The sequence below is a fragment of the Ornithodoros turicata genome, chromosome 7, assembly GCF_037126465.1.
Source record: "Ornithodoros turicata isolate Travis chromosome 7, ASM3712646v1, whole genome shotgun sequence".
Taxonomy (NCBI): Eukaryota; Metazoa; Arthropoda; class Arachnida; order Ixodida; family Argasidae; genus Ornithodoros; species Ornithodoros turicata.
The window spans coordinates 14,250,195-14,303,932 of record NC_088207.1 but is presented as its reverse complement, the minus strand read 5'-3'; the positions used below and the strand labels follow the sequence as shown (position 1 = coordinate 14,303,932).

The following is a 53,738-nucleotide window of genomic DNA, read 5'->3' as shown; positions in this document are numbered from 1 at the left end:
TAGCATGTAATCTATCACAAAAAGACTGCGACGACTGGGCACATACAACACTGTTTGGAAGAGCATTCCATTCAATAGCGGTGCGGTGAACGAAAGAATACTGGTAACAATTCACCCTCGGTCGAAAAGTGTCTACATGCCGGCAATGGCGAATTCTGCTCTGTTGAGTGGAACTCAGCGAAAACAAATTTCGATAATCAATTTTCAATTCGCCAGCTAAAATCTGAAAAAACATCTTCAGTCTATGCAATTTCTGACGGTGTGCCAACGGCTCAATACTAACCTGTTTGTATAGAGCAGTAACAGGTGAACGCATATCGTATGAGCCGCAGATAAAGCGAAGGGCGAGCCTTTGCACGCGTTCCAACTTCGTAATATTGGAAACTGTGTAAGGGTCCCAGACCACGTCAGCATATTCAAGGATAGGGCGGACGAGTGATTGGTATGCTGCTAATTTTGTCGTACGGGTACTGTGTCGCATGAAGCGTCTAAGGTACCAGAGACGCTTACTTGCTCTTCTCGTGATGTAATCCACATGGTTATTCCAACGCAGGTCTGATGATATTATAACTCCGAGATACTTGTAAGTATCGACAACACGGAGTGGCACGTTATTTAGTGAATAGGAGTAAGAAAGGGGGCAGCGTTTGTGTGTAATTGTCATTTGAACACACTTAATCGGATTCAGATCCATCTGCCATTCCGTGGCCCATTCAGATATGCGATCCAGTGAGTCATTAAGTACTACCTGATCTTGCTCAGAGTTTATACTATTGAACACAATGCAGTCATCTGCATACAATTTGCAATGTACTGATACACGTCTGACTAAATCATTAATGAAAATAAGAAAAAGTACGGGACCGAGGACGGAACCCTGGGGTACCCCGGAGCGCACTTCTGCCCTGGACGAACAACAACCATTGACGACAACAAATTGCGACCTATCCTTCAAGTAAAATTGTAAACAATTAACTAAGCGTTCGTTATTGATAATATAAGACAACTTCTTCATAAGTTTAACATGGCAAACACGATCAAATGCTTTCGATAGATCCAAAAACAGAACATCAACCTGACCATTATTATTCAATACGTCGGCTAGTGTGTGAACAGTTTCAATTAGCTGGGTAATAGGTAGTTGAAAACCCACGCCTGAATCCATGCTGAGCATTGGTGAAAAAACCGTCTTGCTCTAGATAACAGATTATGCGATTACAGACATAATGTTCTATTAACTTGCTGCAAACCGGTAGTAACGAAACCGGTCTGTAATTGAGAGGACACAAAGAGTTCCCGGACTTAAAGACACGTACAACGTCTGCACACTTCCACTGTAATTATCAAATAATATGTTCCATTAGCAACATGCACATTAGTTACATACAAGCAATGTTACATGCTAAGACTCTGTAAAATAGACCAGACATTCAGCATTGTAGACAACATGCAAAACGAAGACATTTTCGGCTGGGAGTGTTCGATAAGTGCTATGCACAATGACCTTAAACATGTCGCTCTTGAACATGATGGGAATTCTTTCATCTTTCATCATGTCGCTCTTGTTCACGCCATTTTGTTCCATGAACCGTCGCAATGAGTGTTCAAGTTCACTTTTCCAAGCCAACAGCTCAAACAAGTTCAATATGACCCCTGAGCCAAAATACTGAAGCTAAATACTGAAGCCAAAATACGAGAACACATGTTCACCTCTATTATGCGCTAAATACCTATCTAGGCTCACTATCAGATAGAAGAATTGTCGTATTAATCCGAAGTAAGTAGCATTAACCAAGAAAAGGAGTTTTTGTTTCATGTTACTGGGCAGGATTTAGAAAAGATTCTTTGCAATGGAGGGACTTGAGAGCAATACTTTGACAGAAAGGTAATAGCCAGAGCACTAGCGAAGCAAGCTCCAGAAAAACACACACAGCTGTACTTGTCCCTTTACCGTGACTATTGGCCAAATTTGAGCATGTTACATAGTACGAGATGAGGAGGAATTCAAGGGGAAGGTCGCATACAAAAACCCATCTATGAAACCGAGACCGCTATGTTCGGCATCGGACAACGATCTCTTGTTTGTCCGAAAAGTCTTTGATGTTAAATAAACAAATTTTAAAGATCAGTGCTGCCTCCTCGGTCACAGAAGCTATGGCGCTCAGAGGAGGAAACGCACCGTCCAGATAATCCGCTACTATACGAGACGCCCGCAGCATCCCTTTTCTCAAGGTCGCACCCTCACTGGTTCTTAGGGAGTGACGTTTTCTCGTTGTTCCAGAGAGGGAGTTCCAGAATAATCTCAACATCTGTCGTCTGCTCTTGTCACGTATTTCGTCGAATAACAATCAAACTATGCCACTATTTCGTCTGGAATTTTAGATACCATGGTGAGTGGTTCAGGAAGAATAAAATTACATTATAGTTTCGAAATCTAATGAATCGGGTGCGACCATCTCTTTAAATCTAGAAGGGCAAACACAAGCCTCACAATGCCCAATTGCATACCCCCGAATCTCACTGCTAGTGCCTTTTTCTCCCTTAAAGGCACTTTAAAGGCACTGCTAGTGCCTTTTTCAACTGTCATTATTTATTTGAGCGTGTTTTCTTTTTTTCTATTACAGTACCACGTGTACGGTGGTGACCTTCCCGAGATCGTGGCTGCGGCGGCAGCATTCACCTGCCCGCACAAAACTCTTATCGCATGTGTGCTTAGTGTCAGGAGTAAGGAGGAGAATCCAGTTTACAACCGCTATCGATGGAAAGTGGGATAAAATCCAAAGTATGTCAGCCTTATAGCGTCAGCTGCATAGTGCACAATGGTCCGAGATCGTGCGGCGTAAGGAGGAAAACCACACCGGTTTACAATAGCTATCGGTAGCATCACAGGATGCACACCACAAGAGCCAGAAAACGCGAAAACACACATTCACGCTCTTTAAAACCCTGTGTGCGGGGCTCCTGCAACCACTAGGATGGGTGGCCCCAAAACTGTGAGAACATCCAAACAAGTGAGAGGCCGCCACGCAGGCCAAGCGCAGAGAGAGAAATAGGGAGCACAAACGCCTTGCACAGCAGAAGTCAGAGGTTTGATTGATGAGAAAGTTGATCTTTTGCTGCTTCACGGGCGGAGCCTGTTTTGACGTCAGAGTCGGTGTTGCACCGCCCAAAAAGCACGAATCCAAGCGAAATCCGCTTATCAGCCAGCAGGTAGGCGCCATCTTGATGCAGTTCACCAGCTGGTCGACATGCACCTTTGTCGCACTCACTATAATCTACCAGGGTTGCCGGATTATCACCCACAGGCGCCTGTGAATGGTGGCTTAGTTATCAAACTGAAAGGATTCAAGGACGAAGGGGTCTTGAAGGACGCGGTACGCACGTGTCTTCCCACATGCATCGTGACCAACGCTCTGCATCAACATGGCGTCGGCAACAGGTCGACGACTGGACAACAATAGAGTGCGGAGAGGGAGGTCGTTCAGCCGTGACGTCGCATGACGCGGTCCAAGTTAGGCTCCTCCTAATGGCAAAACTCTCTCTATATACGGCTCTGGTACAGCCGGGGTGATTCCGAAACTTAGCCAAAACCGTATGACATCGGTCTGCGGGTACGTTGTCGTCGTCATGGTAATTGTACTTGCAGAAGCACCTTGGGTTGAGTCATCCCCCTTGCTCTCGAAATGGGGACACTCAGGCATACACCTCCGCGAGCGCAGAATGTAGTCCGAGCATTGACTGTGGGGTCTCCGATAATGTGGCCCATAATCGGATACCTGGAAGCTAAGTCACGTGTTTTTTTTCCGTGAGTATTTAATGTGGTTTTTAAACAAACGGGCTCTCCTTATCCATGTACGTCATCAGCGACACTTCATTTCGAATCACGATCAGCGTACAACGGGGAGTGTAATGGCAGCGCGCGTAATATATTTTTGGTCGGAGCTGTAATGCGACCGCCCGCGCCGATGGCCAGCGACTTCAGATTTGTGATTGTGGATGGGGTTGTCCTGCGACTTTTAACTTGTCTCTGAGGATTGACATAGTTGTTCTAAACCACCATGCTTGCCACTTCTTAGAATGTGCGTTTTTCACCTGAGAACTGAAAGAAAATGTACGAGAGTTGCCGCGGTGCCCAGTATAACCTCTGGAAGTCATCTGCTCACGCCGATGCACTACACGCGCAAAAGCACACGATTTCTGTATCCTATCACTGACTTACCCGCAGGGCGACGTGGCCGTTCGTATTGTTGCCAACACAGATCGCGGCATGCTCTGCAATCTTTATCAATTTAATTTGGTTATTTAATAACTGTGGCGTGTTTTGTCGGGTAAATTAGCAGTATTCCATTTTCAACAAAGGATAATCGAATGGTACACTTTATGAAAGGGGCAGGGGGGTACGAGACCGTCCCTTTAAATAAATTTGCCTACGCACTTTCATCCGGCCTCATTTCACCACATGTGGAGCTGACGCTGAATTTCGCGTTATGCGAGTCGTAACCGTCCTGTCTTTTTTTTTTTTTTTGCTTGTTCACTTTTCGCCGCTGCACCCTCACCGCTGTTTATGTTCCAAGCCTTATAAAATTTTTCAGCACAACAATGCATATTTTGGAGTTGTAATTGAGAGTGTAGTTTTGAGAACCCAAAATCACTTGTGGACTCATACCGACGAAGGCTATGAGAAAAAGAGGCCACAAGGACCATCGGCAGCCACCACGAATGTGCACCATGTGTTTCAAAAACATTCGCTGTGCACTCCCTAACGAAACAGTGCACAATGTGCACGGGAGTAAAAAATCAGATAAATAAAAGTGTGCACTAAATTCATGCTAATTTGTGTGAAAAGACTTCTAGTATGTTAATTCGGGAAAAAATTGGGTTCAGTTACTCAAACTAACAGTAGTGGTTTGGTACAAACGGCGATGTAACTGCATTTGCTGCCAAACAAGTAAGTTAGTGCATTCTTACAGACATCCCAGTGAGGGCAATTTGCTGGGTAAAAATCGAGTTTCACCCTAAAGAAGGAACCTTCAATTCGGGGAAGAATCGGGTTAAACCCTGAAACTTCAGGCTCTACTCATGATGGGATGGCCACGCAAAGAGCACATGCCATCTGAAGAGTGAAGGAGGAAAGCGAAGCATGCCACTGCTGCTCGTGAGTGGCGTCCTACACAAAGTGAAGCACGAGAAGCTGCACATGTCACGAAACACGTGTCAGACTCAGAGAAGACTCAGAAGTGAGACAACGTGAAGCAGAGGCCATGAAGCGAAAGCAAGAAGGGTTGTCTGTGTGTGTGTGGTGAAGACACTGTACCCGACTGCACGAAGACGATACAGCTATCGTCATTGCTTCTTCACACATTGGGGGCTACAAGTTATGTTTTTCAATTTCGTTACCATGTATAACTACAGCCTTCATGCTACCTGGATGGAAATGTACGCCATTAAAGGATCCGTGACCAGCATGAGAGGAATTTTCGACACTGAAGGCAATAAAAATGATACTCGCCTGCTCTGGAGACCTTGCTGCTGCTGTACGCGGGCCACCTGATGCCAAATGAGGGAGGGTGACGAGAGTAAGACATCTCCGAGTGTATAGTAGTCAGTAGAAGCAATGTTAGAATACTAGAGACAAATGATTAGCATCTAAGGTGCCTTTAGTGTCGACAGTCGACTTTGCAGAAGAATAGATGTCCAGAAAATCCTTTTATCAATGAACTACACTCCTCTCTTTCCATGCTGCTGAACAACTGATACAAAAACATACGCAGGAAAACAGCATAGCTAAAGTCCTACTTCACCAAAACAAGTAATAGCACTCAAACTAAGGTCTAGTTTCATTTCATCAGACACGTACGTATGACACCAGACACTTAGCCAGTCACACAATCATAGGTTCATTCCAATAAGAACATGTAGTACTGAATTTCGACAAAAAAGAAAAAAAAAAAAAAGGGGGGGGGGGGGGGGGGCTGCACAGTAGTATTTCCCAAACTGTGGGTGTGGGAGGTCATGAAACGGCTCGGGAACTTGAAAAGGGGACGGCAAATGAAACAAGCCCAACTAGGAACAGCCAAGCGTCCTTTTGTTTTTCTTTTTGCGATGGTTTCTAACCTGGCTGATTCAATCTGACTATATTACCATAAAAACTGGACTATAGGTAAAGTTTTTTTGTTTTTTTTTATCAGATGCGAAAAACTGCCCTCATCTATATAAAGTGGTTAGTGGGCGAAAATGAAGGATGTGGTCTGGCAACACACACGGTACCACGTGGTTAGTGCGAGCGGAAAAGTGGGAGAGAGTGCACTACGCAGCGATGCAGCCCACGTGGAGGAGTCGCAAGTCCTTCACGGCAGGGAGGGGGCGAGCCCTGACTGAACCCAACCCAACCTAACCTAACCTAACCTACAGGAGAGCACTACGGTGCATGGGTTTCTAGATTGAGAAGTGCGGCAAATACAAAACTGGGGGCCGCTGATGCGCCCATTAGAAATGACTCGTCCAAGCAATCCGATGATGGTAGAGGTTGTAATGCAGGTAGGAAAGACCACCTCGCGTTTTTGATTACCTTGAGGAAAAAACTGGCATTAGAGCAGCAGAAACTGAAATACTTGTTGATGGTTCCAGGTGGTGCAACAGGGCGAAAGCCGCGAGATCGGCCTTGATCTTAGCAAAGGCGGAGTGGGCGGCGGCGCCCCACGACAGCGGAGTGGCACTTGCTCAGGACAGCGAGAGGAGGGCCTGGAGCAGGCGTAAGACGTCGGCGCAGTGCGGGATTAATCTTCTATAGAGATTCACCAGGCCAAGAAAGCGCCTGAGCTGGTGTAAGGATTCCAGGCACGGGAAGCTAGTGATAGCTTCGACCTTGCTGGCAAGCGGGGTTGTTCCAGCAGGAGTGACTTGATGGCCAAGGAATTCTGTATGGGTGACACCAAATTCACACTTTTGGATGTTAACAACGATGCCATGCGCAGCGAGGCGAGTGAAGACTTCAAGACGCAAATGGCGCTCATGCTCTTCAGGGGTGGCGCTCGCAATGAAGAGGTCATCAAGGTAGGCGAAGACGAATGGGAGGCCGCAAGTTACAGAGTCAATGAACCGTCGAAAAGTCTATGCCGCGCTGTGAAGTCCGGAAGACATACGTGGAAATTCGAACAGTCCAAAAGGTTTCGTAATGGTGGTCTTCTCGATATCAGAGGCGGCAACCGGGATCTGGTGGTACGCCTTCATTAGGTCGATCTTGCTGCAGAGGGTGGTACCGTGCAAGTTCACAGTGAAGTCCTGTAACCGCGGTAGAGGATAGTGGTAAGGAACGATGACGAGGTTTAGGGCCCGGTAGTCCCCACAAGGACGCCAATTGCCGGTCTTCTTAGGGACCATATTCGAGGCAGAGGACCAATCGCTGGAGGAGGGTCTCACAACGTCGATGGAAAGCACGTGTTCAAATTCAGCTTGGGCGATCTTCAGCCTTTCATGATGCAGACACCAGGGCTGGGCGAAAACCGGAGGACAAGTGGTTTCTACGTGGTGCACGACTTCGTGAGCCACCGGGAGTGACCTGTCTGGGGACTGGGTGAGACTGGGGAACTCTCTCAATATGGCCACACGGGGCGTTGATGGGGGTCCCGTGCGCCGGTTGGGGAACGTGAGTGGGGATGGCTCTGGGAGATAGTCGGGACGTAGCATCCGTCAACCGTTAGCTGGCCGTGTCAACACCAAGTGCGAAGTGCTTGAGAAAGTCAGCCCCTAGTATGGCACGGCCAACGCCAGCTACCATTAAAACAGCCACTGTAAGCATTGTCGAAGGCCGATATTGAGAGTGAGGCTTTGTTGCCAGCAGACGTAGAAACGCCACGCCAGAACGTAGAAAAGAGAGGGAACACATCTATCAGCATGGGTGGCAGCTGGAGACTTCCGCAGCTGCTAGCGTTCCACGCCGAAGTTTTCTGACCACGTACATGGGCGGGTGCAACGCTGGGCAGTAGAGGCAAACCGCACATGGCACCAGCAAGGACCGGGGGGAAGCTTCAGGATCTGTGTGAAGGAAGCGCCTCCGCCCAAGGATACGAGACCGGGAGCGTTGAAGAACAAGGCGGCAGGGGCGGGGCTACGTGGTGCTGTAGCTGATGCAACCATTGCAAAGAGGCACTCAATATCAGCCCGCATATGCGCAACTGAGTCTTGCAGAGAGGCTTCTGACAGGCGAGCGACAGGGGCAGGATGAGCGGGTGATGGGAACGGGAGGAACGGGGGGGGGGGGGGGGGGGGCAGACGATTGCAGGAGAGAACTGATGTTCTGAGGCTGGAACAACATAGAAGGGACAATCACATACAAGGCCTCAAGTTGCCTAGGAAATTAACGATGAAAGATGGAAGTCACTGAAAAGGTTAGCCAGCTGTAGGACTCGAACCGGCCAACCTTTTCAGTGACTTCCATCTTTCATCGTTGATTACGGGAGATACTTCCATGATGCTCTACGCAAGGGCTGCCAAATCTGGCAAGGGTAGGGTGGTGGCAGAAGCAAGAATCTTCTGGATGCTGTGGGGCAGACGTTGCAGGAACGACTCCTTGAGGAGGGCCGCGTCGAAGGTGGGAGCACACTCGCCCAGAAGGTTCTGCATATGGCGCAGGAGTTGACAGGGGCGGCTGTCGCCGAGTTCTTCAGCCGTGAGGGGATGTTGTAGATGCTTGCGCTCGGAGGCAGTGGTGCGCTGCCTTTAGCGCGTCGTAGGGGTCAAATTGAGGCAGCGCTGAGAGGAGGTAAATGAGCTGGACAGCCACGTGACGTAACTTCACCAGTTGCGAAGTGATCCCCGTGAGAGCAAACTGGCACTCAACTTACAGGAACCAAATGGCAGCGTTGCGGGTCCAAAACGAGGGCAGGCAGACGGCGTAGTGATGAAGTGTGGGTGACGCCACGTACCCGCCTGTAGTTTGAGTGGGCTGCTGCATTGTGCGCCTCAACGTCCGGGTCATCAAATATGTAGCTCAATGAGGCAGACAAAACGTCTTTGTTCGACGAGTGCCGATGAACTAACTGACTCTGAGAAACAGTCGTCGGCACACACGGAAGGTCACGCTCGCGATGCGCGCCATGATGATGCAGATGACTATGTCCTCGTCAAGCCACCGCTACGAACCCTCTCCGCGAACGTGACCGTGTCAAAGACGGCCTGAGGGAGTCGAAAAGTGACCCCGTTGTGATACAGAGAGGCATGACATTAGTGCTTCAGCTGCTCGATGTCGTACTGAATAAACCCTTCAAAGATCGTGTGCGCGAACGCTGCAACGAGTGGCTATTGCAGGACAACCCGAACATGCCGATTGGTCGACTACAGCAGCCGTCTCCCTCGAATGTGTGAGAGTGGATCGCAGCAGCATGGAGGGCGCTTCGCGACGATACAGTTGCAAAGAGCTTCAACAAGTGCAGCATTAGTAACACCTTAGACCGAACTGAGGACGACATGCTTTGGGCAAGTGGTGGTGAACAGCCGTCATCCAACTCGGACGTTGAGTGAAAGTGGAATCAAGACGATCGTTTAGGTTTCGTTTTTTGAACAAATTTACAAAGGAGAGTGCCGATTTCCATTATATTGATTGAAGTAGTTTTGAATATTCTTGAGTTTCAAATCACAGCCTTTTTGCCTCGTTTTATTTCTTTGGCTCTTCAAAGGGGGGGTGGATGGACTTATACGCGGAATCGACCTATAGTCCGGTTTTTACGGTAACTGTCAAATGAAATTTCAGCTGCGATTTTGTGTACTACTGCTCAAGCACTGAAATGCAAATGGCGTGCGGCATCCAAAAAGCCAGGGGCAGGGTTGGGACAGGATATTGCCACGAATCATCTTCGAGAAACTTCCCGGGCAGGCAAGAAGCTTCCAGACACATCGCCTGCTCTCTGGCAAACACACGTGCTGTTTCTAGACTTTTCGGCGCAACGCTTTAATGCTTGTGCGCTCCAGGCTGGAGCATTCATTCTTTGGACTCAGTTCTGTTCAGAGAGCTATCATTCTTGTGCTTTTGCTACCAAGTAGCTTAATAAACCGTTTGCTGTTTATTGGATGTCTCGCCGGCCCATTTCGCTTCGTGACAATATCTTATGGTTTTTTATGGGTCACAGGGTAGCAGAGTTTGGGAAGCACTGCTGTACAGGTTTAGCCGAAAGGTGCTCACATAATGAAAAATGCACTTACGTCCCATAGCCGGAGGTTCCTCGTCGTAAAAAGTTTTTTCACTTAAAACACGGAGATTCCTCCAACGCTGCTCGAGTACATCCGCCAATCGTCCTGCACACAGGTGTACACAGAGTGCTGCCATTACGTATGGTACATTTACGAAAACACAAAGGAACATGTTTGTGTGACACAGCAAGAGCAACCTCTGCAGCATCCCCCAAGATACGGGGTCTCGAACACGTGGCCTGACGGCTTTTGACAATCGACCGAAGGAATCTGGCACCTAAAAAATTTAGGGGACAATAACGAACAAACATTTCGTTGGAACGAGCCAGAACCATTGTGTTTTCGAGCTTTTTGTTTTTTTAAAGTCTGGAGCGATAAAGCTTTATTTCAGAAACCGAAAATAGGAATTTTTTTATATTTTTTTGGCATCTACCTGAGCTGCACATAAATCTGTCGTAAGGTGTTGTCAATTGACGAATCTGTGTGCGTTGGCAGGCATGTACATGCCGTGCACACTGGCTTTGATGTGTCCAAAGCCCATTTTATCGATGCATCACGAGCAAAGAAAAACCTCTCCCTACCGCCAAAACCGAAAAAAGGAAAACATGAAAAAGTTCTGTTAGGGTCAGCACTTTTGCTAGACAGGGGTATTCTCAAAATTGTTTGAGGGATTGGCTAAAACCAGTCTACCAATGCCAGGACACTCCCAAAACGTAAGAATGCTCAGTTTACCACTTGTTGTATTCATCAGGCAGTGGACACATAGCCTCACAGCACTGAAATTGACAGGAAATATCGGAAACCTGGACGCGGGAAGAGGATGCGCAGTTTGCCCGGCAGAACAGAAAGATAAATCTCATTGTAGACGGTTGAGACGTCATGAAATTTTTCTAAGCCTCAGGCATGCAGGCATATTTTGTAAACAACTCGAAAAATGCGAAGAGAACAGCGATTCCTTTTTTTTCTTGCTACCTACAGTAGTGGAAGTTTGGTATCTTGAAATAAAGTTCAATTTCATTAAATCTGTGTACTTTGTTTAAATGAAACTTCTGGTAAATAGAACAATATTTCCATTCCCTTGGAGTTCCGTTTAAGAGGAGTCCACCGTACATTTCCATGGAACTAAAGGAGATGCAATGTGCCTGATAGGGTGGGAGCATCCCAGGCAAAGTTGATAAGACATCGAAAACGCAAAAGCACTTACGTCCTGGCCTCCTGAAGAGACTTTCTGCCGGGACTGCTGAAGCAGGAGCTAAAGTTGGAACCTGTGAACATAAACAAATTGCAGTTAATAAATGTCACGAAAAGTTTCAATTTTCACTGTCAATAGGAGGAAATATGCCATTTCAGTTAGCACTTAAAGAATCAGAAACAGACATGCAACTGTCAAGATTAAGGCGTAGTACCATTTTTGATAAATATAGCTCATCGCACCTTGTAGTTATAGTACAAGCAGACACAAAAAACTGAATTGAACTGAAACGCGCACCAAGGTATTGAAGAACCATAATTTCTGGCTAATAACTCACACTGCAGATAACTTAAACAACACAGAAAATTACACTTTTAAAATTAATATGTCGCAGATAATACGCACTGGCATACAACAGGCAAGACCTCTGTCAGTCCTCAGGAAACAACGAAAATCACGTCGAGATGAATCATTGCACAGTAATCATTTGTGGCTTTACATCGCAACGACACCAGTTTAATGTGCGCCAAAATTTCAACACACTGTATGAAACGTCCATTGTGGAAGGCTGCGCGTGTCTAGCGTCAATGGGAAGCAGAATGACAAGTCTTGTTGATAGAGTCTGTATGTATATAGTACACGCTTCATGGAGTGTGAAGCACTGAAGACAAGTCTCAATATCTCAGTGTAGTCTCCCGTATATGGTTTAGGATATACCATACTCACTCGCACATGGGACGCGTTTGTGTAGTGGACGCACCCCCAACTTGAGCACCATGTACAGTCCAAGCTTTTCGGGTTAAATGTATTTCCCGGATTTGGGTGTTACTTTAAAATCTGTAATTTGGGGTTAAATTGGGTGCTAGTGATACATTCCGGTGCCTATCGGGTTATTCTTTTCCCTCTCTGTTCAGTTAATGCGTGTATATTATCCGACATTTATAGCAACATCGTTAACATGTTGTTACATCAAATGTGCTTCGTATAGCATATTGTTGCACTGAAATCCCATGCAAAACGCTGCAAAATTTTGAGCAAAATAAGAGATTTCCCAGAAAACCGAGGCCCTTAACAATATGTCACTAGCTTTCATTTGTATAGCAGCCTAGAGCGATGAACTGACATGATGAGTGAGGCTTATGCTACGCATACGAGACATATTTTGGAGCAGTTCGGAAGATTATTGCAGGTTCCTATCAGGATGGCACAGGAGATCTCGTTTGGCACAAAATGGCACATTCGGTGCAGCAGCGCAATCACTGGATTATACAGAAAGTAAATGTTACAAGGGACAAACCTCATCTTCATCCTGAATGCGAGCTTCCGTAACAGCTCTACGCCTGTCTTCGTGTGGAATAGTGATGACACGATCTAAAATGACGACACGCCTAGGTCGGCGACGTCGCACGGGCGGAGACACGGGGACACCCTCCTCTCTTTCCGAAGGTCTTGCAAGTGGAGAAGGACGCCTCTCATCAACTGGCGGCCGCTCTTCTACAACAGGTGACACAACATCCCGTGGAAGCAGCGAAGGAGAAGCTGCTACTGGAGGTTCTTCTGCCGCGGGCTGTAAAACCTCTCCATCTTGTGCCTGGGGAACTGGAGCTGCTGGAGTGGGGATTTGGGCTGGAGTGACGTCTTCACGCTCTCGTTCAAGGACGGGTGCCTTCGGCGAAGGTGGTCTAATCGCAGGAGTCGAAGCAATTGAATAGACATAGCAGCAATTAAAGTAGCACAGAAGTCATTTTTAACACCCAGTTCTCTCCTATAAAACTGTTAAGTAGGCCAGTAAGATGCACCATGCGAAGTAATTTACACCACAGAGTCATAGTTATCGCAGAAATTGAATTTAAAATACGCCGCAAAAAGCGACCGTGCGCAACGGTGGTGAAGAGCAGTATCAGCCTGTGATCTGCCTGGAACCTCACGCTGATGCTATAAGGAGAACGCTCGCTGATTGGCCTAGAGAAATGTTGTCTGCTACTCCGCAGTCGTCTGCTACTCCGCTGTTCGGGGTTCTGATAAAGCCTTTCTCCTTGCTCGATAATGCTTCGGCCGCTCCTTCTATCCCCAATTCTCCGGGAGAACTGGCAAAACAGGTTTATGGCGGCAAAGGGACAAGGCGCTGACCCCCACTGACCAGCAAACCAGAACGAGTTCTCCTTATACCGTCATCGGTGACGTGGCGTCATACCTCCTCATCCTCGTTATAGCTGGAGTGGCGAGTTAAGGGTGAACGCACGGAGCTACGTTTATGTTAGTTTTTTTCTGGGAAACAAATTGCTCACATCAAAACCTTTCGCACTACTCAGTATAATGACACACACACTTTCATCGGATGTCTGAATCTGAAATTTTTTTGGATGGCCCTCCGTACTCCTTTAAATGAACACACACAAGTTACTCGTCATGAGACTCGGGGTAAGCCACTCAGTCGAGCTACACGCGCAGCGGCATGAGTTAACCAAGCTGAAGGCCCCACACAAATGTTCAGAGTATGCTGAAGAGATCACCTGAGGCTGCATCTGTGCTAGCAACTAGATGGTGCATGACAGAACTGTACCATGGTTTTGCTTATTGCTTGCAATCGAAGGGGGACTTTAACTGAGGCCACAGCTGTGTACCTTATTCACCTGATTCTAACGCACCACATTTTTTAAAGAAAAATTTGGCCCAAAACTGTATGTGTGTTAGAATCGAATGCAGGCGATCTACGCGACCCACCCCTCACTCTTCCAAAATGTGTAGTACCCATACCTCTTGCTGACGTCTCCCCTTATGTATTGGGTGCATAAGAGACAAAGGGCTGGAGCTCTAGTGCTCCGGGGGGATACGGGTGAAAATACTACAAAACGAGCGTGACAAGGCATAGGTGGACACACCGAGACATCCTCACTGGTGATAGCAGGGACCCTTGTCTTCGAGAGTCGAGCACCGACACATCCCTGATCATCTCTAAAGGTGGGCTCTTCTGAAGAGTGACCCTTTCCAGCTCCACTTCCAAGTCCATTGGCGTAGTTACATCCTCAAACTGCATAAAAAGTGACACCTAAACGACATGGTAGCACTTTTTCTTTTTTTTTTTTTGTATGAGCCATGCCACATCTGTGCTAGAAAGGGCTTGGAATCCTGTTGTAACAAGAACATATGAACTTACAAGTAGGGTTCAGAGTTTTTGGCATTTGTCGAAGAACACCAGCCAAATTTGCCTGTTCCGAAAAACTCTGAATTATACTCTCGCATATGGTGTTACAATGCCGGCACCTGACTGCACTATTCTTCCTCTGGGGAATCACATTTTCATTTTTGCCTCTCCCGTTTTCCAGGTGGAATACGGGGAATACTGCCCTGTGGAACTGCTAGCCTCTAGTTCAGGGAAGAACGTTCCCCTGTAACACACTTATCAATGGGTCAAGGGTTGGAGTACACGTGGAACACTCCAACAGAGGAAAGGAAATTATATGCATTCTCAATGTCCTCGTACTAAGCTGCTCTCCTTACATAGCCCCTCCCTAATGATTTAGAACTGGCGATTTTTCTGCATCTATTTTGGGCGCAAATGTTTTAAAATTCCAAGCATATCCCAATTTCACGAAACATATATATGCAGAAAAGCACACGCCAAATCTCCCAGGAATTACTGCTGAAAACACAGAACCCTACTTAGAAGAAACATATTCCTTCCGTATGAGAAGCAACAGAAAAAAAACACAGAAGGAGAGACACAGAGAGAGAGAGAGAGAGAGAGAGATTTAAAATTCCAAGAATATCCCAATTTGACAAAACATATAAATGTAGAAAAACACACGCCAAATCTCCCAGGAATTACTGCTGAAAACCCAGGAACTGTTGTGGTGTACGCAACACACGGGTACACCAAAGACATGGTTGAGAGGATGGTTGCGAGAGAGAGAGAGAGAGAGAGAGGGGGGGGGGGGGAGGGAGGGAGAGGGAGCGAGAGAGAGAGTGTGTGTGTGTTTCCTACTGCTCTTCATACTCAATGAATATGCTGCCTACAAGTTTGTTACACCAGCTTGCTTGCTTGCTTGCTACTCCAGTGTTCAAAATTATGTAACTTTTGTACACGTATACCAACAGCTGCTCCCCGATAATAACTTCTGACTGACGGGGGTCACTCATTGTGGTGGCAGAGAAGGAGCTAACTCCTCTTCACACACGCAAACTACAGCTCACCTCCACTGCTGCTTCTTGTACAGGGAGTGAAGGCTCTAGCATTGTCACTTGCGCTCGGTCCACAGTGATGTGATCTAGAGGACAAAAATGATCCTGTATGTACGCAAAAGATGAGCAATTCTAAACGTGACTGAGTAGTGAAGGGAGAGGAGCGACCCCCACAGAAATATCCATCCTTAAGAACAACAGTGGAGATGTATTGATTTTCCACAGCTACAGATCCACATTAGACTTCCAAATGGTACCAATGGGCTGTTGTCTCAGATATTACTTAGCCTGTTTAGACTTCATCCTGCTATGGCGTATGTCCCTGCGTCAGGACGATGTTGAGTCTCCAAGGGAAATGCTCGCTAGCAAGCGCATCACCCATTGTTAGGGCCTGACTTTTTAGGGTTAAACCCGTATCCGCCCGATATTTACCCCCCGAACGAAATCTGTAAAATTCGGGTTTAACCCGAATCTACCCGAAAACATCCGGGTCGCGTGGCACACTCATAAGCGTGCATTAAAATAAAGTTTGATAACATTGCTAAACATTAGCTCCATGTTAAGACAAATTTTTATTAAACAAATAAAAATCACCCGAATGCACCCGAATTCCTGACGACAGAATATGCCGTAACGGGATTTAACCCGAATACACCCGAATTTTTGAATGAAAAATATCACCCGATTTTTACCCCCCGAATTTGGCCAAAAATAAAACCCGAAAAAGTCAGGCCCTACCCATTGTCTGAAAATGGTTAACACAGGAATGGAGTGCGGACGCAGTCGTCGACAATAATAGCGCGGCGTTGGGGTTGAACAGGTACACGTTGGCGAGCCAAAGGTTGAGTGCGACATTATGCTATATTTGCTAATTGGTAAATTGGAATTTGGACATCAATTTCGTAAACTAGAACCGGGTGAGCTGCTATTCTTTTAAACGTGAAATCGTTTACTAAGCAATAATTTTGAAGATGCAATACCAGCTTTCTTAATTAGGGCATAATTTTACGATAGCGTTGGTACCGTGCCTGCATCGTTCGGATTTTTGCGCAAGTGCAACAAGGCAACGGAATATATTGGAAATGAGATCTTATACAGGATGTTTCAGTTAAATCCCTGGGCTAAATAATTCGCATACCAGTGCACCAATCGAAGAACTTCATTGTTTACAAGTATCTGTCCTATACCACCTACAAGCTTCACACTGTGTGAATCAGCAGGAGGCTCTCATTATTCAAATAAAAATTTAAATTAGTTTCATGAAAAACATAACTTCCAAAGCAGGGTGCAGTCAGCATTAAAATGGGTACTATGGCTCTTGAGACCTCCAGTGGACACCAGAGCGGATCATTTGTTGCAGTAATTAATTGGTTTCAGTTCACGTATTTTTGTTGCAGTTAGTCGCAGTGAAGCACAAAAGGACGCTCTTCCAGTCCCTCATGCACCAGTGAATTATGTGCTCTTGAGCTTACTTTGCAACGGGCAGTGCTGAAGCAAAAGTAAGAGTGTCGGATTGGCTTTGCCAGTCCCTCACCCTGCTGATCTGACTGATATGCGCCCTTTCTCTGTCATGATCGCACTGTCACGGTCGAAACATAGTTAATCACATAGTACCTTGATATCACATGGTTTCCTCATTTTCTTCAGCACTCCCTGTTGCGAAGTGAGCTCAAGGACACGTAATTCATTGACGGTTAGGGGGTAGAAGACTGTCCTTTTGCGCTTCAACGTAAGCAGCCGTGACAAAAATATGTAAACTGAAACCAATTAATTACTGCAACAACTGACCCGTTCGGTGGCAAAATTTTCTCTAAAATGTGTCTACTGAAGGTACCAAAAGAGGTAGTATTCATTTTAATGCCGAGGGTGCCCTGCTTCAGAAGCTATGTTTTTCACGAAAGCCATTTGAATTTTTATTGAAATAATGAGCACCTCCCATTCATATGGTGCACAGCTTGTAGGTGGTATCAGACAGATAGTTGTAAAAAAAAAAAAAAAGAAAGTTATTCGATGTACTCGTCCGCGAATTATTTAGCCTGGGGATTTAACTGAAACACCCTGTATGTCAAAATTGCTGGTACAGTATGGCAAGTTTTACTAGATCGGGAGGTGATCAGATGATACTGAATCTGGTGACATCATGTTGCTGATCTTTGATTTGACAGCTTCCTGTATTGTTCTAAAAAAATGCGTACAATCTGTGCTCCTGCTGTCAGTGGACACAGTCGGAAGCACCATGCTGTCTCTCACAAACTGCACCCTGCTTCCGTGTCCTCCCCTCCTCAAACGGGCACTTCCGAGCGAGCGTTTCCCTTGGAGACGCAACGTCATGCTTAGCTAAGCTGTATGTCATGGCACAGCGTTGTCCCTGCACGCCAGGCAACAATCTAGACAATAGCCACATCAAATCATACACAGAAAGTGCACCCTGAGAAATATATGCGACATATACATATGAGCATTCACAAAATGCTCAGTGGTCCTTTCACACCTGTTAGGATGTTCAGATAGCACTTATGCAAGCTCGAATAGCGCATCTGATGAATGACAGATTGGTAATCCAACAGTTCAGGGTATTCAGTAATTTCTAATAAAATTAGCTGCAGTCTATAATATGTGCAAAAACGTGTGCATTATGTTTTTCCTCAAACACTTTTACTTAAAGGGACGGTCTCGTACCCACTGCCCCTCTCATAAAGTGTATCATTCGATTGCCCTTTGTTGAAAATGGAATACCGCAAATTTAACCGACAAAGCACGTCACGGTTATTAAATAACCTAATTAAATTGATAAAGATTGCAGAGCATGTCGCGGTCTGTGTTGGCAACAACCCGAACTGCTACGTCGTCCTGCGGGAAAGTCTGTGATAGGATACAGAAGTAGTCTGCTTTTGCGCGCGCAGTGCACCTGCGTGAGCAGACGACTTTCAGAAGTGACTGGGGACTGCGGCAACTCTCGTGCATTTTCTTTGAGTTCTCGGGCGAAAAACGCACATTCTAAGAAGTGGCCCACATGGTGGTTTAGACCAACTATGCTAACCTTTAGAGACAAGCTAAAAGTCTCATAACAACCCCACTCACAATCACATATCTGAAGTCGCAGCCATCTGTGTGCGCGGTCGCATTACAGCTCCGACCAAAAATATATTACGGGCGCTGCAGTTACACATCCCGTTGCACACTGATCATGTTTCGAAATGAAGTGTCGCTGACGACATACATGGAGAAGGAGTGCATGTTTATTTAAAAAATGCATTAAATACTCGGGGAAAGAAAACACGTGACTTAGCTTCTGCGTATCCGATTATGCGCCACATTATCGGAGACCCCGCAGTCAATGCACGGGCTACATTCTCCGCTCGCGGAGATATATGTCTGAGTGTCCCCATTTCGAGAGCGAGGGGATTATTCAACCAGGGTCCTTCTGCAGGTTCCAATTGCCATGGCAACGGCCAGCGCATGTTCCGTCGTCTGCTATTACGGCACGTTTAGACAAATTCCTCGAAAACAACTTGGTTATTCTGAATGAAACTTTGACGGTTGTATGTGTACAGTACTTGTGAAGATAGTTGTGGCAAAGTTTCGGAATCGCCCCGGCTATACGAAACCGTCCCTTTAAAAGATTTTGTTAAAAAATTTCTACACCAATCTCACATAAATATGGCTGGTCGTTAATGAGGTAAACAAAACCTCTATCATTTGCAGGAAAGATGGCGCGCTAAGCTCAACGAGAAAATACGGAAGTTAGTTGCGCAGAAACTGTAGCAAGGTGAGGGTATAACTTACCTTCTCGGACATCTCCCACTCGCACCGGAGAGGTTGCGACCATCCAGCTCCAATTATTCGTGATTGCCTGTCGTCCCATGTCTTCCTCCTCATCGGGTTCAATGTCATGCTTAGTTGGTAGGCTTCTCTTAGAAACCCTGGTGCTCGTGAACCTAGATTTTCGGGAATTTCGCTGTCAACATCGCCAATAAAGCTTGCGCCAGGTCTAGCGGATGACAATAGTTGTATTTCTGGCTTGTGGGTTGTCACAAATATTGGCATGAATCAGCACGCTCCTCCACGAAAGAGCGCGCCTGAACTTGTCATACTGTGGAACCTTGTCTCAAAGCATCTAAGCCTCGTCATCACACTACAGCTATGCATTAATATACAGGGTTCGCCAAGATAAACTTCGGGGTTTGTAACGAAGATAAAACAAATAAGAACAGTGTCGGGAAGCTAAAGTAGATGTTAGAGGACGTATTATGTCCCAAAATTTTATGTCGATACTGCTACTTGGTCCGTTCCTCTGCGGATAAATCGTGAAAATTAGAAAACCACCGCTGCCTAGTCGGCTATACCTGTGTTTCAGCTCCTTTCAGTCAGATGGCGAAACGGTCGAACGTGGCCTTCGACGACATCGAAATCTGAACAAGTGGAACTGAACGCAGAATCATACTCTGCAACACCGCATTCGACCGTTCCGCCATCTGGCAGAAAGAAGCTGAAACACAGGTATAGATGTTTAGGCAGCGGCGATTTTTTCAAATTTCACGATTTATCCGCAGAGAAACAGACCAAGCGGCACTATCGACATAAAATTTTGGGGCATAATACATCTTCTAACATCTACTTTGGCTTCCGACGCTGTTCTAATTTGTTTTATCTTCGTTACAAACCCCGAAGTTTATCTTGGCGAACCCTGTCGAACTACACAGTGCGTCACTTACCGTGTATTCACACGAATGACATTCCTCGCAGAAGCGGAAGACGCAAAAAACATCATAGCCTTCTGAGTGCAAGCGCACAACGTCCAGTGTTCACCTACACTGCTAACCGTGGGGAATATCCTGCGACACAGTCACAAGATATTCTGTAGCAGACGACAGGAAAAACGCTGACAGTGTCGTCTGCCAAGTGCACAGTATGCCACTTCGGATATTCCGCACCGTGTGAATGCTCGCGTAACACAGGACGGAACTTCCTCTCTCAGTGCTTTTGCCTTTTATCCCACTAGAATCTTCCATGAGGATGTCTCTCGTGGGAATACACAGTTAGAGGAGCAGACATTTAACGTGACTCGAAACCCTGTCTCGTCTGTCAAGCTGTCAACCAGGACAGCAAAATATTTTCACTGTGCAATGAAGTTCACAAATACAGCCTGAAAAAGCAGCTGTAGACGGTCTGCAGGATTTCTCTCTTACACTTAGAATTATGCTCCTCCGTTTTGTACTCTTTTGTAAATTGTGCAGTTGCCAATTCTGATGGGTCTACATGTTTTTCTACATTGTCACAATTGCTCAGTTAACTGCAGCTCATCACGCAATAAGAAAGAGCAAAATATTGCGATCGTCCAAAAATAGATTTCTGCCGAATTTTCTCCGTCGTCCCTTTCGTTTTCTTGACGCAAGGTTTCACTTGCCCCGTGGTATGTCGCTCCTCGTTATGTCAAGTAACGCGAGAGCATAGGAATGGCTGACTTACAGAACATCAACAGGACCTGATTTTGGTCGCACTGCACTTTTGAATGCATCTGTGGAAAGGACGTGCAATGGATTATGCCCCTAATAACGAAAATGTACTATGCTTCCTTGAGGAAACGTCAAAAATTGAGCGAAATCTTGACAATAATCTCAGGGTTAAAACCCAGGCGAGTTGGAGGTACATTCTAAAATTGATAAAAACACTGTGCGACAACTCCTCGGTGTAATGTTGTAAAAGTCAAAGTGTAGGGTGTGGCGCCACTGTATCGCTTTGGAAATCTTCACATGCATGTCTACATAAAGGACTCTCTGCAATTTCTTGCTGAAACTGTAAAAGTTGGAAATAAAATATTCTCATGAACGGCTTTCTCATGAACGTTTCTACTGCCGCATTACGATTTCGCTTGCGTTTTGATCCCACATTTATTACATCTTGTACGTAGCGCCACCTCGTTACATTATCTTACAACAGAGCGTGCCACTGCAAAGAGTGTACTTGGAAATGACTTTGCTAGGGACAAAGTTCCCTAGAAATGGGCGGAGCGTGTCGCGTGGACTCCACCCAAGAGCTCGTGACGTGCAAGTAATGCACGCATTAGTGTCATCGAGAATAGCTCCCCTGTTCCTCTGCCTCCTTTTTACAATCGGTTAAGATGGAGCAAGGGCGAGCACACTACGAGGCCGCGTTTATGCGGAAAGTCATTGACCTTACCGAAGAAAATGGAAATCATGGCGACAAGAGCTCTTTCACTAAATGTTGCGTTACGAAAGCGCTTAACGACACGGAGGACGACATGCCGTGATACAAAGTAAGCGGTCACTCTGTGATGATGACTGTCTGTAATAAATAGGCACTTTCCTTGCTGTTATTAACTTATCCCTTGTGTTTACAGTGTATTTTTGCACCCTCAAGGATGATGCACGTTAGATTCGGACTATTTTGCATTTCGGTAGGCACACGTTACTATCGGGGGCGCATTAGATTCGGGTAAATACGGTAGTCGGAGAAGCGAATACATTTTTTCTACTACAACAGCTCGTCCAGCGTCTAACGCGCAAAAGAATCATCTAAAAGCTCACCCAAACAGCGTTCAGCCTTTGCTTTGTACAGCCAACACAGCCCACAGAGCAGATTCGACGAGAGACGTAGGGATAGGCGATACCACTGCAGTTCGCCAGATCCCTGGACCAGATGAGTGACAGTGATGCTACGGGACAGAAGCATAATAAATAGTAGTATACGAGATACAAATGAATACAGCTTACATCACAATCAAAGAAATCTTTAAACGACGTAAACAACGAGATTTGGCCGAGGCAGACCACACTTAGGGACGACACAAACATGTAAGCCTCATACGCCCAGAAATCAACGAATGCAACAACTCAGGGAAAAGAGGCGCTGAAGCCAGGAATCGAACCTGGGTCTTTTGATTTCCGGTCAGATATGCTAACCGCTACACCACACCAGCACGCAGTTTCCCTTGAGCCATTGAGTGCCTCAAGTAGTGCATTTGAGTAACATTAAAGGGACGGTCTCGTACAGATCAAGCGATTCCGAAACTTAGCTGAAATTATATTCAAGAGTGCTACAGAAACACAGTCGCGAAGTTTCAACCAGAACAACGAAGTGGTTTTCGAGAAAATTGAAGGAATATGCCGTGACAGCAGACGACGGAAGTCGCAGCTGGATTCAACTCCCTCTCATGCAACGTCACATGTGACGTGGTTATGGTATTTATGGTGGCAGGTCGCCCATTGGGCGACCGAAGCGCAATGCACAATACAGTCGGAGGCGTATGCGCTTTCCGCTTGGAAGTTGTCACGCGCGACGTCGTAATGTTTGATAGCAAATTTAGCAATAGTGACAGGTTCCTGTCACTAAGCGGTGAAGATGAGCTCATCGGCGCCGATCGATTGAAGAACGGGGACGTCGATGAACCTATACCTACTGACCCTTTGCCACAACATGGTTAGCCAGTGAAAGTAGTGGATGATCCGGAATCGATTGACGGGTAAGATTCATCCATAAAAGTGCACTTTTTTGCGTATATATGTTCCGCCTGATCGTGACACCATTGTAAATTGTACAAACATTGCAGGTGTGTGTGTGTAGCCACTGCTCACCAATACCAAAATGTGTTGTGCGCACAATCCGGAACCTGTTTCGATACGTCACGTACACATGGTGTTGGATTCTCCAGAAAGATGTTGTAAGGTTTGTTTTTGTTGCACATCTTTTTATTTGCATATAAAAATGTGTGTTTCATGGTACGTTATGCAAAATTTCAGACTTGGGCCAGGGTGTCGAACCGAAACGTTTTTCGTTCAGGTTTTCGTTCCGGTTACATCATAAACGATCCGGTACCGGTTCTGCTCCGGAGCAAAAAAATAACGGTTCATAACGGTTTTTAACCGGTTCCGCTTCTGCTGGGAATATTCATCCCCACAAAAAAAAAAATCAATGTTACAAAATGTAAACCCGTTTATTCCGCATACATTGTACTTAATATTAACAGACAGCTGTGAAATTGGTAGCTCCTGGTTCCTGTAGGTTACTGTCTGTTCAAATGGGCTTTCTCCTTTCTTGAAGCACATGCTACAAACGGACTTGTTTGTCGTGATGTCATACGTAAAGTACTTTCTTGCTGGATTGGAGCGATCGCGTCCCACCCGAATGTCTGTTGCTACTGTCTAGCCAGCAAGCACCACCGCACGAGTACGACGCAAATCGAGGAACACCTTCACTCACAAACGCGCTCGACGGCTCCGTTTCATTTTCTCCGTGTCCTGTCCACAAAAAAGTTGCCACTTGCACGGGCTTGCCCTCGCGTATACGTAAATGTATTCAACTTAGCTGCTCTCCAACAAGGGACGCGTTGCGCGACACTACCGATAAAGAAGCCGTTATGCAGTCCCCTTGGGTCGCTGTTTAGTTGAGGAGAGTTTGGGGGGATCAAATTAAAACGAATACTACGGCACATCGCTAGAGAATCACATGTACCTCTAAGTCTGTGTGCGTGCGTGAACGATAAACCATTACAAAGGGAGCCTAAGGGTCATAGTATACAGACATACATTCCACCGTAACCGTAACCCTCGTATAGTATCCATGACATGACTTCAGAGCACACGACGTCTGTTTCATTCGCCTATCCGTAGTCCAAACCGGCGAAGTTTTTTCTTGGACCGAAAACCGTTAAATATATATTTCGGTTTCCCTCCTGAGCGAAAAAAACTTATACGGTTTCGATTCCGTTCCGGTTCGCACCAAAATAGCGGTTTTTTTCGGTTTTCGGTTCCGGTTCGCTCCGACACCCTGACTTGGGCATTTCGTCACAACTTGGATAGACTGCTGAAGGAAGCTGCTCTCTTTATCCATTCCCGCAAGCGGCAGGAGGTTGTCAATGTGATAAGTTCATGTCATTACACCTGGAGCAAATGACAAAATCAAGGATAAGCTGATCTACGTCAACGTCTTCAATTACCCCTGGCCTATCTGCACATCCCACATATCTGCATGAAAGACCATGCTCCTGCATCGAATAAGCCCTTATCATCACTGATGGTTATAATATTTCATATCAAAAATACCTAGACGTGCATTACGAATGTGCAAGATGGAACAGCCTTATTTTTGCTAATGTTATGGCAGTGTGTTCATAACTGTTCAACTGTTTAAACATCAAAATTACCTAGACGTCCATGACAAATTTGAAAGACGGAACAGCGGTTTGCAACTTCATGTTGTCTGCCTTATTGTTGCTCATGTTACACTGGTGTGTTCATGAGCCCATATACTGGCTCAGATTTTGATTCGATATCAGGAGTTGCACACTAACATGTCCAGCACGTTGAATATGAAAGACGTGGAAATGTTTAAGAAATATAAAAAACACCTAGACATGCACGACAAATTTGTAAGATGGGACAGCGGTTTGCAACTTGTCGACATCTCGTCAGTCCTATTTTTGCTCATATTACACCGGTGTGTTCATGAGCTCGTGCTGGCTCAGATTTTGATTCGATATCAGGGGTTGCACACTAACATGTCCAGCACGTTGAATATGAAAGATGTGGAAATGTCTAAAAACTATAAAAAACACCTAGACGTGCACGACAAATTTGTAAGATGGAACAGCGGTTTGCAACTTGTCGACATCTCGTCAGTCCTATTTTTGCTCATATTACACCGGTGTGTTCATGAGCCCATGCTGACTCAGATGTTGATTCGCTGTCAGCAGTTGCAAGCTATCTTATTCCAGCACGTTGATTATAAAGCAAACAAATTGTATACACCCGGGTTACGTTTCCACCACTTCCATACGGAATATTCTTTTCGCAGGTAAGACCAACTAGAAGTGCTCAAAATACCGAACGATACGAGACAAGTTAGTAAATAAGCGTCAACTGCCTTAGGTGGAGTCATCCACGTAAACTCTCGCTCGAAATGAAGATGCGAGACGTATTGACATTGTTGTTCAGCCACATTTTACAATACGCGTCTTTCGTTTGACCAGACCAAATGTAGCAAATTTATTGCAGTTGCTGTGATCCTCGAGCACCTTTTGGAAGTCGTCTGCTCTCACCGCTGCAAAAAGGTGCGAGAGCAGACGATTTATTCATCCAATAAGCGGTCTGCCATCGTAGCGGATATCGCTGTTGCCAACAGAAATCGCGACGTGCTGGCGCTGTTCTTATCAACTTAATTTGTTTATTTAATAACCGTGACGATTCTGGACGAGCGAATTCACAGTATTACCACGATCCCTTGATAGCTTCCTGGTCACGCAGCTTCTCCGTAACTCTATGGGGAAGGTTTGCCCAGGGACCGGAGCGCCCGCGGGTGGCGCTGCCATCGGAACGCGGGAGAGAGACGCCTGCGTCTCCCATTGCAGTACACGTTTTTCAGTTGTTGTCGCGTTATAACCGTGTGCTAGTAGCATGCCAGAGAATGCTGTGTTACCAAATGTCGCTCTGGGTATTCGGGGGGTGGCAAGGGGGTGTACATGTTCGCTTTTCCTGCGAATTCTGACAAGCGTAGGAAGTGGTAACGTGCCATCCATCGCATTGATGGTGGGCAGTTCAGTTTTGACTCTCCACACACACGTGTCTGCGAGGAGCACTTTGACCACAGCGATGTCGTATGGCACGACGAACTCGTCATCAACGGCGATAAAGTGCTGCACAAGCGTGGAAAGTCAAAGCTTCGAAAAGATGCAGTGCCGCGCATACTCGACGGCTGCCATCGTATCTGAGCACGCCGAAACTGCGAAGCCGTTCTGTCAGACAACGATGCCCGGGAAACAACCCCGTAAAAAGAAGGCGTCTGCCGTAGACACCAACAACGAACTCAGTGCTTTTATGGATAGAATCTGAAAGAAAATTGCTCATGGAACTGGGGCTTCTGAGCTGATTTGGCTCCCAGGGATGTCAACATTTGTAATAATCGTGTAATCGCGGTCGAGCGATCGCGTCAAATACTAAGGCAGCGTTCACACGCAGCAGCTTTTCCCACCAACTCTGAGCAACTTTGGAGTTATTGGCAGTCGGCCGACACCGGCAACCACCAGCAACTCAAGTTGCTCGTCGCTCCTCGAACGAACACTTGAAAAGTTGCTCGCGTGCTGGCCAATCAGCGAGAGGAGTACTGTGAGTGTCACGTTGCTCCCGAGGGCGTGGATTCACTGGTTCAAATGCACGTGCAGCTCAGAAATAACTTGCTTCTTTTGTTTTGTTTTTATGAACGTCACGAAAATATGTCAGTCGCCATTCTAGAAGGTAATAATGATCTATTCGCGCAAAAAAAAAGAGACTGTAATTTGACAAACGGTTAATAAGGAAAAGACTCCACCAGTTGGATTCGAACCCACACTCTCCGGTTGCCGTAAGGTTGCTTGTGGGTGAAGCTGCCGAGTTGCTACATGTGAACGCGCCCTCTAAGCGGTCGTGTGACTGTCTGCGATTAACTGTAGTAAGTCCTTTACACGCTAAATAAAGTACGCATCATTAAAGTATTTTAGCATGGCAGGATAAAAAGGCCGCTCGAGATTGATTCACGGAAGCATGTCGGATACATGGCGGTTCCTCTCAGTCTCGTAAAAGAAATGAGGTCTAGACGATAGATGACTAAAACAAGAGATGAACGACCAGGGCACAGCGGTTAAATTTCGTGACATGTCTGTCAGTCGGGATCTTTTTAGACGCTATACTTTTGTCTTCATCAGCTTCGTGGCAACAATTGAGAGTAACTCATCTGGTACCTCGTGAAAGGACTGGTGTGATTGGGATCGGCCGATCGCGTCAATTAGTACGCCGTCATGGGCGCAGCAACTAACTGTTAACTGTAAAATGTACTGTACCCGCTAAGTAAAGTACAGATCACCTTACCACCGTGCCCTATGCACATCGCTAGAATCTCCGATTGAGGGTTTGAAGATAGGAGACTCGCGACAATACACCCGTGCCACTCGAAGTGGTCGGCAGCAGCTTTACACATAAAATAATGCCGAACAGAAAACGATTATTCGATTATAGTTGCTGTAACGTAGCAGAAAACCATTGCAACAAATAATTTTCTCGTAGGATGTCCGGAAAAGCGCAAAAACAACACTGCATGTGCCGTTCCCATGACTGGCCCGAGCGGGAGATTCTACCGCATTCCGATGGAGGCGCCACCACGCGGCTCTCGTTGTCCCTAGGCCAACTTTTTGACGGAGCTGCATGACCAGAAAGCTATCAAGGGACTGTGGTATTACGTTTTCAGCAATGAGGAATCGAATGGTACGCTTTGTGGATGGGCCAGGGTGTACGAGACCGTCCCTTTAAGTAAAGTAATACAATGTTACAATACATGCTTGTACAATACATGCATTGTACCGCGGCAAATGATTTCAATGTACAATACAATGCATGTGAATGTCGCATGTAAGTGGGTAATCATCAAATGGGTAAAATCGTGGTGCATGTAAATGTACAATACAATGCATGTACAATACAATGTAGCAGGTATTCATAAAGTAACTTTGAGTGTGTGAGCTGTTGCATTCAAAGAAATCTTGTTCTCTCAGGACCAGTGACCATTTCGCTGCTGTTTCACTGCGGAAACACTCTTATGTATCATATTTAGTATTTCTACAGCGTCAAATTGGGCCACAATTTTTCTACCCAAAACACCAGATTAAGTGAGTACAGCCAAAAAAGATACTTGCGGACTTACGTCAGTGTTTTTATGTCGGCTTCCAGTATTTCTTTGAGAGTGATACTGTTTGGACAACAGGCAGCTGCCCTAGAGAAGTAGCAAAATGAATTATTACTTGGAGCCTACTGACCCGGGCATGTATGATAAATTGGCTATGACAGCATCTCAAGCTCAGCCCAGAGAGGCCAGTGAAACTGATTTTTCCGATAACGGTAGCATTGGAATCTCGCTGCTGATATCAGCAGAACCTGTTGCAGCAAGCTGGTGTCGCGATCACTAACTAGTGGAGCCCCCATAGTACCGAATTGCAAAGACTGAGGGAGCTTTGGGACTTTCGCACTCTCTTCTGTCTACACGCACTTTGCATTCACTATAAGCTGGCGTCTCCCACATGTATTGTCTGTTTCCATCCTGCTGTCAACCAATAAAGCCAATATTCAACAGAAGCATGGAAAAGGAAGTTGAACAGTTTCTGAGGTGACCGTTTTCTTCCACCACTTCTTACATCAACTAGACTGAGAACTGAGCGCAGTCGACAGTTTGCACATCTTGAAATGACGGCTTTCGCGGGTATTCTTTCTACCATTTTATTTTGTGATGGAATGGGGAAAATCCAACATGCACTTTCTGTTCCTGAAAAAAAAAATAAAAAAAATAAAAAATATGACATAAGGTCTTGGCAATTTCGAGTTGAATTTCAAAAATGCAATTTCTTGCGATTGAGAATTGATCATAGTGTTCCTATGTCATGGCAAAAGATTGTGGAAAATAAACACCGTTGACCCCCATAATTTTCGGGCAAGATTTTTTTTGTACAATTTTGCAATATGTCCGACATTAAGACATCCTGTATAGTGCTTACATTCGCTTAATAAACACCTCGGTTGTCTCATGGACGGTGACAGTACGGATTAGTTTTCACGACAATAAGGCCCCTGGCTTTGTGCCCATCATGTAACAAGTAGTGCATGTGACCTCAAGTACAGTCCTTGAAGGATTCAGGTACATTAATAATTAAAGGGAAAAAATAAACCTTCAAGAATTTATCACAGAATGTACATGCAGCTATTCTATGGAATATTTCACACAATGTTCGAAGCTGGTTATTCCCATTAGATGAACCTGCAAAAGCAGAGTGTCCTGCCTATCCAAATTCCACAGTTTTTCCTGCCATTTCCTGCACTGGTTGGTTCGCATGTACTGCACGATAGTTTTCTGTCAATTTTTAATTCCCATCGAATTGGGATCAGCAATACTGTTTGCTATGGATTAGATATTCAAGCATCATCTTTGCGCAAAACATAACTTGAACAGGTTTCACCGCAAGCTCACTAGTTATCATGAGCATCCCCAGGTTTTTTTCCAGGGGGGGTTCAGCGCTTCCAGGGGGGGGGGGGGGGGGGGCAAGCGTGCAACCCCCTTCCCTGCCACCTCTTTTTCAGGAGGCGGACGTTGCGGAATGTCTGGGTGTTCCGAGGTTCCCATTACAACATCTGAGAATAACCATTACGACCTATATGACTAGAGCGCACTATTTTCACAAGCTATGTACCTTGGATCTCGAGCAAGCGGGGGGGGGGGGGGCACGGCCCCCTTGCCCCCCTCTCGGTACGCCCATGCTATAGTTATGCTTACCATACCAAACCTAGCCTGCCATCCCGTTTTCGGAGAAGCTCCTGAGCGTAGAACATTTCCTGCAATGAGAAATGTGTTCCAGACTGACGTGAAACACGATAATGAGTAAGGAACCTAAAAGTAACGATATGACTGAATAAATGCATACCTCAAATCTGTATTGCAGAGCGCTTAGATAAGAGTAATAACCGATCTAACAGTCACGTGTCTATTCAAATTGGTTAGCGGAACTTGTCACTAACTTACTCACCACGAACACTGTTACCAACATATCACCTCTAACTGGCTTGCACGTGACGTCACACCATAGCTTTACCAGTGCTTTTTCCCTCTTTCTGGTGGTCTGGCGCACCCCGCCTATACGCGTGCTTCTTTCCCCTCTTTCTGGAGGGCCGGTGCAAGCCATCTATATAGTTGGTTCACATTTCATGTCCATTTCAAGCACGTTTTAAATTACGACAGTTGGGTACACGATTTTGATCCGAAACCCGAAACCTCATAAAAGTTTGGTTTCAACTGAAGACGCTCACTTACGTACATTTCCGGAGCTTGTATACCAATTAAACTTGAACTGAAACTAATTTCAACTCACCTTGGTACAAAAAACGGCGAATGGATATAACAGTGCGCCTAGCTTGCCCAGAAACCACCTCCTAGAATCTCGTGCTCGTCGCTTCTAACTTTCAAACACTTTCACGCTTTCACCCACTTTCACCCTTCATCTTTTCGTATCCTCTCTTCTTATCCTCTCGTGAGCTTTCGCCGCGCGCCGCGCAGGTATGCGCATGCACGCGCGCCATGGCGTGTACGTGCGCCCGTGCGCAACCAATCACAAGGTTTGAGCCATTTGAGCATTTTACTTGGCGCACCATGTGGCGCACGCTATTGGCTGCGTGAAATAGTGCCATGCGTGCTGCGGAGTTCAAATTTGCACTTTACAAGTAACAATTAAAAAACAAAACAAGTGCCATGGCTTACACTGTGATGGGTTTGCAGGATACAGTGCGCAGCTATCGCCGCAGCGCCATGAATTTAATAACGAAACTATGCACTGCTACGTACCATGCTATGCATACACAAATGCACAGATGCAGCACATAACATTGTGTCACGTGCGGCTTTCGGCACGGTGGTACGCGGTACCATACCAGCGGTACGACGGCTTTCGCGTTTCAGCGCTGTAGATAGGGCTTTAGTCAGGTGGCGTCGGTAGCTTAGGTAGGTACTTGTTTAGTGAATCATCGTGCGTTGCGTAGTCAAGCAAGAGCAGTTCATCGTCAGGTGAGCACAACTATGGTTCTGGCTCATTGAAAGTAGTCACGCTTCAAGTGACCTTCGCAGCCCTACGACGCCGTCACTACTCAAAGGTTCAAGTTCAGTTCAGTCTGCTATAAGCACGTGAGGCCGTGAAGCTTGCCTCTAGAATTGCTTGAGCCACAATTTCGGCAGTTCGTTTTAGTGACCTCAGTGAAAGTGTGACGTCAAGTGCTACAGGTGCGTCCGTCCTCGGGATAGCAAAGTCGATGTGCTTCACGATAAGCTCGAGAGAAAATAACCTCGTAATTTGTTTCGGCTACGCATTTAACCTGGCACGCCAAAAGCTTCTAATGTGAGCCAGCGCATTTCATTGCATTCTGTGATCTGTATGTGCGCGGACGCCTTAGATATTTGTCATAAACATTTAACTATCTTCTCGTTTGTCAACTACAATGAGCCCTTTGCAGCACAGGGCTGCGCTGTACTCAACATTTCCCTTACACTTCAGGATTGTACTAAGCAAACATATTTATCTGACTTTTTTTTTAAAGGTGTTATACATTCTTTTAAAATGCCTCACTGTTCGTATTCTGTTACCAGCTTACATAATTTTTCTAAGTTTCAAAGCTTACATAAATGGTAATTGGGGTCACGAAACGTGGGGAAGTGTTCTGTGACGAAACCAGACAAACGCGTGGGCAGGTGCACTGCAACTGAACTAACCCCCCCGTGCCGCTCGGTTTTATTGATAATTAAGCACGATGACCGTAGCTATGGGACGCACCAGTACTGCTACAGGGGCAATGTACGACTTGTAACACGTGGTGTTTGTTAATATGACAATTTGCTTTATCACCATGACCCGCGGGAACGGCCGTGGCCATATTAGCCAACAACTTTATTGCGAGATCGTGAATGGGGAGTTTCACCACCAGGGGCGATACTCTACCCCATTGCTGGTGGTGATGTGGGGAATGAAATAATGAGCCCCTTCACAATAAGGATCGAAGACATATATGGTATCCAGAAAGGTGAAGATAGCTTTGAGGGCAGAGCGTTGGTGGGCTGGACTCGGCCAGGGACAGAGTAATTTTGTGAGAGAGAGGGTTACGAGAGTCCAGCTCGTTAAGGGATCCGGAGAGTACGGTTCGGGAAGGTTGGTAGTGTGGGAAGTGGAGAAGAATGTGCTCTAGATCTTCTTCAGCACCGCAGTGACAGCGTGGGGAGAGTCAACTTGTCTCAAGCTGTAACGCCACTGAGCTGTAAAAGCCACATCGAGTTACATTCGATGAATTAATGCAGCATCTTGACGAGAGGTGTTTCGTGGCTTGCTGAAAGCGAGCGTTGCATCAGTTCTGCTCAGCATATGGTCATGTTCAGAGGCGGAGAGTTTTCATTTTCCCGGGGGGGGGGGGGGCTTTGTTTACTAAGAAAAGAAAGGAAAGGTAAGCCAGATGGATGTCGGTTTGTTATTCCACAAAAAGTGAAAGGGGGAAGACAAAAGAGGCAAAGAAAAAAGAAAGCAAAAGGAAACAAAAAGAAGGGAAAAAAAGGAAAGAAAAATGAAGAACACAAAACTAAAGCTGAAGAATCACACACTTTGGTAGGGTCCTATGATGTATGCAGAACTGGTATAGAAATAAGAGGAAGGAAGAACAGAAAAAAAAGAAAAAAACAGAGAGAACATAAACAGTGAACATGTGCACAACTGAAGGCATTACACCTTTGAAAACTGAGTGCAAAAGGAACAAAATGCATTGAATCATCGGTGTTTGACCCGAAATGCGCGCAATATAATGAATATGGTCAACGAAATGGAGTAGCGGAAGTTGAACCCGCTCCCAACGAATATGCGTTCCGAAGATTCTACCGTTACACCTCACTGGCAGCTGCTGGTACCTTTTCAACTGCTTCGTTTCATTGATCTGATTGCTTTGGGCGAAATTCAGGGCTATGTGTTGTGTCATCCTCTGTGTTTCTTCGCCTCACCTTCTACTGTGATAATGAGTCTGGTGGGTGGATACATATTTTACAAATTGCAAGATGCATTTTTGGGGTTGGTGCCTCTTCGTTCTTTTGACCCAGGCGCGCCGAGCCCCAAAGGTTGGTGTCAGTCTCTTAGCGGGACTTCCCGAGGGAGGCGGCGCCCCCTCTAGTTCATGTTCCGAGGGGGCAAGGGCCCCCGCAGTCGGCGCCTATGGTCATGTTAACAAGTTTTGACTTTACCTTGTGTGTTATGTTTGTCCATACGGCTCTCTTTCTCATTAATTTGTATGTAATACGAACACTCACTCCCCGCTGTAATGCCCATGGGTACCCTGAGGGTAAATAAATAAAGAAATAAAATGTAATTCCAGCTGGTGTGTGTGGTCTCCAGACACTCTAGACGTGGAGATCTCCGGAGGCACTTTTAATCAGGCTGCCTAACAATGTCTAAGAAAAAAAAAAAAGATAAATAAAGAGAAGCACACACGGTTACATGTTAAGCTACACACACACACACACATAACAGAATTGATGTATGTGCGTAAATCTCTCCCACCTCAAATCTCTACGGAAGAGCTTCTGAGTGAAAATAGTGAAGTAATGAAAAGTGAAACGAGGAATTGCTATTCAAAACTCTACGGTGCACATTCTCTCAGCTGTCACTATATTTCCGAGCATTGTCAGTTTCCGGAATCCGCTGCTCGTGTTTTTCTATCGAAATATTGATGAAGGCATTTATGTTGTTTTTCTTCCGCACAGTAATGAAAAGGATGGCTAAAGGGGGATGCCATGCACAGCGCACAGTCACATTAGTCACCGGTCGCAAGAGTTTGCCAACCGGTGAGAGCACCAGTCAAGAGAGCGAATCCCCTTCGAGCAGCTCCTCGAGTCGGAATGTCAGCCTGGACGAATCAAGAGGCGGGATCCGTTGCAGCACCCCACTCTTCACCACTCATCGACGAAGCGTCAGCTTGAGGCGGATACAGCAGCAGTCCATAGTAGCAGATTACAGTTCGGACACCTCTTCGGAGGAAGAATTTTCCGACAAGTTGAGGGACATGTGCAAGGTCGGTTGCAACTGCTTCTACAGGCAGCAATCCAATTAATTACGGTTTGGCACGATGGTTAATTAACCGCTGGTAATGTGGTGAGAATGTGTTTGGGATCTGTGACATACATTAGCCGTAGAACGTTCAGAGCAAGACAGTGCAGGGGCGGATTTAAGGGTCTGTCATGGGGGGGGTTCTTAAGAAAATTTTGTGCTTTGCGGCGCAGCATCGTCCAGGAGATAGGGTTTTTACATAGGGAACACGACCGTATGGGGGGGGTCGCCCCCCCCTTAAATCTGCCCCCGATCCTTGTGACGTAGGGCCAGAAATGGGCATTAGCAATCAGCGTCTCCCACTGTTGTCTGTTCACTAAATTTGAGTCAGTTAGGTCAGTCTGGTATATTGCAAGTACATATTGCAAAGTTATCTCCAGCAACATGCATAGGGTTCTTTGTTTGAGGGCAAATCCCGATTTTTCGCCTTAGTCTCCCCCCCTCCCCGGACAACTTTTCAAGAGTTCAAGTAAAACACGATATCTACCTGAAATCCTTGCAGTCCTTCAACTTGTCCTTCTAGGTAAGCCGTCTGAAAAGTGAATCATGATATCGGCAAAGAGAGCTGTTTGTGACAGCCTATTTGTCCTCCTTTTATAATCCCCTCCAACAGGAGTCAAAGACCTGCTTTTGTGGAGCTGGGGCAAGTGTTTGAATACCATGGTCATTCACTGCCCCAGTTCCGACCGGAAATATAAAGATTCTTGTTTCTCGTCCCAGTGTCACAGCAGCGGTTTGTTTCATATGCCTTTCGTTTCACCCAAAAATTCCCCAATGACACATCAAACAGAGATCGTAGCGCCCGATTACTCCCCAAATTCTCGTGTGTAAATTGCACCCCATGTCCCCCCCCCAATCCCTGAACTTGAAAAATCATAGAACCCGAAAACGAAGAACCCTACGCATGCAGTAAGTACACTCAAAGAAAAAAAAAGGAGTAAAACGGGGAATAATTGCAGCTTCTACTCCCCTAGATTGCAATTACTCCCTATTTTAGTCCCCTAACCCAACATTTACTCCCCAGGACTGCAAATTGTCAATGAACTTCGCCAACGGTCTCCCGAATGCAACAGTCTATGTAAATATGTGCTCTTGGTCAATTTGATGGCATAAGGCTGTATAACTCTGCCAACGTAGAAATTTTCCAGCCACGCAGAGTAAGAAACAGCGCAACTTTCTTCGCAAATTGTGCCCTATGTATGGCGCAAGATTTTATATAACTCGATATACAGTCAACCCTCGATTTATGAACCCTCGATTTATGAACTCTCGATTTATGAACCCTCGATTTATGAACCCTTGATTTATGAACCTTCGATTTATGAATTCCCTCGTTTTATGAACACGAGCACGGGGAACCAAACTTTTTCCATTCATTTTTCCCTCGTTTTATGAACCTCGATATTCGAATATTGAACGGAATTTCTGGGAACCAACTAGGGGTTGCCCAGCGTTTTTGCCCTCAATTTATGAACGGATCGTTCTGAGGTCAACAGAAACCTTTAAAGGGATAATTCCGTGGTCTTATGAATGACGCCTGAACGGACAAAACGTTTTCCAGGTATTGCACCCTCGGTTCTTAACCCCTCGAAATCCGAACGACAAACGGGTTTTCGGGGGTCGCACAAGGTGCGACCAAGTGTTCTTGACCTCAGTTGATGAATAAGGTGATCGCTGTCACCCGGAGATTAATAAACGGAGGTTAAAAATCCCGGAGGAAATCCGAGACCAGTCCAGTGCGAATGTGGTGACATGTCTTCTTTCCAAGATTGACACAGCGGAAGGCATGATTCAAAGCAAAATTCAACAATTTAGTATTGCATAATAAACAGAGTGTGAATGCGCTAACGTCTGTTCTTTGTGAGATTGATACAGCAGAAGGCATGGTCAAAAGCAAAATTACACAATATATGGCATTATAAACACAATCCCAACTCGGAAATACTGTTCCATTTGCTCGATAGTACTCGGTTAACTGAATTTTCGATTTATGAATCCCTCGATTTACGAACGATTTTTCGGGGAACCGAGGGTGTTCATAAATCGAGGGTTGACTGTACCACGGTTGACGGTTTGCTTCAACGTATTTTCATGCATGCGCACGAATTATGTACCTGGGACTCTTACAACAGCGCGTGAAATGCAGTCTCCACTCTGTGACATTCATTTACTCCCGCGCATTTAGTCCCGAAAGGGACTATTTTTTAGTGGGACTATTTTTTACTCCAAAAGGAGTAAAAGTACCTTTTTTTTTTTTTTCTTAGAGTGTACTCTCACCAGGAATCCTTCTCCCTCGCGCAGTCTCAAGAAAACCTCACCTCGTCCAACATCCCCCCGCAACACTGGCGGCGCTTCCTCCCGCTCGGCTCACCCCTGAACGACGGCCTGCCGTCCTCTCAGGTCAACAGGGACTACTTCGTGAGCGACCCCCCCTGGGAGGACCACTCGTCCGACGACCAGCTGGACACGTACAAGTCGTGCCCCGACACCGGGCAGGTGAAGAGGTTCGTCAGCGACGCGTCGCCCAACCAGAAGCGCAGCCGGAGCGCGCACAGTGCGACGTCTCTGGCGAGCAGCAGTCCTTCCCTCTCGCCAGTGCTCAGGGGGGGGCTCCTGTGGAAGGGACCTAGCACCTATGCGGCAACCTACTTGCACGAGAGCGACGGTGTGTCGGGGCTGTTGGAGAACTACGCGGAAGAGGAGGGGGAAGTGACGGAAATGCAGGATCCCGCGTTGAGCGTGGCACCCGTCGTCGTGCCGGCGGAAACCACGCGGGTGACGCGGCCGTGGAGCCCGCCACAGAAGCCGTGGCCTTATTCCGTGGGAGGGGACATTGGGATGATTGACACGCACTGCCATTTGGACTTTCTCTTCAGAAAGGTCTGTTTCCAAGGCACCTTTGCGCGCTTCCGATCGATCTACGAGAGGACTTTTCCGTCGTGCTACGAAGGGTGCGTGGCCATATTCTGTAACCCTGCGTCGTTCGGTAATGTAAGTATGCCTAGCACTTGCTCAGAGAGAGACAGTTTTCCTTGTTGTGTGGGAGACAGGAAAGAGTCATGCTATCCCCCCCACCTGCAGGGGTATGTTTGTACATGCATCAAACCTCGGTATAACGAAATTTGTGGGATCGCGATTTCTTTCGTTGCGCTAAATTGGCGTAATTTGAAAAGACTTGTGCCGCGAATTTTGAAGAGGCAAGCGAGATAAATGTATATGCAGTAGAATATCTCGATTATGAGATCACACCTCCACGGACTAGTGTCCCAGTACGTAACGCATTACATTTTGCGATAAGTAGTGTGAACTAGAGCCCTGCGCAGGTGAGATTTTTTGCACCCGCATCCGACCCACATCCGCGCACACGTTATCCGCGTCCGATCCGCGTCGCAGCATACACAACAGTTTACATCCACATCCGATCCGCAAAATCCGCAAGTTTCGTAGGGCGCGTAAAGACTGCAGGAATCATATGTTGGTATAATTTCGGATGCCTCCATGCTGTCACGGAAGGACTCACGACGACAAGCAAAGATAAACCTTTCAACAAACGCGATATGGAGATACTTCTGGAACGCGTGGAACGCTACCTCGCCGGTGCTCGCGTGGTTCGAGATGCCAGAATGCCTCCTCTCCCGTCTTGGCCGTGCATGGTCAAAGGTGAACCCGAGCATGAGCTCGCGGTTGGCGCGCAATAGAAAGAAATTGCTGGTCGAAAAAATTACAGCACGCGGTATATCCGCATCCGATCCGCTACCGATTCACTGCTTTCACATCCGCGTCCGATCCGCATCCAACCTCGAGCCATCCGCGTCCGATCCGCACACCGCAGGAAGTGCTAAATTCTCATCCGCTTCCATCCGCGGATGGTGCAGGGCTCTAGTGTGAACACTTTTCTGGGTCGTTGTGAATGACGATCCTTTGCCTTGTCTACAAAGGGTGGTTGAGGAGAGAGACGGAACACAGGCACCGCACACAAGAGCACGCACTTGTCACCCTCACCTTTTGCTTATGTCTTTGGCCTTTGGGTACGTGTTGGGATCAAGTAAAAGCTGTTTTTTAGAAGACTTTTTCTTTCCTTGTATCGAGATGCGGGTGCTTCAAATTCTTTTGCTCTTGTTGGAGTTAAAATGCATTGTTCGCTATGGCTGCCTTATGGGGAATGTCAGTTTTTTTGTTTTAACGAGGTTTGACTGTATATAAAGGATGTTCGGCGGGAAAGTGTTATTTAATTCTGAAATATAGGTTTCCTGGACGATGGTAGTTTTCTTGGCCTGTTTCAAGTGTTGTTAACAAAATTAGTTTAATTGATGTGTGACATGAGTGCCAATTGTGTGGCAAAAAGCTTTGCGATATCGCCCAGGGTGTTGCAGTTTACTCATGCTATTATCGTGCAGCCTACTTTGAAGAACACTTTCTCGTTACTAATGTTAGTTTTGAGCACAGGTGCTGCTTTTGCGTGTGGGTTATATGGCCAGGTAGACGTTCTGTCGAACTGAGTATGTAATTAACACGTGCCTGATCACCTAAATTAACTTTTTAAATAGGTGTTCCCGAGGAAACGTGACATAGCAGAATTGCAGCCAGTGATTATTTAATGCCACCTTCCTTTTTGTTTTAATCATGGAACGAGCATGTACTTTGAATTATCCATAACCAAATTTTGCTATGCAAAGCCAAAGCTGAAACCAAGCGCATCAAGAGTGTTGGAAAGATGTGACATCAGCATTGATGGCTTACCTGGGCCACACCTACTCCAAACAGCCCCAAAGCACATTGCCTTCGGACGTGGGATGGGCGTTGTCCTTCCCGCGTCCGTTCACGACATGCTTGTTTCTGTGTTGCCTCATTTGCGTAGCAATATTTGGTAATGCATATCTCAAAGTACTCGCTCATTAAATTTCCAAAAAGGAGGCTAGCTTTAAATATTGACTCTTAATAAATTTCAGGTAATTATTAAGTCACCTGGTGGTTACATACTGTAATTTCATGCATATTAGCCACAGCGCAGTTTTTGTTTTGTTTTTTTTGTTTTTCGTACGGCTGCTTTGAGGCTTATCCACCGTTGTGGCTTATCTGATGACTATCTTTTCCCTGGTATTTTTCCCATACGCTGGTTTTAACAAAAGGGCCACACAGTCTCTCTGGAACAGCACCGCCCTGCCAATGTACGAACAATGCGTGACAGGGGCACGTGCCCATTCGAATAGATTGATCTTCCTGATTGATTGATCTTCTTCGAATAGATTGATCTATTCCTCCAAGCAGCATTAACGAAAGTGGGGACAGTGATTCATGTCTCCTGGAAGGCCATTAACCCTTCGATCCACGAAGTACACACAACAGGGGCACAATATGATCTTAGTTGAACACTAGAACTGACCCCCTGTGTTGTACTCCATGACGACCTCGGAGTGTGGGCCACAGGGTTTATGGCCTTCTCTATGGTCTCCTTTGTCGCACAAATCAGTCGCGTCGTATCGCCCGCGGCTTATCTGCCAGAAAATTTTCAGAACGCTCCTGAAAACGGGTCCTGCAGCTTATCTGTGGTGCGGCTTATGCACGTGAAATTACGGTACTCTCCTTGACAGAATGTCTGCAGGAAAAAAATCCCTTGTCCTGAAGAAAGCCGAGTATCATTTTGTGCTCCTGTGCATGCATGTGTACTATGTGCATGCATATAACAACACTATTTTCTCGCATGTTACGTTATGTTGCTTCGAAGCGGAATCCTTCCCGTGTGCTTCACTCTATTCACCTCGAACAGCCAACATAAGACATCTTATATTGCGGACCATTTCAGAAGAACGTCCACATTAGTGCCTCACGATTAATGTATTTTTCCTTTGGCTGTGCCACAAGTTAACAAGTATTCTGCTAATTCCAATCAGCATTCTAGTTAGCCTTTGTATCTTGGCGTGTAGACATTTCTGTGCAGGGATTGCAAGCTAAGACAGGGTTACAAAACTGTGGCACCCAGAAACATAATTTTAGCGTATTCCCAACTTTTGGTGCGCAGGGCCTTCTCCATCCCTTTTCTGCATTTACCATTGCCCATGTTGTTTAATGACAGCCCCTCGTGTGGAAGAACCTGTTGAAAGAGGATGGCGTGTGGGGTTCCTTCGGTTGCCACCCGCACATGGCGCAAGAGTACACAGAAGAGACAGATGAGCACCTCATTCAAGCCCTCCAACATCCTAAAGTGGTTGCCCTGGGGGAAATAGGCTTAGATTACTCCCACAAGTAAGTTCTGTCGTCTTTCTTCCTGATAATAGGGGGTCGATCCTCGTTTTCTTATCCGTGGCCTCCTGTACGCAACTCTATATATGTCTGTGTTGTTGTCTATCTTGAACTGCATTTGGCAGTAGTGTTATGTTTGGCCTAATACATTGGTGTATGTTGCTAACCTTGGGATTGAAATGTGTAGATATAAAGACCTGTAACCTTGAGAACAAGCGTTCTTTCGCTCCGGCGATACCACAGTGGCGACGATGGGAGCTGATTACCCCGACATGTTTATTGCTCCGGGTGTTATCTCGCCTGCTTTCTGCTAAGGATGACTCGTTCTGCTGGATTTCCGGCCCCCTCCGCCATTTTTGCCTACACCACAGGCACACCCGCAGTGCCATGGCCGCAGTGGAAAAAAGTCTTCGTGAATTATTTGGAAGTAGTGGGAGGAGATGCTTTTCCTGCGAAGTGCCGTAAAGCAACCCTGCTAAATTCTCTTGGGGGTCGAAGGACAGCGCATTTTCTACGGCCTCCTGCCAGACACGAGCCCACTGCCGCTACCTACAGCTTCGAGGTCAGATGACGCAAAGAAAGCGGACTCAACTCTCGCCGACCATGACGTTGCATTACGTGCCCTGGACAAACATTTTATTGTGACAACGAATCAGCCCGTCGAGCGGCACCGGTTTCGCAGTCGTCGGCAGCTACCTGGTGAGCCAATGGCGGGATTTCATTACGAGCCTCCGCGAGCTAGCTTCGTCCTGTAGCTACGGCACGGCAACGGGGATGATGCAATTCGTGACCAACTAGTCGAAGGCACTACATCGCGACAACTTCGAGAACGACTTCTGTGCGAAGGAACGTCTTTGACTCTGGGCCGTGCTATCGAAATTGGTATTCATCAAGAGATGACGAAGCGAGAGCTGGAAATATTCGACAGCAAGGAAGTACAAAGAGTGAACACACAGAGGAAGCACCATGACTACAAGCAGCGGGACGGTACGAACAAGCCGAGAGCAATATGTTATCATTGCGGATCAACGTCGCATTTGGCAAACAACGAAAAATGCCCCGCAAGACAGCAGCGTTGCAGGAAATGCCACAAGCTTGGGCACTTCCAGGTGACGTGCCAATCGCGTAAAAATGCAAATGACAGGAACGTGCGCTATTGCCACAGCGAAGATACGGCAGCAAAGGATTACGAGATACTCAAGGTGAATGAGGACAGTCTATCAGCAGGGAGTGACTTTTTCGGGTTAAACCCGATTCCACCCGATTATTCCCCCCGGAACTGACCTCCGACCAATTCGGGTTAAACCCGATTTCTCCCCGAATTTAAGTCACTATGAAATCCTCAAGTGACGTTTCCACTGAAGACGAACAAAGATCGTCACGTGTAGCACATGTAAGGATGGGTCACTTGCCTTTGGGAATTACCGCTGGAAGGTCACGATCCTGTAAAAAAAAGAGAGAGAAAGAGATTAGGAATGGACTTAATAGACAAGAGGAGAAACAAAAACACCCGAATGCACAATTATCACCCAATTTCTCCCCGAATTACAGATTTTAAAATAGTGCCCGATTTTTACCCCCCGAATCTGAGAAAGGCATTTAACCAGAAAAGGTCACTCCCGAACTATCAAATGGCGGAATCTACGTCAACGTCATTATTTCGGGAACTACGATGAACCTTTTGGTAGATACGGTCTCTACCGTATCGCTCGTACCGGAAAACGCTTACAAGGAAGCCTTATCTCAAAAGTTCACGTTATCGCCTGCTAACGTGAATCTCCTGGATACTCCAGACAACAAATAGGATTGAAAGGATATAGGAGTGAAAGGATGTTTTCTCGCACCGGTGGAATACCATGGCCACAATACCTCCGTTTTATCTTACGTTGTGCAAAGAGGAACTGCGCTCTTGGGACTGGACGCTATTAGTAACCTGGGATCATTCAGGGATCAACAATGACCTGCTATGAGACCTTCTCGGCGACTACCTTCTCCTCCTGAACTACAGGAACAGTTTGCGGGTGTTTTCACTGGAACTCTCGGACATGTGAAGGGTTACAAACATCGGGTGAAGTTCAGAAAGTCCGTTAAGCCAGTCGCTGCGAAACTTCGACGGCTACCACTCGCACTCTGAGATGAGGTCTCGCGAGAGCTGAGACGTCTGGAAAGAGAAGACATCGTCGAGCGTGTAAGTGCTTCTGAATGGATTTCGCCAATCGTGGTAGTGCGGAAGCGGGACAATTCATTACGACTCTATGTCGACCTCCGTGAACCCAACAGAGCGATCGTTGTAGACGCATTCCCGTTACCACACGTGGAAGAACTTTTGCACCAATTGTCCGGAGCAGCGTGGTTCTCCAAGTTAGACTTGGCTTCCGCATATCATCAGCTACAGCTAACGCCTGAGAGTCTCGAGATCACTGCTTTGATAACGCACGACGGACTACTTCGCTTTAAACGGGTACGTTTCGGCCTCGCGTCCGCACCTGCAACATTTCAGAGAACGATGACATCCATCCTGCAGGAATAATGCAAGGGAGTGTTGTGCTACATCGACGATATTATTGTCTTTGGCAAATCAAGAGCGGAGCAGACCGAGAACATGTCCTTGAAAGGATCTCGTCAGCGGGCTTGAAGCTGAATCTGAAGTGCATCTTTGAAGTGAAGGAACTATCATTCTTGGGACGCACTATTTCTGGAGGAAGGTGTAAAGCCCTTATCATCGAACGTGGATGCAATCAAGTTTGCGCCGGTGCCGAAGGACTCGGCAGCACTCCGTTCCTTTTTTGGCGGCTATTATGCGAGATTTATTTCTCATCTTGGCGGACAAAGTCGAGCCTCTTCGAAAGTTGTTACGTCAAGGTAGCCAGTTCACCTAGAACGAAAGTGCGCAAAAAAGCTTCCAGGAAATTAAGGACCTAGTGGCAACGTGCAGAGCCATAAAGACGTTCGACCCGAACTTGCCGGTCGTCGTGACCACTGATGCCTCCGACTGTGGCCAGGGAGCCGTGTTACAGCAACGAAGTGAAGAAGGGTTACAGACTGTTGCCTTTGCATCTCGGACGCTTTCTTGCGCTGAACGTAAGTACTCCGTCGGAGAAAAAGAGGCATTGGCGCGCCTATTTGCGTGCGAACAATGGCGCGTGTACCTGTGGGGAAGACGATTTTTACTACAAACTGACCACCAAGCATTGGTAACCTTGTTATCATCTGGAGGATCCGGCCTGCGACCATTCCGCATTTCGAGGTGGACAGCGAGACTGCTATACTAGCGTGGATCTGATAACGTGGTAGCAGACGCACTTTCGAGACTACCTGCTTCAGCTACGCAAGCTCCCAATCTTGAAGAAGAAATTGTAGCTACAATATCCGCATGCATTTCCAAAAACGAGGTGCAGAAGAGCGCTGAAGATGATCCTGTACTTCGGGAAGTACCGGAATTTGTGACTACCGGGTGGCCAGGAAAGAAAGAAGTGATGAAGGAGCTATGGCCATTTTACCATGTCAAAAACTGAACTGTCTGTAGTGGACGGCCTCTTGCTCAGGAGGGACAACAAAGTTGTTATACCAGAAGCGTTGACTTCAACGTTTGTGGAATTTGCTCACGACAGTCACCAAGGGATCGTGCGAACTAAGCAAAGACTACGTAACAATTTTTGGTGGCCGAAAATGGATAGCCAAGTAGAAGCTGCGGTGCAAAATTATCTGGTGTGTCAGTCGTGCGACAAAACGGCCAAGCCATCATTTACGCCGATGCAACCCGTCCCTTTCCCAGAGGAGTCATGGGAGCAAGTAGCCATGGACAGCGTGCATTTCACAACGCTCTTCCAGGCTGCAAGTTTGCAGTAACCCTCGTCGACTACCATTTGAAGCGGCCAGAAGTGGGCTTTACGGATTCTGTCACCTCTCGTACAGTTACGGACTTTCTTCTGGCTGTATTCAGCAGGGAAGGCTACTCTGCGACCGTGGTGACTGACAATGGACCCCAATTCAAGTCCAGAGAGTTCGAAAACTTCTTATCAGAGAGGGGTATCAGGCACAATCATCCTCGCTCTACTACCCACAGGCGAACGACCTCGTTGAGAGGTTTAATAGAGTACTAAAGAATTTTGTTCAAATTGCCCTTCTGGAGAGAAGACCGTTGAAAAGCGCCGTTCTCAACTACCTTGCCTCATATAGATGTACCCCACATGCTACAACTGGTACCTCCCCTGCCATGTTGCTATACGGATGGCAGCCAAGGACGAAAGTTGACATTGTAGGCCTACCATTCAGGCGCCTTGTCATACACAAGTCTTCTAAAAATTGTCAAGAAGAAAGGGGTTGGAACGTCTGTCCTCGAAGATAGGCGTACCTGGAACGCACCAAAGTTGGCTGCTGCTTCACACATGCCGCAACCAATGGAACAAGACCGTACGGGGCCCCATCGGCAAAACGTCCGACCATCACATTATCTACGATCACAGAAACAGTCCAGCGGTGCCGCGCTTCCGCCGGAAAGGGAGGAACGTATGCCAAGCAGTCCAAGCGAGCCTTCGGCAACAGCCCCAGCAGCGGAGACAACAGCCGAGGCGTTACCTCCAGATAGCGAGGGCGAAGTAGAAGACGTGGACCCTGGTGCACGTAGCACTTCTGCTGGGAGAGCCTCAGGAGCGCGTAATCGGTGCCCGCCTACTCGGATGAAGGACTATGTGACGCAGTGACGGACTTTGTGTTTTTGGACTTTTTTTTTTTATAAGACAGGGGGGATGTTATGTTTGGCCTAATACTTGGGTGTATGTTGCTAACCTTGGAGTTGAAATGTGTAGATATAAAAACCTGTAACCTTGAGAACAAGCATTCTTTCGGTTGGCACTGCTTGCGTGCGTCTCATGCTTCTTTCGCTCCGGCGATACCACAAGTAGGCCACTTTTTTTCATATGCTTAAAATTGTCGCTGAAGCTTTATAAAACCGCTAATAACCGGCGCATTGAAACATAAAGAACGTGCATAGGTATGAGTAGGCAAACAGCTACCCTTCTGGACCTTTAAATAGGAATGTTGACCAGCAAAGTTGTAAGCCAGGAACAAACAACATGAACTTTCCTTACATGATCCAAGGTCTACAATTGCTTGGATTCATTGGGGCTTGTCAGAGCAAACACAAACTCGCGTAAAAGGATAGCTATTACGGTATCCTTGCTGATGGCTATTATGCTGAATTTAGTGCTGTCATGTGTCAGTGATTGACCTGCATCAAGCCACATCTAAGCTATAAATCATTATGTCGAAGATGGACGACAGAGAGAGAGAGAAACAAAAATGTTTACCCTGGCTTGTGTCATTTCAGAAATGTATTTTTTAGCAGTTACCATGAACCTCTTTCACTGTAACACTTTCCATCCCTCCCATTACAGGTGCACTAAAATGCAAAAACAACTAGTTTTCAAATGAAAAAGTTCGAGTGTCAACAATCGCTACACAAACTGAGTTATTTTACGTAGCGCTACTGTTTGTCACAAAGGCGCCCATTTAATATCTACGAAAAATGCTGTCGTTGGCAGCGGCAAAGCTGATCCTGAAGATGCAGGAACGGCAGCAATCAATACGGCAATAGGACATGTGCTCGAGATCCTGCCCGATGTCCGTCTGTGGTCTCGTACACATACGCCACTTCGTAACCACTGCTGCATTTTAAAAAATAACTTTCTTAATTGCCATTGGTTAGATTGATGAGAAATTTTCTGATGCAACAAATTATCTGTAGATCTCACCAGCAGGTGCCAGACACCAACATTATTTTGTTCTACCAGTGGGGCACACATATCTCGTAGTGCAACTTTCCGATGCAGCAAAGCAGTGGTACCACCGGCCTCGGTGGCTCAGTCGGTAGCGTGTTCGCCTTCTGATCCCGAGATCGCGGGTTCGAACCCGGCCGAGGACGCCAGCAACTTGGTGGCAGGGTACAAGTTGCTTAGACACGCCGTCTTCCGCGAGGGACGTTAAATACGGGGTGCCGTGTGATGAGCTTTCATCGCACGTTAAAGAACCCCCAGGTGGGCAAAAGCAATCCACAGACCGACCGCTGTGGCGTCGCTCATGATCTCAGTTGTCTCGCGACGTAAACACCCAATTATTAATTAATTAAAGCAGTGGTACTGGGAGAAGAAAGAGTTTGGTGCGATTATGATCGTAATTTCATAACTGAATAGAAATTTTTGGGTAATGATGCCCACAATGAAATGAACACAGCCTTTAACATAATTTTAAATTAACGTGTGGTGGCATTTTAGTACCCCTTTATTTAGGGCCTCAATTTTTGATGATTTTTGAGAAATTGTGCACGTCGACACATCCGCGGTTGACTGTAACATGTCAGAAAGGATCGCACTTGGTGCCAGTGAGAGTGGTATGTGTGGTTTTCTCTTCAGAAATTCATGCAACCACGACGTACAGAAATCGGTATTCAGGAGACAGCTGTGCTTGGCCCTCCAGTTTCAACTGCCCATAGTCATCCACTGCAGGGATGCCATGCCTGATACCCTGAATATACTCAGAGAGGTAGGTTGCTCTTATAGTCTGGTTCAGGCGCGAGTGGGTGTCTAACAAAAAAGATACTGCCTGATTATGACTGTAGAAGAGGCACCCAGCGATGTATCGACTGATCGTAATAATTAGGGGTGTAAGAATATTAGAGTTCTCGAATTCAAATCGAATATCAATCACCCAATATCTGGATTTCCGAATATTCGACTATTTGCCAAATGTTTACGGTACCTCTCGAAAGTGGGCTTCACCTGACGCTTCCGTACACGAGGTAAAGCCTGCTTTACAATATTGAAGCCTGCGGTACCAGATTGTCCGTGCTGCAGGACCAACACAGACAGATCGTAGTTTAGCTTCAGGCAACGTTAGCCCAAGTTTATTGTGCAGAGTTTGCCTGAGGAAGCGGCTGGGTCCCTCCTGTGTGCAGTTTAGCGGTGACAGTGGGGGATTTTGATTTGATGTCTGGGAGGTTGCCTTTACATAATTAGAACTCTTAAATAATTCCTACAGCCCATGGACAAACGATGGGTGTCTTAAAGATGTCCTTTGCGTTCAAATTTCAGCAATGTAACTTCCCCAGGCAAGACATACACACCCCAGCAAAGAAGCAGGAAGTTATTCACGTTAAAGCTGAGGAAGGATGCCAATTTGTTTGTTTTACGAGTGACCTACGGATGTTCAGAAAAAAAATTTCAGCCTCGTCTGTGTAAAATGCCACTGTTTGATATCAAATTATGAAATCAAGGTAATTACCCCAGTATGTACAGCTTGGGACAAAAGTTTACGGAGCACCGGGGTGTTGAATTTCTCCATTTGGGCGACACCCTAGCAGTAAACTGGGGCGCACGCATGTTCAGAGAGATGGATAGAATAGCCGGTCACACGTTTCCTATTCTATGTCTTCTAGATAGGTAGCAGAGGGCCGCTGTGATGAAGAAAGACGCCAGTGCCATGTTCTGTAATCTTTTGTCCCAAGCTGTACTCACCCGAAAAGCAGGAAATGCTCTCACGTAACTTTAAAGGGTAGGGACTTCCCACGGAAGAATTACATATATCTCTTGTGACAGTTAATGCCACAAAGATTACACTAAAGCCGTGGTTCTCAACTTTTGTTATTTGAGGGAACCCATGATCGTGCCAGCACAACCTTAACAACCTATTATAGTGGGGCAACTGTGTAGAAGTGGGCGAGCGAACAACATAGTTCAAATATAATTAAATATTTAGATATTTAATGAAATAAAAATAAATATGTATATATATATATATAAATAAATTTATACAAAAAAATTGAATATTTTTAATGAAATAAAAATAAATAAAACATTATTTATTACTTATTTACTATATTTAATACTTACAATTAAAAAATTATTGAATTGTTTAGTTATAATTTATTTAATTTTTTATTGTTTCGTCGTTAGCCGGATTCATTCGACTGTTTCACAACACCCTGCAGATGGTGCATTGTGAGTTGTCACTGATGCTTGTACATCCTATGTACACATGCAGGCAGGAGAGTAGCTCGTAAGTTTCTTTGAAGTGGCTCAGACTTTTCAAGTGCTTGTAATGCTTTCGAAACACAAGAGAAAAGCAAAAGCGTGGAGAAATTGTCGGGTTTAGCTGCTTGTAGAGTCAATCAATCAATCAAATAGAGTTTATTGTTGATCAAACAAAAATGCATACAGTGAATATACAGATAGAGGTCCTATAGTTAAAAACTAGTTTCAGGACCTCCTATTATTAACACAACTTGAACAGCAAGCAACAGAGGAGGCGTACCAAATGAGAATTTTAAGAATGTACATGCGTACTAAAGAAGGTGAGTTTGAAGAAAACATAGTAAGGCAGCCGTGAACGCTGGAAAGTTTGTGATGCTCCTAATGTGTAATGGTAATGAGTTCCATGTTTTAGCAGAGTAGTTAGTGAACATAAAATCACCATAATTTGTTCTGGATGTTTGAAGTGATAAATAATGTTGCAATGAGGCGCGAGTCAATGTCCGTCTTTGCAATGATCATCAGCCACTGCAACCTGGTCCTGCGATCTCTACGTCAGTCGCAATGCTAAAGACCAAATGTCTTGCACAGACCCATAACAAGGCTGTCCGAAGCAAGCCTTGGTAGGCGGCGCTGAACAGTGCGCTGAAGAAGTTTGCGGAACCTCACTACAGCCCTTGCGGAACAAGCCTTGGTAGGCGGCGCTGAACAGTGCGCTGAAGAAGTTTGCGGAACCTCACTACAGCCCTTGCGGAACCTCGGTTGTTGAAGCACTGCACTAAAGCCATGGGCTAGAAATTGCAAACTTTTAATGCAAAAAATATGTATTGTAAACTTTGCACGACTATACGATATTTTTTCCTCCATTACATTCGTTATTTGATTCTGCGTTGATTATTTGATTCGCATGCCCCCTAGTAATGATGTTAATACATATTAATGAAGCCCAGTAGAAATTCGCTGATTTGTACTCGCTTAATTCGAAACCTCGATTACTTGGGGACAGGCAACAAACATCTATAAGAAGTAGATGCAGGTTTTTTAGCCGCAACAGAGCTTCCTTGTTGCTTGAGTGGTGGCACCACCATAGAATTTGATGCATGTACGTCGCTTTCGCTTGTAGCATGTTATGGGATCCGGGCTTAACTGAGTTCCAAATAAGCGAGACGTCACTGTGTATAGAGCTTTGGAGTGTTTATTTTTCTGTATGTGCACTTTCTGGCTTTGCAGTAGGCCTCCATAGGCATTGCTAACACTGTGGAACACTGATGTCTCACAGAAACACACTGTCTGTGCTCACCCGTTACTACTGACGTCAGCATACAGTAAAACTGCTGGATATTTGTGTCAGCACGTTCCCCAGAGCGAATATTTTGGCAGCTATATATGGAGAGGAATTCTGAGTATCGGCACGGATACTTTGGAACAAAACGGTATTTAAACGTTCTTTTGAGTGTCGAGTTCAAACTCTTTCCTCGTGTAATTAACACACCCTTGCTACGTATTTAGGTGTGAATTATATTAGTGATTGCAGTATTTGGATACAAGATGGCATACAGGTAATGCTGTTCTAGCTTCCCATTGCCCGTAGCTTCCCGTTGCAGCGGAAAATATTCTCAGTGCTGACAAGAGCAGCATTTTGCGTGTGCTTCTTTTTTTCATTGTTTTTCTTTTCTACCTAGACCTAGGAGAAAGTGTAGCCCATACTTCTTGCGACTGCAGGTGATCCCCAGAAACCATCCTGTGCACCGTCACTGCTTCACAGGATCATGGGCGGAAGCTGAGATGTGGCTGGATGCATTTCCCATGCTCTTCCTGGGTCTCACCCCCCTGGTGTCTTACGCCTACAACGACGACCTGCGGGAAGCAGCCAGGCGTATTCCATTGGAAAGAGTTCTGCTGGAAACAGATGCTCCCTACTTCCTGCCAAGATCGGTGTGTCATTGTCAGCGATGTGTATACGTTTTACCTCTGCACAAGGACGCCGTAGCTGCGTTGTTGTTGAGCTTCATTGCGCAACCTCCTCAACAGTCCAATCCCATGGAGCAGTGATTCCCAAACTGCAGTGATGGCCAGTAGTTAACTACATGTAGTTAAACTACTAGTTAAACTACCTGATTGTAGTTAAAAAGTAGTTATCAACTACTTGCAGAAATGTAGTGGCAACTACTAGTTAAACTACTATTTTAAGTTGTTAACTACAGTAGTTAGGTTACTGAACGAGCCAACTACTTCCGATTGTGCCGCAAGGTTTACGGCGCAATTGTGCTTCCGACTTTTACCTTGAGCTACTTGTTTGATGAGAACGGAGGTGCAGAGCAATTGTGTCGTGCATGTGTACTAAATCTTCACTTTTAATGCTTGTCTAGTGAAGCCTCATTTGCTATGAAATAATTCTGCAACTTAGTTTATCGCGTAGGCACAGAAAGAATCCCGCCGCAAGCTTTGTATTTGGCGATCGTAGCAATGGCTTGAGCCAAGATTTATTATTGCTTGTGATTCATATTTAGGTGTCCAAGAACACTACAAGGGATTGGTGTTGGTGGACAACGTTAAGTAGTTATATATGTAGTTAAACTACATTGCAGTAGTTAAAAAAGTAGTTTTAACTACTCCCCTGAAAAGCAGTTGAACTACTAGTTAAACTACTCAATCACAAAGTAGTTAGTAGTTATAGTTAAACTACTGTAGAAGTAGTTAAGTGGCCATCACTGCCAAACTGTGAGACCCCCCTCGGAATGTGTCGCGGCTCTCAGCGGTGTCGCGACACATTCCGAGGGGGTCTCGAAGCGGCCTACATACCGTATTTTCTCGAATATAAGACGACCCCCCGAGTTTAGGGTACACGAATTTGGATAAAAAGTGAACAGGGATTGGGAGGATTGTTTATCACCACTTTCTGCACTACAGTGTTCTTCGTTGCTAACTGCACACAGCTCATTGTCCTCCGTTGCGTCCAAAAAGTTAGACAAACGTCTACAACGTCGTCAGGCACATTGCACTGAGTGTCCAAAATTCACTGCGCTGGCGCCAAGTTATCTGCTTCCTCAATTTTGTACTCGCCACCGGTAATAGAGAATCTACAGAGAGGCATACGCAAAGAACACTGGTGAAGTGAAGCCCGGTCTTGCCGGACCGCTCTTCCGGGGAGTAGTACCGAACCACCCAAAGGATAATATTCATTTTTATCTAGTTATCTGTGCCACTTGGGGATGAGAAATTGTGGCCACTGAAACGTTATGGATTGATGTCACACTGTTACGTGCGGAGTCTTTACATTTACACTGTTGCAACATTTACACAGTTATCAACTTATATTGCCAGTATATTCACAAATCTACTAAGACAAGTTAAAGGTAGAGCATCCACATTTTAGCTAGGCCTTTGTGCAACCAGTTGGAAGAGGTGCAATGTGGGACAGATAAAAAATCTGAGCGAAGACACACAACGGAAAACTGAAATAATGTTCCATTGAAATGTATTTGTTTTTTTTTTTGCAGCATTTGCCAATGGCATCACCTAAGAAATCTGAAAAATTCAGTATAGTTTGCCAGCCCGAAAAATTGGTTGTCAACTCTAGTCACTGATGCACAAGTTTTACAGCGACAGCTGTAGCAAATGCGGAGTTAGGCATTTGATAGCGTGCATGCGCAGTATGTCCCAGATATTGCGGAGTGGTGAGTCATGAAAGAAGTGTGCTGCAAAGGTGGCGTGAATGACATTGGATATCGCTCGAATGGAAAGCAAAAGGCGCTACGGGCTTAATGCTCATCTTTTTTGTTATATACCATACCATGCGATAAGTGCCGGGCTTCCGTGGCTATCACAAACTCCTGTACGATCACCAGTAGTGTCGTTTATTTCAAATTCCAGCCTACCAAAGTAGTATTCACGTGCCGTAGTGTGACAGGGGTAGGGGACAGTGTAGGGGTTACGGCCAACTTAAATAAATAACAATCACAAACGGTATGTCCAGTTCAATATCTGGGCCCTAGGCCTTTCGCCAGGATGGCTACGCTGAGGACGGTTTTGTACTGGCAATAAACATTCATTCAAAAAAGATTGTAAATATTCCTAAACATCTGGTTTGAGTTGAAATGTCTTTGTAAGAGATAATTTTGAAATATTAACATATTATATCTCAATAACTCTGAGAAAAGAATCTTGTTAAAGTCTGCCCACAATGCTTATCAACAACTGCTGGCTTTAGACCCTTAATTTAGTTAGTGTGGCAGCCTGCATTACAGATTTTGCTCACTTCAGATAAAAACACTGCCATTAAAATGTGCCCAAAAAATTCAGAGTAGCTCTGCAACCTGTGGTACTCGCAGCTGAAATACAGCTGTCGCTGTATTCAGCCTGACCTGTGGTACTCGCAGCTGAAATACAGCTGTCGCTGTATTTCAGCTGCGAGTACCACAGGTTGCAGAGCTACTCTGAATTTTTTGGGCACATTTTAATGGCAGTGTTTTTCTCATCTGAAGTGAGCAAAGTCTGTAATGCAGGCTGCCACACTAACTAAATTAAAGGTCTAAAGCCAGCAGTTCGCTGAAACTCGGCGAGTGCTGGTGTATCGGGAATCGAAATTGCGCTTATCTGATTGCAGGTCAGCTGTGTAACTGGTGCGTAATTCATTGGTGCGCAAAAGAGCGATGGATATTTACTTAAGAACAAGTGCCAACTGACAACTCACATTTAGACCGCTATTTTAATCTGGGTCTCTGTTTAACAGGAAATTGGCAACGTGCCACACTCTCATCCAGGCATGGCGATTCATGTGGCCACAGCATTAGCCTTCTTGAAGAACGTTCCACTCGAAACAGTTTTGAAAGCAGTGCGAGAGAATGCGCATCGCATGTATGGCATTTGATGTCACCACCATAAAGCATTAACTTGAGTGTACATACAGGAATCTCCTGTGAACAAATAAAATGTTGAAACATGTGAGGCTATTGTTCAATGAAAGATCCAGTGAAGCATGTTTGTACTAGTCGATAATTGAGTACCTGTGGTATACTTTGGGGGTTTTAATGTTTTTGAAAATCTGAAGGGCAAAAATTGGGTTTTGTTTCAGGAGTTGTAAAATTGGGTGATGAATAACAGAGAAAAAAGTCACATTTTAGATGAATGGAAAAGCAGCTGTGTTAAATTTGCAATGCTTTTGTCTCCCAGTGCCTGTAATATTGTTAGCTGAATTTGTTTTTTGGCAAGTTAGTTTTTAGGTTTTACGGAATTCGTTTTTACGGTGGATTGGACAAGGACACTG

The 53,738-nt window shown here is 45.9% G+C and overlaps 3 protein-coding genes and 1 non-coding gene across 4 annotated transcripts in view; 1 reads left to right on the top strand and 3 right to left on the bottom strand.

Moving 5' to 3' along the window:
- LOC135400482 (uncharacterized) overlaps positions 1-7,686 on the bottom strand; it is a 25,196-nt gene extending 17,510 nt beyond the window's left edge. Inside the window, exons 1-2 of the mRNA XM_064632313.1 lie at positions 7,143-7,686; positions 5,510-5,547 (exon numbers count right to left, since the gene is read on the bottom strand). Coding sequence (XP_064488383.1) covers positions 5,510-5,547; positions 7,143-7,686 — 582 coding nt within the window. The remainder of the gene's footprint in view (positions 1-5,509; positions 5,548-7,142) is intronic.
- A 2,515-nt stretch (positions 7,687-10,201) lies between these two features.
- On the bottom strand, positions 10,202-30,134 carry LOC135400481 (uncharacterized). Its single transcript, XM_064632312.1, has 10 exons — positions 30,114-30,134; positions 29,864-29,922; positions 28,247-28,315; positions 22,108-22,235; positions 21,029-21,077; positions 19,346-19,497; positions 15,572-15,645; positions 14,260-14,408; positions 11,390-11,450; positions 10,202-10,290 (listed from the first exon to the last, which is right to left on the bottom strand). Exons 1-9 carry the CDS (start codon positions 30,132-30,134, stop codon positions 11,438-11,440), a joined length of 714 nt encoding a protein of 237 aa, XP_064488382.1. The 3' UTR covers positions 10,202-10,290; positions 11,390-11,437.
- Trnas-gga (transfer RNA serine (anticodon GGA)) lies at positions 22,428-22,499 on the bottom strand. Its single transcript has one exon. It is a non-coding gene; the product is annotated as a tRNA-Ser (tRNA).
- Positions 30,135-31,155: 1,021 nt separating the features above from the next.
- Positions 31,156-53,416, top strand: LOC135399566 (uncharacterized). Its single transcript, XM_064631298.1, has 7 exons — positions 31,156-31,230; positions 33,866-34,173; positions 36,510-37,199; positions 40,282-40,451; positions 46,859-46,988; positions 50,195-50,407; positions 53,205-53,416. The coding sequence occupies exons 2-7, from the start codon at positions 33,868-33,870 to the stop codon at positions 53,340-53,342; spliced, it is 1,647 nt and encodes a 548-aa protein (XP_064487368.1). The 5' UTR covers positions 31,156-31,230; positions 33,866-33,867; the 3' UTR covers positions 53,343-53,416.
- The last annotated feature ends 322 nt before the right edge of the window (positions 53,417-53,738 follow it).

Coding starts and splice junctions, on each gene's coding strand:
- LOC135400481 (XM_064632312.1), bottom strand. CDS start 30,134: ATGTTGGTAACAGTGTTCGTG. Junction 29,923..30,113: donor TGTTGGTAACAGTGTTCGTG/GTGAGTAAGTTA, acceptor TTCTCATTGCAG/GAAATGTTCTACGCTCAGGA. Junction 19,498..21,028: donor TCAGGTCCTGTTGATGTTCT/GTAAGTCAGCCA, acceptor CCGAAAATCTAG/GTTCACGAGCACCAGGGTTT.
- LOC135399566 (XM_064631298.1), top strand. CDS start 33,868: ATGAAAAGGATGGCTAAAGGGGGATGCCATGCACAGCGCACAGTCACA. Junction 34,174..36,509: donor AGTTGAGGGACATGTGCAAG/GTCGGTTGCAAC, acceptor TCCCTCGCGCAG/TCTCAAGAAAACCTCACCTC. Junction 40,452..46,858: donor GGCTTAGATTACTCCCACAA/GTAAGTTCTGTC, acceptor TTTTCTCTTCAG/AAATTCATGCAACCACGACG.